Raw genomic sequence first — 71,280 nt, forward strand, 5'->3', positions numbered from 1 at the left:
CCTGTGATTGGCCAATTCTGTTGTAGAAGTCTACAAACATGTCTGTGATTGGCTACATTACTCACCGAGGCGAACACACGTTGGAAATGTAATCGTTTGACAAGTGCAAATACAGATACACACTGGATCTTTTGCTAGCTCCTTTTCGCTGATAATATGCAATTATTACGAATTTTTCGCTGCATTCGCGCTGTAAACCAATGCTGCCTCTCAGTCTTTCTGACACCTAGCGGGGGCGTAATCACAGTCGCTCCAGCTGACGATGACATCACGTGCATTCCCTCTTTACCCATCTGAGCTGTGTTCCTCACAATCTGGACGGGCCAATCACATCGAGTATAGAGTCGGCGGGCGGGGCCATAATGACGACGGCCGAGTTGCGTTTGCGTGCTTCTGTTGTCTAGTAAACACAGAAACTGGCGAACGGCGGCGGGCTTTCGAATCAGCTCTGACCGCGACTCTGGAAGACTTGGAGTTAAGCTTTTCTCTGAGATAAGAACAAAGAGCGGCACTGAAGTCATTCTTAAAAAGGGAAGATGTGTTCGGAGTTTAGCCGACCGGATACGGCGAATGTTTAATCTGTCAGCGAGCTCTGCTTCACCTTCGTTGCTCTGGTTGGTGTAGCGCTATCCTATCACGTGCAGAGGGAGTTTGAAAGACAACCGTTTATCCCGCCCCTCGGATTGAGCTGTCAATGGTGAGTTTCCAGACCAAACATCTTGATGTGGGGCTGGCTTGTCAGGCTAACACAGAATGTTACAAACAGAAGAAAATGAGAAGATAGAAATAAAGACAAACATGTTATTACTGCACTACAGATTGTTTCATTGCAAAATATTGAAGAAAACAATCATCTGTGATCTCCTCCTCCAGTGAATAGAGACTCATAATAGCACAGAAACACAATAAAACAGAGCTAAACGAGACTAAAAGAGTGGGACGTGAGAGAACAGAAGAGATGGCTTTAAAACATCAGGATTTATTCATTATTTAATGTGTCGCCATCATTTCTGTCCTTTCCTCTCCGTGAGTTTTGACCATTTCAGTAATTCAATTAAAAGTGCAATAAAGTGATCAGTGCAGGAGAAATAAATGAAAACTGTTAAAGAGCTGACAGTGTTTTTACAGTATGGTTTTCACTTCTCTGATTCTTTCAGGTTTATGTCACATTGCATTGATCCACATTTGGAAAAATCATCTGATAAATGACTAAATGAGATTATAAACATGATCGGATGATGACAAACTTATTATATCACACAGATGTGATCAAACAAAGTCCTCTTTATGATTTATGATCAGGAGCTCTGCAGAAAGAGAAATGAAAGACAGAACTGATCAAATGAATGAGCCAAAGAGAGCAAACCAGAAATAATGAAGAAAAACAAAAGACCAAACTGAAGAGAAGCGAGAGGAAAACACAATGAGCCTTTGATGCGTTGAGGTCACTCCAGTGGACGGCTGTTCATAAAGCATGTTCTTGCATTGCATGGGTTTTGATGGCATAGTTGCACATCAGCCTCTACAGTGGACCCTCGAGCATCATCCACACATTCACACCGAGAGGAAAGACTCTTATATCCATGTTTCTTATATCCATATCCATATCATATCCATGTTTCCCTCCAATGGCCAGTCAGAAATGCCAAGTTTCTCCAGAATATCCGTCCATTCCTTCTATCCTAGGAGACTCTTGCAGGTAAAAACAAGTTGTAGCATCAGCAATATCTAATGAGTCATATCACAGTTACATTTCCCAAGTGTTGATTTTAGATCGGGAGAAAGTTCTGATGAATCATCTGTCCACTATAGCTATATTTCAGCTACAGATCATAATCTGACTGTGACTGTTGTTTCTGAAGATGCTTCATCTGCTGTAACTTTGACTGTAAATAAATGTATTTGTGTTATTAGAATGTGATTTGCATGAACATCAAACAGTAATCTGATTATGTAATGCATGTTGCTTGTAAAGCGTTTCCCCAACACTGCTCATTTCAGACGAGACTGAAAACAGCTGATGGCCAGATCTTCTCAGAGGAGAGCTGTGGGAGAAATGTGTCCATGTTGAGCATAATCAGATTGATCAGCTGATGAGGGTAAATGGACAAACTCTGGCCCCCTGGAGGAGCATCTGAGATGGGTTTCCACAGCTGACTGGATGAAGAGACGTCCTCATGTTCTGAGATCACAGACACGCAAACTTCAACTTCTGTCAAGAACAACTAACTCTATCAATCTATATTTCTGTTTGTATTTCATAGTTTTCACATGATATTTTTTTAATGCACACAATATTGCTGTGTTATTATGGTATTATGTTTAATTAAGCACCTCTTTAGTTTAAATCATAAACTCTAGTGGACATCTAAAAATCTCTGAAACGTTTAATAATGACTTTTCAAATCTTGTTTTTCATGCCCTAAGAGCAATAAAACACATCAGACGGAGGTTATCATAATTCATGCATAAACGATTAAATTACAGGCAATAAAACATTATAAATGACACAGATAAAAACTAACTGAAAAAGAGCAGAATGAATTCGAGAATAGTCAATTAAAAAAGAGAGAAAGTACAAAAGACAGAGAGAATGAACAAATTGAGGAATAAATAAAACAAGCGCAAAACTAATTTACCACTTAATTTATTAATCTCCACGTTCACACAACAACGTCTGCTCTCGCGCATGCGCCGTGGTGCTCTCGTGAACGCGCGTATCTGTTTACTTTCGTCACAAATGCAAAGTGAAAGTAAGCGGGAGCTCACCTGTCGACTGCCGCCATTTTAAGCAGGTAAAACACTAATACGATACGGGGAAAACAGAGCTTTAAAGAGTTTAATTTCCAGGTGGAAAAGGTGCGGTATTTCATGTATTAAAAATATAGGCCTACTTGAAATGCAGGTAGCCTATGCTATACATTTGTATTTCCAGCATGCTTATTTGAAGTGCATTAAAAATGTACTGAATTGCATTTTAATATATTTTTAAAAAGTATATTAAAAGTATGTTGGTAATAAATACACTGTAAAAAAATACCCATCAAATTTACGGTAAAAAAATGGCAGCTCTGGTTGCCAGAACTTTACCGTAAAAAATACAGCAGTAACGTTTTAGGTTTTACGGGACAACAGCATATAATTTAAAGGTTTATAATGTGGTAATTACAGTTAAAAAATTGTTTATTTTACAGTTAAAAACCCTATAATTTGAAAGTTTATATTGAAATAATTATGTGTACACAGTACACTATAAAACAATAATGGTAAAAAAAAAATTATTGAACTGAAATATTAAATTACCAACTTATTGAAATGCTAATATCTGTTATTTTCCTTTTATATAGTTTGACAATCACCAATTACAGTGGTGATGAGAATCACATGATGAATCAAAGTTCATCACACGCAGCTTTTGGAGGAACAATATTAACATATAGAAGGTGCACACACAAACACTAAACACCAAACACCATCATGGTAACACACATGATGTTTTAAAAAAGCTATAAACATTAATTTAACAACATTAGATATAGCATAAAAACTTAATGTACATAAGTGATTAGAAAAAACTAAGAAGAAACAGTCAATTCAATGAAAATGCATCAAATGCGAAGTGTCACGTGGGGAATTCTGGGAATGTCAATTTACATTTTCTCCCTCTTAATTACACAATGACCTGTTCTTTTTCACTTCGAAAAACTGTAAATTTAACGGTATTTTACTGTAAAATAAAATAAAATGTATAAACCTTTAAATTATACAGTTTTGAAATGTAAAATAAATGGTTTTTAACCGTAATTATTACATTATACACCTTTATTATTACACCTTTATATTACTTACCTTTACACCATTATACACAAATTATATGCTGCTGTCCTGTAAAACCTTAAACGTTACTGCCATATTTTTTACGGTAAAGTTCTGGCAACCACAGCTGCCGGTTTTTTACCGTAAATTTTATGGGGATCTTTTTTAACCATGATGGTGAGCTATGTTTGCTTTAGTTGGGCTCTTGACCATTGACTCTCCAACATTAGTTTTCTGGCTGCTTTAACTGTGTTTATAAAGCACTTTTGTTATAGCATGGAAAGCAAAAAACGATGGCCAGGTGATTTGGCTCTTTAAGGATGATTATATAATCATCATGTAGTGGCTGAATCACTAAACTCATTCAGATTCTAATGCTCTGGTTATAGAGGTAATGTGTTAATTGTGTAGTATGCGTAATAATAGCCATGTGATTTACATTATAAACTCATGCATCATTGTGGCAATCAAACAATTTGCAGGACCAAAAAAAAAGGTTTAATCTACGGTGTTATTTAGACAAACACAGATATCAAGAATCAGTGTGTGCATCTCTACAATGGTGACAAAAAAAACAAACAAAAAAAAACAATCACAACTCAGATGCATAATTTATTCATGCCGCAATGCATGCTGGGACCCATTGGAGAGTTTTGATTGGTGGTACCCAGCATGCACTGCGGCATAAAGCTTTTCCTTGATTGTCACCATTGTTGAGATTCATACACTGAATCTTGATATCCGTTTGTGTCTAATAATTGCCATAGATTAAAACCTTTTGTGCACTATTTTTTTTTAAAATTCTGCATATTACAGTGCCACGACAGCGCTCATGCTATAGAATCAACTGGCCACTATTATGATAAAACAAAATTAATAACACATAAACAGAGTCTTAGACTCTGAACAAGACCAGTGATCAATAGATGAGGATTAAATAATCATGAACAAAGAGCCAAATCATCTGACCATGTTTTTGTTTGGCTTTCCATGCTATAACAAAAGTGCTTTATAAACACAGTTAAAGCAGCCAGAAAACTAATGTTGGAGAGTCAAGGGTCAAGAGCCCAACTAAAGCAAACACTGCTCACCATCATGGTGACTTCAAATAAAACTATTATTTTCAATAAAACATCCATATCCACAGAAACAAAGTCAGTCTGGTTAGTAATGTGTGAAGCTGGTAATGCTGTTTGTGGAGTTGTTTAATCCTCCTCTGATGGGATCTTCAGAGATTTAATGTCTTCTTTTATCTTCAGTTGATTTCATCTAAAGCTGTGACTGAAGTCAGTCATAGTTCTCGTGTTTCTCTGTCCTTCAGTGATTCTGCTCATTATCATCAGGTGTTCATCATTAATGCTCAATCATCTCTTAATTATCTCATTAACTTCAACACTGCTTCAATGGTACTTTAACTCAGTAGTGAGCACACACATCAACACTAGGAAGTGTTCATTTAACGTCTGCTATTTTTCTGTGTACTATTTCATAAATCTTAACTGTTTAATTTACGTGTAACTGGGATTTATCAGTCACATTCCGTTTATTAATATAATTAAATAAATCTTACCTGTTTACTTATAAATGATTTACAAATAAGATTTTTATTACTGATTCTTAGATAGTGATTCTTAGTAAGTTTATTTGTTTGTTAAAATTACATAATCCAAATGCATGGAACATTTATATGCAATTCAAATACATGTTTAGACATTTTTTAAGTGCATAAACGTGTAAAGTGAATTACATTTTTAAGAACAACTGACAAAAATTAATTGTCACAATATTTGAATGTCAAATTAACAAAATAGTTTTTACAGTATTTTCTCAAAAACCATACAGGTTTTTAATACCAATATTTGTAGTTTTATCAAATAAAATTTATTATAATCACATGTTGTAAATATAAAAAAAATATTCTTTTTAATAGTTTACAAAAGTCTACCCTCACTGGGGGCTAAGGCCCCCGTAAAATGAAAATCCTAGAAATGCCCCTGATATCAACAGCCATCGTCAGCAGGGGCACTAATACGATCACTTACATACTGCTACGTGCAACAACAAACAAAACAAAAAAACTGAGGAAGACGAGAGTACATTCACAGTGCAAACTTCAGGCCACTGGGCTTAAACACAGACTGGTAGCGGGCTTGTGCTGGCTGCAAGACACTGGGCTGGTCCACAGACTGGTAATGGGTTTGTGCTGACAGCATGCCACTGGGCTGTGATATGGACTGGTAACGGGCTTGTGCTGGCAGCAAGCCACTGGGCTGGGACACATACTGGTAACGGACTTGGGCTGACGACAGGCTACCTGACTGGACCACAGATTGTGAGCTGGCTTGGGCTGGTTGGTGGGTGTTGGACTGGTCCACAGGCTGTGAGCTGCCTTGTACTAGCAGCAGGCCACTGGGCTGGGACACAGATTGTGAGCTGTCTTGGGCTGGTTGTTGGGTGCTAGACTGATCCACAGACTGGGAGCTGACTTGGGCTGGTTGTTGGGTGATGGACTGGTCTAGAGACTGTGAGCTGACTTGTGCTAGAGGTAGGCCACTGGACTGCTCCATGGAGTTTGAAATAACTTGCTCAGAGTTCTGGCTGCTTGCTTGACGTGATAGTTGGATGCTGGGCTGAGCCACAAGTTGGTTTAGTGCCTGTGCTTGTTGCACATCATTGGGCGGAACCATGGAACCATAGCCTGACTGCACTAGTTGCTGGCCACTGAGCAATGGCACAAGTCCAGACCCATAACTGACTTGTCCTAATTGATAGTTGGGTTGTGAGGTCTCATTTATTTGCTGCAAAGCCTTGACATAGGTAGCACTTGGAAAATGGACTGGCCTGGTATCAGAAAGCAAGTTGGCACCAAATTGAAGTCTACTTCTCTGAGGCTTTATAATGGGATGCGTTGCAGGCTGGTAGCGGACTTGCACTAATGGACCACTGGACTGGGAAACGTTCTGCAATAGTTGCTGGCTGCTAGATGCCACAGACTCATTACTGTGTACTACAGGCTGTTCTGCAGTTTGATAGTGGAGCTTTGCTGGCTCGGGTAGAGACTCACTGCTCATACTTGGGCCCACTGCAGTGGCCACAGAACCAGAAACAAGACTGCCACTACCAGCCAAAGATAGAGATCCTTGAAGTTGGCTTCTAGCATCAGAGTCAGAACCAGGCTTATATAAATCAGTCACTGGTCCAAAACCAGAAGAGCCATTTTGAGGACTGTAGCTTACACTGGTATAACCACCCTTAACTTCTTCAGCACTAGAAGTTAATTCCATGGAACTTTGAGGACTAATGGGACTTGGTACTTTAATGCCATACCAGGAACTGTAGGAACTTCGTGGTTTCACATCAGCCTGCATGGGAAAACCAGTACCAGCCCCATAGTATATGGGATAGCCACTCCTGACAAAGCCACTAACTAGAAAAGAGGGGGAAAAAAGGAAACAATTCAGACAGCCATGGTATCAAACCTAAATTATATAACTTGCCGGGATAAATCTTACCACTTCCAATATGGCTACAGACACAAAGACTGAGTAGTGCCAGAGAAAAACTGTAAGAGAAAACACCACTTGTTAGTGATGGGACATCTGAAGCGAGGCTCCGGAGCTTGTGTCGAGCAAAAAGGGGCGTTCCAGATGAAGCCCCGATTCGAGGCTTGTATCATTTCCGTGAAAATCACGTGACGATGACAAACGAGGCCTCGTTTTCTTTTGAATACGTCATTGCTTCATTCGGAGTATCGCTTTCGGATAAAAGTGGTTCGAAACCTCGCGGCTCTTGTGGGGTTTGCAGTAGGCATTTGCATTGGTGTTGAGGTGTTGGTTGTATGTAGTAGCGATATCATTATATATCATAGCTTGTATTATATTGTGGAAATTGCTGTGAATAACAAGCGACAACTTCTCACGTTGAGCACATGAGTGTCTCGTTTAATATCAACCAAAAACACAACACACAACCAACCCCCCAAGAGTGTGTTGACCAACGTCAAAAGTCAACGAGCATCAGACAAACTTAAAGGGACCACAAACCCTGAACAGTACTGTGTTAATCCTCGGCAGTATATAGAACCATATTTAATAACAAGGGTGAATTATGTACGTCTCATTCACTACAATATTACATTATACTTAGTTTAGTAGATTATTAGAGTAAATTATACATAGTTCAGTTGATTATTAGAGTAAATTAGCCTATATCTAGGTGTAATACCTATACTACGTAATTATATATATATATATATATATATATATATATATATATATATATATATATATATATATATATATATATATATATATATATAGCCTATATTAGTAGTAGTGTTATTATTATATATATTATTGCTATTATTATTAATAATAATATTAATATAAGACTAGACTGTATTAGGGAACTGTATTAGGGAAAGCTTTTCCCATTTGCTGTTCCAGAATTCCAGTCCCATAAGCACTGCACTATTGCACTCCCAATCAGCGCAACACTCACAATAATTTATTTACAATCATTCTGGGCATTCACTATCATCACTAACCTAAAGATCTACTGAATAGTTGAACACAAAGTTGTGTGTTTGTGTGAGTTGTGTGTGCATAGGTTAATACAAGCAGAGTAAAATACTTTATTAATACACAGGCAATAGAAAAAAGGTGTGTGCACACAGTATGATAATTTGGTTGCTCAGGATGAATAGATTTGTGTGCGATGCATTGCTTTGCACAGCAGGTGTCACTAGGGAGCACACTGTTTCATGAGGCTTCAGGTAAATGAACCTTTTGGTGAACCAATGGGCTGGAAAGCCTCAGTGGTTCAGGAAGCCTCATTTGGCCATCACTACCACTTGTTAATGCCACTTGTTAACAAATGCCAGATACTACAATTTATCATCATACCTTAATAGTCGGCTAGTGGTACCCTCCATGGCCAATCAGTAATACAACAACTTCCACCACCTCAATAAAACCACTACAAAAACATACTTGCAACCCAACACAGAATAGTGTTGCGGAACAGGACTTTTTATAGTGCCAGCAACTGCCATTTGCCAATCGGTTGTCATGGGAACATGTAGTATTTAATTATTTGGTTCAGGTGTCACAACTCTGATCATGACAACTAGAGCTTGCATTCATGATGATTGCTTTTTTTATACTATGATTACCCGTATTTATCAAGCTTCTCAAAGTGCTATTTTAGTCTTAAGGGCTGAGAATTCATGAAATTTACTCCTACTTTCAAACTTAAGAATAAAAGCAAGTTATCAAATTTCTTAAAGCTAAGAATCACTCTTACTCTCCCAGTTCTTTAAGACAGCTCGAGAGGTCTCTCAAGTGGTTAGGAGTTGCCAGTAGGGGCTTGAGATGGCGCTGAGGAGACAGAGACGAGCGCAAATCTTTCATTAGAGGGAGAATGTGTTCGAAATGTTTGACGACAAATAGTTAATCAAACGGTATCGTTTGGACAGAGCAGACATCATCTTTTTCAGCGCTGGTTCGAGTAATTCAGCAAGCAGTAGCGATCGCTTCTTCCTCCTGCCATTTCGGTTTTCCTTTGGAATCCATGGTGGCTGATTATATATATAAAAAAATCTAGGCTATATATAGGCAGGTCATTTAACAGCACACCAGTTTAAAAAATGTAATTAAATCGATGAAAACATGTTTATCTTTCATTTAAAATGTGTATATTATAATGTATTCTCTTGAAAACTCTTTATTGTTAAATGTGTATTGGATGTAAACTCCTCTTAGGAATTTCACCATTCAATGTGAATTTATCTGAGAATATTCTTAAATAAGGACATCTATTCAGTGATTGGTTCATGCTTATGACATCATCCAAAATTCCATTTGTGGCACAGCAAAGTGTCGTAAATCCACTCTAAGACTGACACTTAAGATTTAGTCCTACACTTTACTTAAAGTATGATTAGGATGCTTGATAACTAACTTTTAAGCGCAGCTTTGAGCCAAGAATTTTTTTACTCTTAAGTCAATTCTTAGCAGTGTTCTTGTGAGTAATTCTAAGATGTTTGATAAATACGGGCCCAGGGCCTGTATTTATCAAGCTTCTCAAAGTGCTATTTTAGTCTTAAGTGCTGAGAATTTATGAAATTTACTACTACTTTCAAACTGAAGTATAAAAGCAAGTTATCAAATTTCTTAAAGCTAAGAATCACTCTTACTCTCCCAGTTATTTGAGACAGCTCGAGAGGTCTCTCAAGTGGTTAGGAGTTGCCAGTAGGGGCTTGAGATGGCGCTGAGAAGACAGAGACGAGCGCAAATCTTTCAAGAGAGGGAGAATGTGTTCGAAATGTTTGACGACAAGCAGTTAATCAAACGGTATCGTTTGGACAGAGCAGGCATCATCTTTTTCAGCGCTGGTTAGTGTTGGGTTTTATAATAAATAAATAAACACCGCTGTTCGGCTAATTCAGCAAGCAGTAGCGATCGCTTCTTCCTCCTGCCAGTTCGGTTTTCTTTTGGAATCCATGGTGGCTGATTATATTAAAAAAATCTAGGCTATAGGCGGGTCAGTTATCAGCACACCAGTGTAATAATTGTAATTAAGACATGGATGAAAACATGTTTATCTTTCATTTCAAATGTGTATATAATAATGTATTCTATTGAAAACTCTTTATTGTCAAAAGTTTGTTGGATGTAAACTTCTCTTAGGAACTTCACCATTCAATGTGAATTTATCGGAGAATATTCTTAAATAAGGACATCTATTCAATGATTGGTTCATGCCTATGAAATCATCCAAAATCCAGTTTGTGGCACAGCAAAGTGTCGTAAATCAACTCTAAGACTGACACTTAAGATTTAGACTTACACTTTACTTAAAGTATGATTGGGACGCTTGATAACTAACTTTTAAGTGCAGCTTTGAGCCAGGAATTTTGTTACTCTTAAGTCAATTCTTAGCAGTGTTCTTGTGAGTAATTCTAAGATGTTTGATAAATACGAGCCCAGAAGTGGAAAATATTGGTAAAAAAACATGCATTTACACACAAACTGACCAGCAAATGCAACTTCCGGACGCCATCTTTTTCCTCAACTGTCACTGAATGGAAAGCACAGGATTATGGGATACCATAGGCAACGAAGGATACATGTATGCTGCCTTCAAAAATCGATCAGATGAAGGTCTCTCAGGAGAGAGGCAATGTTAAGGAGATTTAACCAATCAGTGACAAACTTATCGTGACGTCAAAAGGACGCTAGGTGGCGAGCTAGAAACTTCCCGAACAGTCAAGCAGAGTTAAGAGAAGAACACACATCACATGTTCCTGTACACAAACTTCAAAGTTTACCTTCTGTGTGTGCGTTCATGATAAAATGTAAGTCTATTTACTTAAAGATGTTTGTTAGTATAGTAATCTGCAGTGTTACAGCAATGATTAGTGTAAATGATCGAATTGTTTATCTCCGTCGTATTCACGTCGTACTGACTGCCATAAATATAGCAGATACAGAGTTATTTAAGTTACTTAAGTTGTTGATTTGTATTATATCATGCTTGTGGTTACCTAGTGCAATGTTAACACCTTTAATGGGTATCAAGTATACAATATTGGTCGTATATTTCCGTAATCCTGTCGATATATATGATGACTAAGCATTTACTCAGATACACGGATAATCCGCGATCCTCGTTATATGTAGTGATGGGCAGACCGAGGCTTCGTGAAGCACTGAAACAGTTGAAGCAAATGTGCAGAAGCTTCGAAACAACACCAGACACCCGTCTCCATGACGCCATCTAGTGGACACTTGCGTGTATTGCTCTGAAATAACCTTGACAGTGATCTACTGTTTGTAAACATAAAAATATATGTGTGCCACGCGCCATCTAGCGGCGAAGATTGGTAGTGCAGTCCAGACCCTGATAATTGTATTGATTGCAGAATGTAGACATGTATATTACTTTTATGTATGTATATTGTAATTATTTATTGTAATATGTCATTCATTTGTTTATTTCAGACCACACTCATGCTAATAGAAAGTAAAGACGAGTATTTTCAATCCTGTGATGTGTTTTGATTGACACCCTGTGGCGAGCACAATCTCCTGATCAGCTGATTAGTACAAACTCCTTTACAGGCGAAGTGAAGCAAACAATAGATTCGGACATTGCTTGATGCCTTCCTGCCTTCAAATGTGTCCTCCGAAGGCAGCATTTTCCAGGTTTAGGACGCAGCCAAGATATCAGACCGATATACCCAGAGCTCTTCACCACACTTCGAAACTCTGTCTGAACCTCGCCAAAGAAAACTTCCTGGAGTCCGCGCAGCTGCGTCTCAGAGACTCCCGTCATGTAGCAACCAGCTAACGCTATCCAGGATCCGGGCAAAACCAACTATCCGTCCCTCTGAACACAACAACTTACTACCATCCTAAGAGGAACCCATGCTCGTAGGAGCATTCAAATGCAAGTACATGACTCTTCATTCTGGCTGAACTGGTAAAAAACGTATATCTAAGCAAGCAAACTAAGGTTGACCTGGTAGTATATTGATTCTCAGGTTGTGGCTAAGAAATCATGTCTAAACAAGACATTCAATGAGACATTAGGACTTCACTCCTTTCCATTAATAAACATCCCTTTCCCATTTTTGAATGTGTGTTTTCGTTAGTTTGTGTGTTTAGAATAGTTCAATAAACTTGTGTTTACCTTTTTCATCTATACAGGTGTCTTGGGCTATGTGTTTATAAATTACTGCCTTAAACTGATCAATTTTCTTACCTAAGCTCACAAACAGTGAACATAACATTTAAAATTTTAAACAAAATAAGTGTTAAATATTAATTTTGAATCATTTAATATGTATTATGGTTCCTTTCACTGTAATTCAATACCCCTTTGAGTTATTTGACCTGAATCAATCCCTTACAATAGTAAATCTGGCAAAGACGACTGATTTCTTGGTAGAGGAAATTAAGTCGCTATCTGCAAGGGTCAAGAGTAACGAGAATAAGGTGTCGCAAATTGAGCAGGTGGCTCGGATGGATCAAGGCAAGTGTGATCAAGCCGAGATCTAAAGTAGGAGTTGAAATTTAAGGTTAAAAAACCTCAAAGAAACAGAAGGAGAAGATATCAGAACCAAAGAGCTCAAAATCCTAAAAATTCTTACTCCAGACGCGGTAGAAAAACGGAGTAATTCTTACTCCGTTTTTGCGTTGACACAATCCATAGAGTTGGACGTCCTGGGACGGGTCATCATCCAGTTCGCACTCCGGACCTACAGAGAGAAAGTCTGGAAAGCTGCGCGGGATCATCCTGCACTCAAGGAATGAGGTGTTTGCCTTGCAGAGGATCTGACATTTGCAGAAAGACAACAGAGAAAGTGCCTATGGCCAAGGGTAAAAGCGGCGAGAGAAAAGGGGAAGAGACAAGACAAGTTGCAAGGGTAAAAGACAAGTTGACGAATATCAAGATGAATACTGAAATAGGCTAACAATAACTAAATAGGCATTATTAAGGACTGTGCTGGCTAGGCAGTCGAACTGAAATAATAAATGTTCTGGCTGGCTTGGCTTGCAACCTCCTCCTCCTCCTCCTCCTCCTCCTCCTCCTCGAGAGAGAGAGACTTTTACGCTGGCTCTATCGGTAAAAGTGCAAACTATTCTTCAGTAAATTCTCTTCATTTGATTGATCATCCTGACTCCTGGTCTTCCTTTCTACATATCTGGTCTCTGGCTCTAAACTGTTAGCCCAACAGAAGTTAAAGACGTTGGAAGTTTTTTTGGATCGAGTGTACCATGTCTATGTATAATTTAATGTTTGGAAGTAAACATTTGGAAAAAAAAGTAGACCGTTTGTTTGCTTGCGTTTCAAATACTGGTTGTAGTTAGACAGACTACCAAAGGTGGAACAGAAGAATTAGAAGCAACTGCCATTACAATAACTTCATATGAGAAACAATACAGAATGAACAAAACATACTTTATCATCTGATCGCAGAGAAAGAAACATTAGCACAATGCTTAACCAGTAATAACGGAACTGACACAACAATACACTCAATTTTCTAAAGTTTTTATTGAATTAACTGTTCCATTGGAATATATTGAATAAATGTAAAGAGATGAACACATATGTCTTTATGTCACAAACACAAGTCTGCCAGGCATTCACGTGTGAATCGCTTCTGGGCATTTGTGGATTTCGAAACATTTCTTGCGTCAAACCGTCCAGACAAATCCACAGATAGGTGGACCAAGGTCAATGAAGACTGAAACTAAGACGAAAGCGATTCATCAAAAAACATCATCCGGCCATTCGCCCCTAGCCGTGTGCAACAGACACTGTACTCTTTTTCTCTGTAAACCATATTTTTTTCTTCACTGACGAAAAAAGAAAAAACTATATCATTCTAAGCTTAGAGTTGTGGGGGGAAGAGACAGGGCAAGATAAAACCGAGAAAAAGAGAGATGTGGAGATAAGAAAGACAAATAATCTACTGCCCAGTGATATGGTTTTCAAGCTGTTATCAATTTTTTTTGGCCTTCAAAACATCTTAAAATGCACATATGTAGATCATAGAAATAAAAATGTTCTCAGGGGAGCATGCCCCCCAACCGCCCTAAAATTTGGGATTATAGATTATAAACCTGTCAACATTATTGGGTAATATTAATGCATGTAGGCTACAATATGGCCATGCAATAAGGTATTAATATTAGCTTTATATGTTATTATTAACAGCCAATATCCTATGCGTATGAATGTTATTAAGCTACTAGTTAATAGCACAATTTGGACCCTTAAGTGTCAACATTTTTTTTTTCATAGGCTACCCTCACTGGGGGCTAAGGCCCCCGTAAAATGAAAATCCTAGAAATGCCCCTGATATCAACAGCCGTCGTCAGCAGGGGCACTAATACGATCACTTATATACTGCTACGTGCAACAACAAACAAAACAAAAAAAAAACTGAGGAAGACGAGAGTACATTCACAGTGTCTGTTGCACACGGCTAGGGGTGAATGGAAGGATGATGGGCCATGATGGGATTTGGGAGAAAGTCCAGGGCTGTTTTTTAGCCCCATTCCGTCCCTGGGTTGAACTACTCATAGGACATTTAGGGGTAACGTGGAGGCAGGGTGGGGAGGTGCAATGACAGTAGTACAAGCTGTGCACACTCGGCACGCGTGCAAGGCAGATCTGGCCGCGCTGCTTATAGCAGGAGCAGAGGCAGCGTGACAATGGGCAGAGGGGGCTATTATGCATAATATATATATATATATATATATATATATATATATATATATATATATATATATATATATATATATATATATATATATATATTATATGTAGTGTAATAAATATAAAACTGACTACGCAACCTCCTTGGTTTGGAGGAGCCTTCCAAAAATAATGGGATTATAAACAACAAATGTAGTTTGTCAATAATCACAATTTTATTGGTACAACACAAGCCATATCAAAAGGTTAAAACCAATTACAATTTGTGTCTGCAATAAGATTCATAGAATCGGGAAATGGCTCTCCTCGAGAATGCAAGAAGGGTCCGGCCTGCTCTTTTACACCGCCTACCACCTGCAGAGGGAAAAAAAAGAAACCCAGAGCATATACCACAAATAAGTAACCTTTAAAATCACCATTTATAGTGCCAACCTTCTAATGCACACCACACAGAAGTGCCACACACCACCCAGATCAATTATTAGTATGATTGGATTAAACACATGTAGTAAATCAAAATCAAATATAACCCAAAAATAAACTTAAATACACAAGAAACAGTGGCTGGTCTGCCCCTTTAACAGGAAAACAAATACACGCTAATACAAGTCAATGCAAAAAAAATAAAAAATAAATACAGAATAAACAAAAAACAAACAAAACATACTTTAGCGAAAGTCATTGCTGGCTAGTCTCCTCTCACATATTACGCATAATATATGTGCCCCATACATGGAACCTGAAATTTACCTGAGTGTTGCATTTTATAATTTAAACATTTGACTTTATGAAAATTCTATAATCCAAGATGACCACCATATGACATATGCAAATTAGATCCCTAAATAAACTTTGGTTCACCCAAGATTTCTAATTTACATAAAGTCTTAAGATTAGCCTTTTGAAATTAATGTCAAAAACATTATAGAAAAACCTCAGATTCCTAAAGGGTTAAGTCAGTATAAATCAAATATACAGTGACTATTTAAGTTTGCTTAAGTAAATGAAGTATTTGAGAAGGACAAGTAAACTGAAATGGTAAGGGTAGCATGCCTCCCATAAAGTTAATGCATTGTCAGTAGGTGTTTGTGGCCATTTGAATGCATTTGACCACATCAGCAGTTACACTATGAAAGCAATCTGGAAGTGGTTGAAAGTATTTTAGACCCCATTTACACCGATCAGCATAAGCCACTATTTGGATCAGAGCAACCATTTCTCCAGGTGTAAATGGGGCTTAAGCAAGAACAAAGCAGAGCACGTCAATCAAAGATGAGGTCATGCAAACGCAGCACAAACAATACTTGAAACTTCCATGGGTCAAAGACTTCCCTGTAGACACTTGGTTACAAATCTTTAACCCCAACCTCCCCATACACAACAAAACTACTGAACTGGTTTTAGAAATATTTATTTTTTCAAAAGCAAACTCTTGAGTAGACAAAGTATGCAGCTATGACTTCACTTGTTGCAACAACCTCAATATGCCTGGAGAGAGACGTTTGTTTTGAGTAGTCTGCAGAGGTGTTAAATCTTGGAAGTCAGGCTGGACAGACTGCAGACTCATAGCGTGAAGAGGTACATTGCTGGGCTGTCCCAGAGGTTTGGAACCAAGGCTAGATTGCTCTGGGATAGGAAAGACATGGAAACCAGGGCTCCGGAACACAGATTGGTAACGGGCGTGCGCAGATGGCAGGCTACCTGACTGGACGACAGACTGGTAACGGACTTGGGCTGTTTGTTGCATGTTAGACTGGTCCACAAACTGTGAGGTGGCTTGTGCCAGCTTCAGGCCACTGGGCTGGGACAGAGACTGGTAACGGGCTTGGGCTGATGACAGGCTACCTGAGTGGACCACAGATTGGGAACTGGCTTGGGCAGGTTGTTGAGGTTTGGACTGGTCCACAGACAGTGAGCTGGCTTGTGCCACCTTCAGGCCACTGGGTTTAGATACAGACTGGTAGCGGACATGGGCTTGTTGTTGCATGTTAGACTGGTCCACAAACTGCGAGGTGGCTTGTGCCAGCTTCAGGCCACTGGGCTGGGACAGAGACTGGTAACGGGCTTGTGATGACTGCAGACTGCTGGGCTGAGATATGGACTGGTAGCGGGCTTGTGCTGACTGCAGACCACTGGGCTGGGACACATACTGGTTACGGGCTTGGGCTGATGACAGGCTACCTGACTGGACCACAGATTGGGAACTGGCTTGGGCAGGTTGTTGAGGTTTGGACTGGTCCACAGACAGTGAGCTGGCTTGTGCCACCTTCAGGCCACTGGGCTGGGACAGAGACTGGTAACGGGCTTGTGATGACTGCAGACTGCTGGGCTGATATATAGACTGGTAGCGGGCTTGTGCTGACTGCAGACCACTGGGCTGGGACACATACTGGTTACGGGCTTGGGCTGATGACAGGCTACCTGACTGGACCACAGATTGGGTACTGACTTGGGCAGGTTGTTGAGGTTTGGACTGGTCCACAGACAGGGAGCTGGCTTGTGCCACCTTCAGGCCACTGGGCTGGGACAGAGACTGGTAACGGGCTTGTGCTGACTGCAGACTGCTGGGCTGAGATATGGACTGGTAGCGGGCTTGTGCTGACTGCAGACCACTAGGCTGGGATATGGACTGGTAATGGACTTGTGGCAGCTTCAGGCCACTGGGTTTAGATACAGACTGGTAGCGGGCTTGTGCTGACAGCAAGCCACTGGGCTTGGACACATACTGGTAAGGGGCTTGGGCTGATGACAGGCTACCTGAGTGGGCCACAGATTGAAAACTTGCTAGGGCAGTTTGTTGAGGTTTGGACTGGTACACAGACGGTGAGCTGGCTTGTGCCACCTTCAGGCCACTGGGCTGGGATATGGACTGGTAACGGGCTTGTGCTGACTGGAGACTGCTGGGCAGAGATATGGACTGGTAACGGACTTGTGGCAGCTTCAGGCCACTGGGTTTAGATACAGACTGGTAGCGGGCTTGTGCTGACAGCAAGACACTGGGCTGGTCCACAGACTGGTAATGGGTTTGTGCTGACAGCAAGCCACTGGGCTTGGACACATACTGGTAAGGGGCTTGGTCTGATGACAGGCTACCTGACTGGATCACAGATTGTGAGCTGGCTTGGGCTGGTTGTGTGCTGGACTGGTCCACAGGCTGTGAGCTGGCTTGGGTAGGTTGCTGTGTGCTGGACTGGTCCACAGACTGTGAGCTGCCTTGTACTAGCAGCAGGCCACTGGGCTGGGACACAGATTGTGAGCTGTCTTGGGCTGGTTGTTGGGTGATGGACTGGTCCAGAGGCTGTGAGCTGACTTCTAGCAGCGGGCCACTGGGCTGGGACACATACTGGTAAGGGGCTTGGGCTGATGACAGGCTACCTGACTGGACCTCAGATTGTGAGCTGTCTTGGGCTGGTTGTTGGGTGCTTGACTGATCCACAGACTGGGAGCTGGCTTGGTCTGGTTGTTGGGTGTTGGACTGGTCCACAGACTGGGAGCTGTCTTGTGCTAGCAGCAGGCCACTGGGCTGGTCCACAGACTGGTATTGGGCTTGGGCTGATGACAGGCTACCTGACTGGACCACAGATTGTGAGCTGTCTTGGGCTGGTTGTGTGCTGGAATGGTCCACAGGCTGGGAGCTGGCTTGGGCTGGTTGTTGGGTACTGGATTGGTCCACAGACTGTGAGCTGGCTTGGGCTGGTTGTTGGGTGCTGGACTGATCCACAGACTGTGAGCTGCCTTGTACTAGCAGTAGGCCACTGGGCTTAGATACAGACTGGTAGCGGGCTTTTGCTGACAGCAAGCCACTGGGCCGAGACACATACTGGTAACGAGCTTGTGCCAGCTTCAGGCTACTGGGCTGGTCCACAGACTGGTAACGGGTATGTGCTGACAGCAGGCCACTCGGCTGGGATATGGACTGGTAACGGGCTTCTGCAAGCTTCAGGCCACTGGGCTTAAACACAGACTGGTAACGGGTTTGTGCTGACAGCAGGCCACTGGGCTGGGATATGGACTGGTAACGGGCTTGTGCTGACTGCAGACTGCTGGGCTGAGATATGGACTGGTAACGGGCTTCTGCAAGCTTCAGGCCACTGGGCTGGTCCACAGACTGGTAACGGGTTTGTGCTGACAGCATGCCACTGGGCTGGGATATGGACTGGTAACGGGCTTGTGCAAACTTCAGGCCACTGGGCTTAAACACAGACTGGTAGCGGGCTTGTGCTGGCTGCAAGACACTGGGCTGGGACACATACTGGTAACGGACTTGGGCTGACGACAGGCTACCTGACTGGACCACAGATTGTGAGCTGGCTTGGGCTGGTTGGTGGGTGTTGGACTGGTCCACAGGCTGTGAGCTGCCTTGTACTAGCAGCAGGCCACTGGGCTGGGACACAGATTGTGAGCTGTCTTGGGCTGGTTGTTGGGTGCTAGACAGATCCACAGACTGGGAGCTGGCTTGGACTGGTTGTTGGGTGCTGGACTGGTCCACAGGCTGTGAGCTGCCTTGTACTAGCAGCAGGCCACTGGGCTGGGACACAGATTGTGAGCTGTCTTGGGCTGGTTGTTGGGTGCTAGACTGATCCACAGACTGGGAGCTGACTTGGGCTGGTTGTTGGGTGATGGACTGGTCTAGAGACTGTGAGCTGACTTGTGCTAGAGGTAGGCCACTGGACTGTTCCATGGAGTTTGAAATAACTTGCTCAGAGTTCTGGCTGCTTGCTTGACGTGATAGTTGGATGCTGGGCTGAGCCACAAGTTGGTTTAGTGCCTGTGCTTGTTGCACATCATTGGGCGGAACCATGGAACCATAGCCTGACTGCACTAGTTGCTGGCCACTGAGCAATGGCACAAGTCCAGACCCATAACTGACTTGTCCTAATTGATAGTTGGGTTGTGAGGTCTCATTTATTTGCTGCAAAGCCTTGACATAGGTAGCACTTGGAAAATGGACTGGCCTGGTATCAGAAAGCAAGTTGGCACCAAATTGAAGTCTACTTCTCTGAGGCTTTATAATGGGATGCGTTGCAGCCTGGTAGCGGACTTGCACTAATGGACCACTGGACTGGGAACCGTTCTGCAATAGTTGCTGGCTTGCAGATGCCACAGACTCATTACTGTGTACTACAGGCTGTTCTGCAGTTTGATAGTGGAGCTTTGCTGGCTCGGGTAGAGACTCACTGCTCATACTTGGGCCCACTGCAGTGGCCACAGAACCAGAAACAAGACTGCCACTACCAGCCAAAGATAGAGATCCTTGAAGTTGGCTTCTAGCATCAGAGTCAGAACCAGGCTTATATAAATCAGTCACTGGTCCAAAACCAGAAGAGCCATTTTGAGGACTATAGCTTACACTGGTATAACCACCCTTAACTTCTTCAGCACTAGAAGTTAATTCCATGGAACTTTGAGGACTAATGGGACTTGGTACTTTAATGCCATACCAGGAACTGTAGGAACTTCGTGGTTTCACATCAGCCTGCATGGGAAAACCAGTACCAGCCCCATAGTATATGGGATAGCCACTCCTGACAAAGCCACTAACTAGAAAAGAGGGGGAAAAAAGGAGACAATTCAGACAGCCATGGTATCAAACCTAAATTATATAACTTGCCTGGATAAATCTTACCACTTCCAATATGGCTACAGACACAAAGACTGAGAAGTGCCAGAGAAAAACTGTAAGAGAAAACACCACTTGTTAATGCCACTTGTTGACAAATGCCAGATACTACAATTTATCATCATACCTTAATATAGTGATGGGACATCTGAAGCGAGGCTCCGGAGCTTGTGTCGAGCAAAAAGGGGCGTTCCAGATGAAGCCCCGATTCGAGGCTTGTATCGTTTCCGTGAAAATCACGTGACGATGACAAACGAGGCCTCGTTTTCTGTTGAATACGTCATTGCTTCATTCTGAGTATCGCTTTCGGACAAAAGTGGTTCGAAACCTCGCGGCTCTTGTGGGGTTTGCAGTAGGCATTTGCATTGGTGTTGAGGTGTTGGTTGTATGTAGTAGCGATATCATTATATATCATAGCTTATTATATATTATATTACATTATACTTAGTTTAGTAGATTATTAGAGTAAATTATACATAGTTCAGTAGATTATTAGAGTAAATTAGCCTATATCTAGTTGTAATACCTATACTAGCCTACGTAATTATATATATATATATATATATATATATATATATATATATATATATATATATATATATATATATATATATATATATATAATAACACTAGGCCTACTACTAATATAGGCTATATATATACCGTATATATAGCCTATATTAGTAGTAGGCCTAGTGTTATTATATATATATATATATATATATATATATATATATATATATATATATATATATATATATATATATATATATATATATATATATATTATTGCTATTATTATTATTATTATTATTATAAGATTAGACTGTATTAGGGAAAGCTTTTCCCATCACTGTTGCAGTTTGCTGTTCCACAATTCCAGTCCCATTAGCACTGCACTCACAATAATTTATTTACAATCATTCTGGGCATTTACTGTCATCACTAACCCAAAGAACTACTGAATAGTAGAACACAAAGTTGTGTGTTTGTGTGAGTTGTGTGTACATAGGTTAATACAAGCAGAGTAAAATACTTTATTAATACACAGGCAATAGAAAAAGGGTGTGCCCACACTATGATAATTTGGTTGCTCAGGATGAATAGATTTGTGTGCGATGCATTGCTTTGCACAGCAGGTGTCACTAGGGAGCACACTGTTTCATGAGGCTTCAGGTAAATGAACCTTTTGGTGAACCAATGGGCTGGAAAGCCTCAGTGGTTCAGGAAGCCTCATTTGGCCATCACTACCTTAATAGTCGGCTAGTGGTACCCTCCATGGCCAATCAGTAATACAACAACTTCCACCACCTCAATAAAACCACTACAAAAACATACTTGCAACCCAACACAGAATAGTGTTGCGGAACAGGACTTTTTATAGTGCCAGCAACTGCCATTTGCCAATCGGTTGTCATGGGAACATGTAGTATTTAATTATTTGGCTCAGGTGTCACAACTCTGATCATGACAACTAGAGCTTGCATTCATGATGATTGCTTTTTTTATACTATGATTACTGAACAGGGCCCGTATTTATCAAGATTCTCAAAGTGCTATTTTAGTCTTAAGGGCTGAGAATTCATGAAATTTACTCCTACTTTCAAACTTAAGAATAAAAGAAAGTTATCAAATTTCTTAAAGCTAAGAATCACTCTTACTCTCCCAGTTCTTTAAGACAGCTCGAGAGGTCTCTCAAGTGGTAAGGAGTTGCCAGTAGGGGCTTGAGATGGCGCTGAGGAGACAGAGACGAGCGCAAATCTTTCAATAGAGGGAGAATGTGTTCGAAATGTGTGACGACAAATATTTAATCAAACGGTATCGTGTGGAAAGAGCAGACATCATCTTTTTCAGCGCTGGTTCGAGTAATTCAGCAAGCAGTAGCGATCGCTTCTTCCTCCTGCCATTTCGGTTTTCCTTTGGAATCCATGGTGGCTGATTATATATATAAAAAAATCTAGGCTATATATAGGCAGGTCATTTAACAGCACACCAGTTTAAAAAATGTAATTAAATCGATGAAAACATGTTTATCTTTCATTTAAAATGTGTATATTTTAATGTATTCTCTTGAAAACTCTTTATTGTTAAATGTGTATTGGATGTAAACTCCTCTTAGGAATTTCACCATTCAATGTGAATTTATCTGAGAATATTCTTAAATAAGGACATCTATTCAGTGATTGGTTCATGCTTATGACATCATCCAAAATTCCATTTGTGGCACAGCAAAGTGTCGTAAATCCACTCTAAGACTAGCACTTAAGATTTAGTCCTACACTTTACTTAAAGTATGATTAGGATGCTTGATAACTAACTTTTAAGCGCAGCTTTGAGCCAAGAATTTTTTTACTCTTAAGTCAATTCTTAGCAGTGTTCTTGTGAGTAATTCTAAGATGTTTGATAAATACGGGCCCAGGGCCTGTATTTATCAAGCTTCTCAAAGTGCTATTTTAGTCTTAAGTGCTGAGAATTTATGAAATTTACTACTACTTTCAAACTTAAGTATAAAAGCAAGTTATCAAATTTCTTAAAGCTAAGAATCACTCTTACTCTCCCAGTTATTTGAGACAGCTCGAGAGGTCTCTCAAGTGGTTAGGAGTTGCCAGTAGGGGCTTGAGATGGCGCTGAGGAGACAGAGACGTGGGCAAATCTTTCAAGAGAGGGAGAATGTGTTCGAAATGTTTGACGACAAGCAGTTAATCAAACGGTATCGTTTGGACAGAGCAGGCATCATCTTTTTCAGCGCTGGTTAGTGTTGGGTTTTATAATAAATATATAAACACCGCTCTTCGGCTAATTCAGCAAGCAGTAGCGATCGCTTCTTCCTCCTGCCAGTTCGGTTTTCTTTTGGAATCCATGGTGGCTGATTATATTAAAAAAAATCTAGGCTATATATACGCGGGTCAGTTATCAGCACACCAGTGTAATAATTGTAATTAAGACATGGATGAAAACATGTTTATCTTTCATTTCAAATGTGTATATTATAATGTATTCTATTGAAAACTCTTTATTGTCAAAAGTGTGTTGGATGTAAACTCCTCTTAGGAACTTCACCATTCAATGTTAATTTATCTGAGAATATTCTTTACTAAGGACATCTTTTCAATGATTGGTTCATGCCTATGAAATCATCCAAAATCCAGTTTGTGGCACAGCAAAGTGTCGTAAATCAACTCTAAGACTGACACTTAAGATTTAGACTTGCACTTTACTTAAAGTATGATTGGGACGCTTGATAACTAACTTTTAAGCGCAGCTTTGAGCCAGGAATTTTGTTACTCTTAAGTCAATTCTTAGCAGTGTTCTTGTGAGTAATTCTAAGATGTTTGATAAATACGGGCCCAGGGCCTGTATTTATCAAGCTTCTCAAAGTGCTATTTTAGTCTTAAGTGCTGAGAATTTATGAAATTTACTACTACTTTCAAACTTAAGTATAAAAGCAAGTTATCAAATTTCTTAAAGCTAAGAATCACTCTTACTCTCCCAGTTATTTGAGACAGCTCGAGAGGTCTCTCAAGTGGTTAGGAGTTGCCAGTAGGGGCTTGAGATGGCGCTGAGGAGACAGAGACGTGGGCAAATCTTTCAAGAGAGGGAGAATGTGTTCGAAATGTTTGACGACAAGCAGTTAATCTAACGGTATCGTTTGGACAGAGCAGGCATCATCTTTTTCAGCGCTGGTTAGTGTTGGGTTTTATAATAAATATATAAACACCGCTGTTCGGCTAATTCAGCAAGCAGTAGCGATCGCTTCTTCCTCCTGCCAGTTCGGTTTTCTTTTGGAATCCATGGTGGCTGATTATATTAAAAAAAATCTAGGCTATAGGCGGGTCAGTTATCAGCACACCAGTGTAATAATTGTAATTAAGACATGGATGAAAACATGTTTATCTTTCATTTCAAATGTGTATATTATACTGTATTCTATTGAAAACTCTTTATTGTCAAAAGTGTGTTGGATGTAAACTCCTCTTAGGAACTTCACCATTCAATGTGAATTTATCGGAGAATATTCTTAAATAAGGACATCTATTCAATGATTGGTTCATGCCTATGAAATCATCCAAAATCCAGTTTGTGGCACAGCAAAGTGTCGTAAATCAACTCTAAGACTGACTCTTAAGATTTAGACTTACACTTTACTTAAAGTATGATTGGGACGCTTGATAACTAACTTTTAAGCGCAGCTTTGAGCCAGGAATTTTGTTACTCTTAAGTCAATTCTTAGCAGTGTTCTTGTGAGTAATTCTAAGATGTTTGATAAATACGAGCCCAGAAGTGGAAAATATTGGTAAAAAAAACATGCATTTACACACAAACTCACCAGCAAATGCAACTTTCGGACGCCATCTTTTTCCTCAACTGTCACTGAATAGAAAGCACAGGATTATGGGATACCAAAGGCAACGAAGGATACATGTATGCTGCCTTCAAAAATCGATCAGATGAAGGTCTCTCAGGAGAGAGGCAATGTTAAGGAGATTTAACCAATCAGTGACAAACTTATCGGTGACGTCAAAAGGACGCTAGGTGGCGAGCTAGAAACTTCCCGAACAGTGAAGCAGAGTTAAGAGAAGAACACACATCACATGTTCCTGTACACAAACCTTCTGTTTAAAAAAAAAAGTTTACCTTCTGTGTGTGCGTTCATGATAAAATGTAAGTCTATTTACTTAAAGATGTTTGTTAGTATAGTAATCTGCAGTGTTACAGCAATGATTAGTGTAAATGATCGAATTGTTTATCTCCGTCGTATTCACGTCGTACTGACTGCCATAAATATAGCAGATACAGAGTTATTTAAGTTACTTAAGTTGTTGATTTGTATTATATCATGCTTGTGGTTACCTAGTGCAATGTTAACACCTTTAATGGGTATCAAGTATACAATATTGGTCGTATATTTCCGTAATCCTGTCGATATATATGATGACTAAGCATTTACTCAGATACACGGATAATCCGCGATCCTCGTTATATGTAGTGATGGGCAGACCGAGGCTTCGTGAAGCACTGAAACAGTTGAAGCAAATGTGCAGAAGCTTCGAAACAACACCAGACACCCGTCTCCATGACGCCATCTAGTGGACACTTGCGTGTATTGCTCTGAAATAACCTTGACAGTGATCTACTGTTTGTAAACATAAAAATATATGTGTGCCACGCGCCATCTAGCGGCGAAGATTGGTAGTGCAGTCCAGACCCTGATAATTGTATTGATTGCAGAATGTAGACATGTATATTACTTTTATGTATGTATATTGTAATTATTTATTGTAATATGTCATTCATTTGTTTATTTCAGACCACACTCATGCTAATAGAAAGTAAAGACGAGTATTTTCAATCCTGTGATGTGTTTTGATTGACACCCTGTGGCGAGCACAATCTCCTGATCAGCTGATTAGTACAAACTCCTTTACAGGCGAAGTGAAGCAAACAATAGATTCGGACATTGCTTGATGCCTTCCTGCCTTCAAATGTGTCCTCCGAAGGCAGCATTTTCCAGGTTTAGGACGCAGCCAAGATATCAGACCGATATACCCAGAGCTCTTCACCACACTTCGAAACTCTGTCTGAACCTCGCCAAAGAAAACTTCCTGGAGTCCGCGCAGCTGCGTCTCAGAGACTCCCGTCATGTAGCAACCAGCTAACGCTATCCAGGATCCGGGCAAAACCAACTATCCGTCCCTCTGAACACAACAACTTACTACCATCCTAAGAGGAACCCATGCTCGTAGGAGCATTCAAATGCAAGTACATGACTCTTCATTCTGGCTGAACTGGTAAAAAACGTATATCTAAGCAAGCAAACTAAGGTTGACCTGGTAGTATATTGATTCTCAGGTTGTGGCTAAGAAATCATGTCTAAACAAGACATTCAATGAGACATTAGGACTTCACTCCTTTCCATTAATAAACATCCCTTTCCCATTTTTGAATGTGTGTTTTCGTTAGTTTGTGTGTTTAGAATAGTTCAATAAACTTGTGTTTACCTTTTTCATCTATACAGGTGTCTTGGGCTATGTGTTTATAAATTACTGCCTTAAACTGATCAATTTTCTTACCTAAGCTCACAAACAGTGAACATAACATTTAAAATTTTAAACAAAATAAGTGTTAAATATTAATTTTGAATCATTTAATATGTATTATGGTTCCTTTCACTGTAATTCAATACCCCTTTGAGTTATTTGACCTGAATCAATCCCTTACAATAGTAAATCTGGCAAAGACGACTGATTTCTTGGTAGAGGAAATTAAGTCGCTATCTGCAAGGGTCAAGAGTAACGAGAATAAGGTGTCGCAAATTGAGCAGGTGGCTCGGATGGATCAAGGCAAGTGTGATCAAGCCGAGATCTAAAGTAGGAGTTGAAATTTAAGGTTAAAAAACCTCAAAGAAACAGAAGGAGAAGATATCAGAACCAAAGAGCTCAAAATCCTAAAAATTCTTACTCCAGACGCGGTAGAAAAACGGAGTAATTCTTACTCCGTTTTTGCGTTGACACAATCCATAGAGTTGGACGTCCTGGGACGGGTCATCATCCAGTTCGCACTCCGGACCTACAGAGAGAAAGTCTGGAAAGCTGCGCGGGATCATCCTGCACTCAAGGAATGAGGTGTTTGCCTTGCAGAGGATCTGACATTTGCAGAAAGACAACAGAGAAAGTGCCTATGGCCAAGGGTAAAAGCGGCGAGAGAAAAGGGGAAGAGACAAGACAAGTTGCAAGGGTAAAAGACAAGTTGACGAATATCAAGATGAATACTGAAATAGGCTAACAATAACTAAATAGGCATTATTAAGGACTGTGCTGGCTAGGCAGTCGAACTGAAATAATAAATGTTCTGGCTGGCTTGGCTTGCAACCTCCTCCTCCTCCTCCTCCTCCTCCTCCTCCTCCTCCTCCTCGAGAGAGAGAGAGACTTTTACGCTGGCTCTATCGGTAAAAGTGCAAACTATTCTTCAGTAAATTCTCTTCATTTGATTGATCATCCTGACTCCTGGTCTTCCTTTCTACATATCTGGTCTCTGGGTCTAAACTGTTAGCCCAACAGAAGTTAAAGACGTTGGAAGTTTTTTTGGATCGAGTGTACCATGTCTATGTATAATTTAATGTTTGGAAGTAAACATTTGGAAAAAAAAGTAGACCGTTTGTTTGCTTGCGTTTCAAATACTGGTTGTAGTTAGACAGACTACCAAAGGTGGAACAGAAGAATTAGAAGCAACTGCCATTACAATAACTTCATATGAGAAACAATACAGAATGAACAAAACATACTTTATCATCTGATCGCAGAGAAAGAAACATTAGCACAATGCTTAACCAGTAATAACGGAACTGACACAACAATACACTCAATTTTCTAAAGTTTTTATTGAATTAACTGTTCCATTGGAATATATTGAATAAATGTAAAGAGATGAACACATATGTCTTTATGTCACAAACACAAGTCTGCCAGGCATTCACGTGTGAATCGCTTCTGGGCATTTGTGGATTTCGAAACATTTCTTGCGTCAAACCGTCCAGACAAATCCACAGATAGGTGGACCAAGGTCAATGAAGACTGAAACTAAGACGAAAGCGATTCATCAAAAAACATCATCCGGCCATTCGCCCCTAGCCGTGTGCAACAGACACTGTACTCTTTTTCTCTGTAAACCATATTTTTTTCTTCACTGACGAAAAAAGAAAAAACTATATCATTCTAAGCTTAGAGTTGTGGGGGGAAGAGACAGGGCAAGATAAAACCGAGAAAAAGAGAGATGTGGAGATAAGAAAGACAAATAATCTACTGCCCAGTGATATGGTTTTCAAGCTGTTATCAATTTTTTTTGGCCTTCAAAACATCTTAAAATGCACATATGTAGATCATAGAAATAAAAATGTTCTCAGGGGAGCATGCCCCCCAACCGCCCTAAAATTTGGGATTATAGATTATAAACCTGTCAACATTATTGGGTAATATTAATGCATGTAGGCTACAATATGGCCATGCAATAAGGTATTAATATTAGCTTTATATGTTATTATTAACAGCCAATATCCTATGCGTATGAATGTTAGTAAGCTACTAGTTAATAGCACAATTTGGACCCTTAAGTGTCAACATTTTTTTTTTCATAGGCTACCCTCACTGGGGGCTAAGGCCCCCGTAAAATGAAAATCCTAGAAATGCCCCTGATATCAACAGCCGTCGTCAGCAGGGGCACTAATACGATCACTTATATACTGCTACGTGCAACAACAAACAAAAAAAAAAAAAACTGAGGAAGACGAGAGTACATTCACAGTGTCTGTTGCACACGGCTAGGGGTGAATGGAAGGATGATGGGCCATGATGGGATTTGGGAGAAAGTCCAGGGCTGTTTTTTAGCCCCATTCCGTCCCTGGGTTGAACTACTCATAGGACATTTAGGGGTAACGTGGAGGCAGGGTGGGGAGGTGCAATGACAGTAGTACAAGCTGTGCACACTCGGCACGCGTGCAAGGCAGATCTGGCCGCGCTGCTTATAGCAGGAGCAGAGGCAGCGTGACAATGGGCAGAGGGGGCTATTATGCATAATATATATATATATATATATATATATATATATATATATATATATATATATATATATATATATATACATATATATATTATATGTAGTGTAATAAATATAAAACTGACTACGCAACCTCCTTGGTTTGGAGGAGCCTTCCAAAAATAATGGGATTATAAACAACAAATGTAGTTTGTCAATAATCACAATTTTATTGGTACAACACAAGCCATATCAAAAGGTTAAAACCAATTACAATTTGTGTCTGCAATAAGATTCATAGAATCGGGAAATGGCTCTCCTCGAGAATGCAAGAAGGGTCCGGCCTGCTCTTTTACACCGCCTACCACCTGCAGAGGGAAAAAAAAGAAACCCAGAGCATATACCACAAATAAGTAACCTTTAAAATCACCATTTATAGTGCCAACCTTCTAATGCACACCACACAGAAGTGCCACACACCACCCAGATCAATTATTAGTATGATTGGATTAAACACATGTAGTAAATCAAAATCAAATATAACCCAAAAAGAAACTTAAATACACAAGAAACAGTGGCTGGTCTGCCCCTTTAACAGGAAAACAAATACACGCTAATACAAGTCAATGCAAAAAAAATAAAAAATAAATACAGAATAAACAAAAAACAAACAAAACATACTTTAGCGAAAGTCATTGCTGGCTAGTCTCCTCTCACATATTACGCATAATATATGTGCCCCATACATGGAACCTGAAATTTACCTGAGTGTTGCATTTTATAATTTAAACATTTGACTTTATGAAAATTCTATAATCCAAGATGACCACCATATGACATATGCAAATTAGATCCCTAAATAAACTTTGGTTCACCCAAGATTTCTAATTTACATAAAGTCTTAAGATTAGACTTTTGAAATTAATGTCAAAAACATTATAGAAAAACCTCAGATTCCTAAAGGGTTAAGTCAGTATAAATCAAATATACAGTGACTATTTAAGTTTGCTTAAGTAAATGAAGTATTTGAGAAGGACAAGTAAACTGAAATGGTAAGGGTAGCATGCCTCCCATAAAGTTAATGCATTGTCAGTAGGTGTTTGTGGCCATTTGAATGCATTTGACCACATCAGCAGTTACACTATGAAAGCAATCTGGAAGTGGTTGAAAGTATTTTAGACCCCATTTACACCGATCAGCATAAGCCACTATTTGGATCAGAGCAACCATTTCTCCAGGTGTAAATGGGGCTTAAGCAAGAACAAAGCAGAGCACGTCAATCAAAGATGAGGTCATGCAAACGCAGCACAAACAATACTTGAAACTTCCATGGGTCAAAGACTTCCCTGTAGACACTTGGTTACAAATCTTTAACCCCAACCTCCCCATACACAACAAAACTACTGAACTGGTTTTAGAAATATTTATTTTTTCAAAAGCAAACTCTTGAGTAGACAAAGTATGCAGCTATGACTTCACTTGTTGCAACAACCTCAATATGCCTGGAGAGAGACGTTTGTTTTGAGTAGTCTGCAGAGGTGTTAAATCTTGGAAGTCAGGCTGGACAGACTGCAGACTCATAGCGTGAAGAGGTACATTGCTGGGCTGTCCCAGAGGTTTGGAACCAAGGCTAGATTGCTCTGGGATAGGAAAGACATGGAAACCAGGGCTCCGGAACACAGATTGGTAACGGGCGTGCGCAGATGGCAGGCTACCTGACTGGACGACAGACTGGTAACGGACTTGGGCTGTTTGTTGCATGTTAGACTGGTCCACAAACTGTGAGGTGGCTTGTGCCAGCTTCAGGCCACTGGGCTGGGACAGAGACTGGTAACGGGCTTGGGCTGATGACAGGCTACCTGAGTGGACCACAGATTGGGAACTGGCTTGGGCAGGTTGTTGAGGTTTGGACTGGTCCACAGACAGTGAGCTGGCTTGTGCCACCTTCAGGCCACTGGGTTTAGATACAGACTGGTAGCGGACATGGGCTTGTTGTTGCATGTTAGACTGGTCCACAAACTGCGAGGTGGCTTGTGCCAGCTTCAGGCCACTGGGCTGGGACAGAGACTGGTAACGGGCTTGTGATGACTGCAGACTGCTGGGCTGAGATATGGACTGGTAGCGGGCTTGTGCTGACTGCAGACCACTGGGCTGGGACACATACTGGTTACGGGCTTGGGCTGATGACAGGCTACCTGACTGGACCACAGATTGGGAACTGGCTTGGGCAGGTTGTTGAGGTTTGGACTGGTCCACAGACAGTGAGCTGGCTTGTGCCACCTTCAGGCCACTGGGCTGGGACAGAGACTGGTAACGGGCTTGTGATGACTGCAGACTGCTGGGCTGATATATAGACTGGTAGCGGGCTTGTGCTGACTGCAGACCACTGGGCTGGGACACATACTGGTTACGGGCTTGGGCTGATGACAGGCTACCTGACTGGACCACAGATTGGGTACTGACTTGGGCAGGTTGTTGAGGTTTGGACTGGTCCACAGACAGGGAGCTGGCTTGTGCCACCTTCAGGCCACTGGGCTGGGACAGAGACTGGTAACGGGCTTGTGCTGACTGCAGACTGCTGGGCTGAGATATGGACTGGTAGCGGGCTTGTGCTGACTGCAGACCACTAGGCTGGGATATGGACTGGTAATGGACTTGTGGCAGCTTCAGGCCACTGGGTTTAGATACAGACTGGTAGCGGGCTTGTGCTGACAGCAAGCCACTGGGCTTGGACACATACTGGTAAGGGGCTTGGGCTGATGACAGGCTACCTGAGTGGGCCACAGATTGAAAACTTGCTAGGGCAGTTTGTTGAGGTTTGGACTGGTACACAGACGGTGAGCTGGCTTGTGCCACCTTCAGGCCACTGGGCTGGGATATGGACTGGTAACGGGCTTGTGCTGACTGCAGACTGCTGGGCAGAGATATGGACTGGTAACGGACTTGTGGCAGCTTCAGGCCACTGGGTTTAGATACAGACTGGTAGCGGGCTTGTGCTGACAGCAAGACACTGGGCTGGTCCACAGACTGGTAATGGGTTTGTGCTGACAGCAAGCCACTGGGCTTGGACACATACTGGTAAGGGGCTTGGTCTGATGACAGGCTACCTGACTGGATCACAGATTGTGAGCTGGCTTGGGCTGGTTGTGTGCTGGACTGGTCCACAGGCTGTGAGCTGGCTTGGGTAGGTTGCTGTGTGCTGGACTGGTCCACAGACTGTGAGCTGCCTTGTACTAGCAGCAGGCCACTGGGCTGGGACACAGATTGTGAGCTGTCTTGGGCTGGTTGTTGGGTGATGGACTGGTCCAGAGGCTGTGAGCTGACTTCTAGCAGCGGGCCACTGGGCTGGGACACATACTGGTAAGGGGCTTGGGCTGATGACAGGCTACCTGACTGGACCTCAGATTGTGAGCTGTCTTGGGCTGGTTGTTGGGTGCTTGACTGATCCACAGACTGGGAGCTGGCTTGGTCTGGTTGTTGGGTGTTGGACTGGTCCACAGACTGGGAGCTGTCTTGTGCTAGCAGCAGGCCACTGGGCTGGTCCACAGACTGGTATTGGGCTTGGGCTGATGACAGGCTACCTGACTGGACCACAGATTGTGAGCTGTCTTGGGCTGGTTGTGTGCTGGAATGGTCCACAGGCTGGGAGCTGGCTTGGGCTGGTTGTTGGGTACTGGATTGGTCCACAGACTGTGAGCTGGCTTGGGCTGGTTGTTGGGTGCTGGACTGATCCACAGACTGTGAGCTGCCTTGTACTAGCAGTAGGCCACTGGGCTTAGATACAGACTGGTAGCGGGCTTTTGCTGACAGCAAGCCACTGGGCCGAGACACATACTGGTAACGAGCTTGTGCCAGCTTCAGGCTACTGGGCTGGTCCACAGACTGGTAACGGGTATGTGCTGACAGCAGGCCACTCGGCTGGGATATGGACTGGTAACGGGCTTCTGCAAGCTTCAGGCCACTGGGCTTAAACACAGACTGGTAACGGGTTTGTGCTGACAGCAGGCCACTGGGCTGGGATATGGACTGGTAACGGGCTTGTGCTGACTGCAGACTGCTGGGCTGAGATATGGACTGGTAACGGGCTTCTGCAAGCTTCAGGCCACTGGGCTGGTCCACAGACTGGTAACGGGTTTGTGCTGACAGCATGCCACTGGGCTGGGATATGGACTGGTAACGGGCTTGTGCAAACTTCAGGCCACTGGGCTTAAACACAGACTGGTAGCGGGCTTGTGCTGGCTGCAAGACACTGGGCTGGGACACATACTGGTAACGGACTTGGGCTGACGACAGGCTACCTGACTGGACCACAGATTGTGAGCTGGCTTGGGCTGGTTGGTGGGTGTTGGACTGGTCCACAGGCTGGGAGCTGCCTTGTACTAGCAGCAGGCCACTGGGCTGGGACACAGATTGTGAGCTGTCTTGGGCTGGTTGTTGGGTGCTAGACAGATCCACAGACTGGGAGCTGGCTTGGACTGGTTGTTGGGTGCTGGACTGGTCCACAGGCTGTGAGCTGCCTTGTACTAGCAGCAGGCCACTGGGCTGGGACACAGATTGTGAGCTGTCTTGGGCTGGTTGTTGGGTGCTAGACTGATCCACAGACTGGGAGCTGACTTGGGCTGGTTGTTGGGTGATGGACTGGTCTAGAGACTGTGAGCTGACTTGTGCTAGAGGTAGGCCACTGGACTGTTCCATGGAGTTTGAAATAACTTGCTCAGAGTTCTGGCTGCTTGCTTGACGTGATAGTTGGATGCTGGGCTGAGCCACAAGTTGGTTTAGTGCCTGTGCTTGTTGCACATCATTGGGCGGAACCATGGAACCATAGCCTGACTGCACTAGTTGCTGGCCACTGAGCAATGGCACAAGTCCAGACCCATAACTGACTTGTCCTAATTGATAGTTGGGTTGTGAGGTCTCATTTATTTGCTGCAAAGCCTTGACATAGGTAGCACTTGGAAAATGGACTGGCCTGGTATCAGAAAGCAAGTTGGCACCAAATTGAAGTCTACTTCTCTGAGGCTTTATAATGGGATGCGTTGCAGCCTGGTAGCGGACTTGCACTAATGGGCCACTGGACTGGGAACCGTTCTGCAATAGTTGCTGGCTGCTAGATGCCACAGACTCATTACTGTGTACTACAGGCTGTTCTGCAGTTTGATAGTGGAGCTTTGCTGGCTCGGGTAGAGACTCACTGCTCATACTTGGGCCCACTGCAGTGGCCACAGAACCAGAAACAAGACTGCCACTACTAGCCAAAGATAGAGATCCATGAAGTTGGCTTCTAGCATCAGAGTCAGAACCAGGCTTATATAAATCAGTCACTGGTCCAAAACCAGAAGAGCCATTTTGAGGACTATAGCTTACACTGGTATAACCACCCTTAACTTCTTCAGCACTAGAAGTTAATTCCATGGAACTTTTAGGACTAATGGGACTTGGTACTTTAATGCCATACCAGGAACTGTAGGAACTTCGTGGTTTCACATCAGCCTGCATGGGAAAACCAGTACCAGCCCCATAGTATATGGGATAGCCACTCCTGACAAAGCCACTAACTAGAAAAGAGGGGGAAAAAAGGAGACAATTCAGACAGCCATGGTATCAAACCTAAATTATATAACTTGCCTGGATAAATCTTACCACTTCCAATATGGCTACAGACACAAAGACTGAGAAGTGCCAGAGAAAAACTGTAAGAGAAAACACCACTTGTTAATGCCACTTGTTGACAAATGCCAGATACTACAATTTATCATCATACCTTAATAGTCGGCTAGTGGTACCCTCCATGGCCAATCAGTAATACAACAACTTCCACCACCTCAATAAAACCACTACAAAAACATACTTGCAACCCAACACAGAATAGTGTTGCGGAACAGGACTTTTTATAGTGCCAGCAACTGCCATTTGCCAATCGGTTGTCATGGGAACATGTAGTATTTAATTATTTGGCTCAGGTGTCACAACTCTGATCATGACAACTAGAGCTTGCATTCATGATGATTGCTTTTTTTATACTATGATTACTGAACAGGGCCCGTATTTATCAAGATTCTCAAAGTGCTATTTTAGTCTTAAGGGCTGAGAATTCATGAAATTTACTCCTACTTTCAAACTTAAGAATAAAAGAAAGTTATCAAATTTCTTAAAGCTAAGAATCACTCTTACTCTCCCAGTTCTTTAAGACAGCTCGAGAGGTCTCTCAAGTGGTAAGGAGTTGCCAGTAGGGGCTTGAGATGGCGCTGAGGAGACAGAGACGAGCGCAAATCTTTCAATAGAGGGAGAATGTGTTCGAAATGTGTGACGACAAATATTTAATCAAACGGTATCGTGTGGAAAGAGCAGACATCATCTTTTTCAGCGCTGGTTCGAGTAATTCAGCAAGCAGTAGCGATCGCTTCTTCCTCCTGCCATTTCGGTTTTCCTTTGGAATCCATGGTGGCTGATTATATATATAAAAAAATCTAGGCTATATATAGGCAGGTCATTTAACAGCACACCAGTTTAAAAAATGTAATTAAATCGATGAAAACATGTTTATCTTTCATTTAAAATGTGTATATTTTAATGTATTCTCTTGAAAACTCTTTATTGTTAAATGTGTATTGGATGTAAACTCCTCTTAGGAATTTCACCATTCAATGTGAATTTATCTGAGAATATTCTTAAATAAGGACATCTATTCAGTGATTGGTTCATGCTTATGACATCATCCAAAATTCCATTTGTGGCACAGCAAAGTGTCGTAAATCCACTCTAAGACTAGCACTTAAGATTTAGTCCTACACTTTACTTAAAGTATGATTAGGATGCTTGATAACTAACTTTTAAGCGCAGCTTTGAGCCAAGAATTTTTTTACTCTTAAGTCAATTCTTAGCAGTGTTCTTGTGAGTAATTCTAAGATGTTTGATAAATACGGGCCCAGGGCCTGTATTTATCAAGCTTCTCAAAGTGCTATTTTAGTCTTAAGTGCTGAGAATTTATGAAATTTACTACTACTTTCAAACTTAAGTATAAAAGCAAGTTATCAAATTTCTTAAAGCTAAGAATCACTCTTACTCTCCCAGTTATTTGAGACAGCTCGAGAGGTCTCTCAAGTGGTTAGGAGTTGCCAGTAGGGGCTTGAGATGGCGCTGAGGAGACAGAGACGTGGGCAAATCTTTCAAGAGAGGGAGAATGTGTTCGAAATGTTTGACGACAAGCAGTTAATCAAACGGTATCGTTTGGACAGAGCAGGCATCATCTTTTTCAGCGCTGGTTAGTGTTGGGTTTTATAATAAATATATAAACACCGCTGTTCGGCTAATTCAGCAAGCAGTAGCGATCGCTTCTTCCTCCTGCCAGTTCGGTTTTCTTTTGGAATCCATGGTGGCTGATTATATTAAAAAAAATCTAGGCTATATATACGCGGGTCAGTTATCAGCACACCAGTGTAATAATTGTAATTAAGACATGGATGAAAACATGTTTATCTTTCATTTCAAATGTGTATATTATAATGTATTCTATTGAAAACTCTTTATTGTCAAAAGTGTGTTGGATGTAAACTCCTCTTAGGAACTTCACCTTTCAATGTTAATTTATCTGAGAATATTCTTTACTAAGGACATCTTTTCAATGATTGGTTCATGCCTATGAAATCATCCAAAATCCAGTTTGTGGCACAGCAAAGTGTCGTAAATCAACTCTAAGACTGACACTTAAGATTTAGACTTGCACTTTACTTAAAGTATGATTGGGACGCTTGATAACTAACTTTTAAGCGCAGCTTTGAGCCAGGAATTTTGTTACTCTTAAGTCAATTCTTAGCAGTGTTCTTGTGAGTAATTCTAAGATGTTTGATAAATACGGGCCCAGGGCCTGTATTTATCAAGCTTCTCAAAGTGCTATTTTAGTCTTAAGTGCTGAGAATTTATGAAATTTACTACTACTTTCAAACTTAAGTATAAAAGCAAGTTATCAAATTTCTTAAAGCTAAGAATCACTCTTACTCTCCCAGTTATTTGAGACAGCTCGAGAGGTCTCTCAAGTGGTTAGGAGTTGCCAGTAGGGGCTTGAGATGGCGCTGAGGAGACAGAGACGTGGGCAAATCTTTCAAGAGAGGGAGAATGTGTTCGAAATGTTTGACGACAAGCAGTTAATCTAACGGTATCGTTTGGACAGAGCAGGCATCATCTTTTTCAGCGCTGGTTAGTGTTGGGTTTTATAATAAATATATAAACACCGCTGTTCGGCTAATTCAGCAAGCAGTAGCGATCGCTTCTTCCTCCTGCCAGTTCGGTTTTCTTTTGGAATCCATGGTGGCTGATTATATTAAAAAAAATCTAGGCTATATATACGCGGGTCAGTTATCAGCACACCAGTGTAATAATTGTAATTAAGACATGGATGAAAACATGTTTATCTTTCATTTCAAATGTGTATATTATACTGTATTCTATTGAAAACTCTTTATTGTCAAAAGTGTGTTGGATGTAAACTCCTCTTAGGAACTTCACCATTCAATGTGAATTTATCGGAGAATATTCTTAAATAAGGAAATCTATTCAATGATTGGTTCATGCCTATGAAATCATCCAAAATCCAGTTTGTGGCACAGCAAAGTGTCGTAAATCAACTCTAAGACTGACTCTTAAGATTTAGACTTACACTTTACTTAAAGTATGATTGGGACGCTTGATAACTAACTTTTAAGCGCAGCTTTGAGCCAGGAATTTTGTTACTCTTAAGTCAATTCTTAGCAGTGTTCTTGTGAGTAATTCTAAGATGTTTGATAAATACGAGCCCAGAAGTGGAAAATATTGGTAAAAAAAACATGCATTTACACACAAACTCACCAGCAAATGCAACTTTCGGACGCCATCTTTTTCCTCAACTGTCACTGAATAGAAAGCACAGGATTATGGGATACCAAAGGCAACGAAGGATACATGTATGCTGCCTTCAAAAATCGATCAGATGAAGGTCTCTCAGGAGAGAGGCAATGTTAAGGAGATTTAACCAATCAGTGACAAACTTATCGGTGACGTCAAAAGGACGCTAGGTGGCGAGCTAGAAACTTCCCGAACAGTCAAGCAGAGTTAAGAGAAGAACACACATCACATGTTCCTGTACACAAACCTTCTGTTTAAAAAAAAAAGTTTACCTTCTGTGTGTGCGTTCATGATAAAATGTAAGTCTATTTACTTAAAGATGTTTGTTAGTATAGTAATCTGCAGTGTTACAGCAATGATTAGTGTAAATGATCGAATTGTTTATCTCCGTCGTATTCACGTCGTACTGACTGCCATAAATATAGCAGATACAGAGTTATTTAAGTTACTTAAGTTGTTGATTTGTATTATATCATGCTTGTGGTTACCTAGTGCAATGTTAACACCTTTAATGGGTATCAAGTATACAATATTGGTCGTATATTTCCGTAATCCTGTCGATATATATGATGACTAAGCATTTACTCAGATACACGGATAATCCGCGATCCTCGTTATATGTAGTGATGGGCAGACCGAGGCTTCGTGAAGCACTGAAACAGTTGAAGCAAATGTGCAGAAGCTTCGAAACAACACCAGACACCTGTCTCCATGACGCCATCTAGTGGACACTTGCGTGTATTGCTCTGAAATAACCTTGACAGTGATCTACTGTTTGTAAACATAAAAATATATGTGTGCCACGCGCCATCTAGCGGCGAAGATTGGTAGTGCAGTCCAGACCCTGATAATTGTATTGATTGCAGAATGTAGACATGTATATTACTTTTATGTATGTATATTGTAATTATTTATTGTAATATGTCATTCATTTGTTTATTTCAGACCACACTCATGCTAATAGAAAGTAAAGACGAGTATTTTCAATCCTGTGATGTGTTTTGATTGACACCCTGTGGCGAGCACAATCTCCTGATCAGCTGATTAGTACAAACTCCTTTACAGGCGAAGTGAAGCAAACAATAGATTCGGACATTGCTTGATGCCTTCCTGCCTTCAAATGTGTCCTCCGAAGGCAGCATTTTCCAGGTTTAGGACGCAGCCAAGATATCAGACCGATATACCCAGAGCTCTTCACCACACTTCGAAACTCTGTCTGAACCTCGCCAAAGAAAACTTCCTGGAGTCCGCGCAGCTGCGTCTCAGAGACTCCCGTCATGTAGCAACCAGCTAACGCTATCCAGGATCCGGGCAAAACCAACTATCCGTCCCTCTGAACACAACAACTTACTACCATCCTAAGAGGAACCCATGCTCGTAGGAGCATTCAAATGCAAGTACATGACTCTTCATTCTGGCTGAACTGGTAAAAAACGTATATCTAAGCAAGCAAACTAAGGTTGACCTGGTAGTATATTGATTCTCAGGTTGTGGCTAAGAAATCATGTCTAAACAAGACATTCAATGAGACATTAGGACTTCACTCCTTTCCATTAATAAACATCCCTTTCCCATTTTTGAATGTGTGTTTTCGTTAGTTTGTGTGTTTAGAATAGTTCAATAAACTTGTGTTTACCTTTTTCATCTATACAGGTGTCTTGGGCTATGTGTTTATAAATTACTGCCTTAAACTGATCAATTTTCTTACCTAAGCTCACAAACAGTGAACATAACATTTAAAATTTTAAACAAAATAAGTGTTAAATATTAATTTTGAATCATTTAATATGTATTATGGTTCCTTTCACTGTAATTCAATACCCCTTTGAGTTATTTGACCTGAATCAATCCCTTACAATAGTAAATCTGGCAAAGACGACTGATTTCTTGGTAGAGGAAATTAAGTCGCTATCTGCAAGGGTCAAGAGTAACGAGAATAAGGTGTCGCAAATTGAGCAGGTGGCTCGGATGGATCAAGGCAAGTGTGATCAAGCCGAGATCTAAAGTAGGAGTTGAAATTTAAGGTTAAAAAACCTCAAAGAAACAGAAGGAGAAGATATCAGAACCAAAGAGCTCAAAATCCTAAAAATTCTTACTCCAGACGCGGTAGAAAAACGGAGTAATTCTTACTCCGTTTTTGCGTTGACACAATCCATAGAGTTGGACGTCCTGGGACGGGTCATCATCCAGTTCGCACTCCGGACCTACAGAGAGAAAGTCTGGAAAGCTGCGCGGGATCATCCTGCACTCAAGGAATGAGGTGTTTGCCTTGCAGAGGATCTGACATTTGCAGAAAGACAACAGAGAATGTGCCTATGGCCAAGGGTAAAAGCGGCGAGAGAAAAGGGGAAGAGACAAGACAAGTTGCAAGGGTAAAAGACAAGTTGACGAATATCAAGATGAATACTGAAATAGGCTAACAATAACTAAATAGGCATTATTAAGGACTGTGCTGGCTAGGCAGTCGAATTGAAATAATAAATGTTCAAGAGTGGCTTGTGTGTCAAGCCACTCTTGAACAACAGACAGCATCAGAAGCGTGTTGCCTGGGCTAAAGACAAAAAGGACTGCTGAGTGGGCCAAAGGTATGTTCTTTGATGAAAGTAAATTTTGCATTACCTTTGGAAATCAAGTTTTCTGGAGGAAGAGGAGAGGCACACAATCCTAGTTCCTTGAGCTCCAGTGTAAAGTTTCTAGAGTCAGTGATGGTTTGGGGTGTCATGTCAAATGCTGGTGTTGGTCAACTGTGTTTTCTTAGGTCCAAGGTCAATGCAGCCATATACCAGGAAGTTTTAGTGCACTTCATGCTTCCTGCTGCTGACCAACTTTATGGAGATGCAGATTTAATCTGTAATAAGGTAAACCATGCCTTTGAGACTGGTATAATTGGGGTGGTAATTTTGTGTTAGTTAGTGCTGGCTTGCAACCTCCTCCTCCTCCTCCTCCTCCTCCTCGAGAGAGAGAGACTTTTACGCTGGCTCTATCGGTAAAAGTGCAAACTATTCTTCAGTAAAATCTCTTCATTTGATTGATCATCCTGACTCCTGGTCTTCCTTTCTACATATCTGGTCTCTGGGTCTAAACTGTTAGCCCAACAGAAGTTAAAGACGTTGGAAGTTTTTTTGGATCGAGTGTACCATGTCTATGTATAATTTAATGTTTGGAAGTAAACATTTGGAAAAAAAAGTAGACCGTTTGTTTGCTTGCGTTTCAAATACTGGTTGTAGTTAGACAGACTACCAAAGGTGGAACAGAAGAATTAGAAGCAACTGCCATTACAATAACTTCATATGAGAAACAATACAGAATGAACAAAACATACTTTATCATCTGATCGCAGAGAAAGAAACATTAGCACAATGCTTAACCAGTAATAACGGAACTGACACAACAATACACTCAATTTTCTAAAGTTTTTATTGAATTAACTGTTCCATTGGAATATATTGAATAAATGTAAAGAGATGAACACATATGTCTTTATGTCACAAACACAAGTCTGCCAGGCATTCACGTGTGAATCGCTTCTGGGCATTTGTGGATTTCGAAACATTTCTTGCGTCAAACCGTCCAGACAAATCCACAGATAGGTGGACCAAGGTCAATGAAGACTGAAACTAAGACGAAAGCGATTCATCAAAAAACATCATCCGGCCATTCGCCCCTAGCCGTGTGCAACAGACACTGTACTCTTTTTCTCTGTAAACCATATTTTTTTCTTCACTGACGAAAAAAGAAAAAACTATATCATTCTAAGCTTAGAGTTGTGGGGGGAAGAGACAGGGCAAGATAAAACCGAGAAAAAGAGAGATGTGGAGATAAGAAAGACAAATAATCTACTGCCCAGTGATATGGTTTTCAAGCTGTTATCAATTTTTTTTGGCCTTCAAAACATCTTAAAATGCACATATGTAGATCATAGAAATAAAAATGTTCTCAGGGGAGCATGCCCCCCAACCGCCCTAAAATTTGGGATTATAGATTATAAACCTGTCAACATTATTGGGTAATATTAATGCATGTAGGCTACAATATGGCCATGCAATAAGGTATTAATATTAGCTTTATATGTAATTATTAACAGCCAATATCCTATACGTATGAATGTTAGTAAGCTACTAGTTAATAGCACAATTTGGACCCTTAAGTGTCAACATTTTTTTTTTCATAGGCTACCCTCACTGGGGGCTAAGGCCCCCGTAAAATGAAAATCCTAGAAATGCCCCTGATATCAACAGCCGTCGTCAGCAGGGGCACTAATACGATCACTTATATACTGCTACGTGCAACAACAAACAAAAAAAAAAAAAACTGAGGAAGACGAGAGTACATTCACAGTGTCTGTTGCACACGGCTAGGGGTGAATGGAAGGATGATGGGCCATGATGGGATTTGGGAGAAAGTCCAGGGCTGTATTTTAGCCCCAGTCTGTCCCTGGGTTTAACTACTCATAGGACATTTAGGGGTAACGTGGAGGCAGGGTGGGGAGGTGCAATGACAGTAGTACAAGCTGTGCACACTCGGCACGCGTGCAAGGCAGATCTGGCCGCGCTGCTTATAGCAGGAGCAGAGGCAGCGTGACAATGGGCAGAGGGGGCTATTATGCATAATATATATATATATATATATATATATATATATATATATATATATATATATATATATATATATTATATGTAGTGTAATAAATATAAAACTGACTACGCAACCTCCTTATTTAAGGCAGGAGGAGCCTTCCAAAAATAATGGGATTATAAACAACAAATGTAGTTTGTCAATAATCACAATTTTATTGGTACAACACAAGCCATATCAAAAGGTTAAAACCAATTACAATTTGTGTCTGCAATAAGATTCATAGAATCGGGAAATGGCTCTCCTCGAGAATGCAAGAAGGGTCCGGCCTGCTCTTTTACACCGCCTACCACCTGCAGAGGGAAAAAAAAGAAACCCAGAGCATATACCACAAATAAGTAACCTTTAAAATCACCATTTATAGTGCCAACCTTCTAATGCACACCACACAGAAGTGCCACACACCACCCAGATCAATAATTAGTATGATTGGATTAAACACATGTAGTAAATCAAAATCAAATATAACCCAAAAAGAAACTTAAATACACAAGAAACAGTGGCTAGTCTGCCCCTTTAACAGGAAAACAAATACACGCTAATACAAGTCAATGCAAAAAAAATAAAAAATAAATACAGAATAAACAAAAAACAAACAAAACATACTTTAGCGAAAGTCATTGCTGGCTAGTCTCCTCTCACATATTACGCATAATATATGTGCCCCATACATGGAACCTGAAATTTACCTGAGTGTTGCATTTTATAATTTAAACATTTGACTTTATGAAAATTCTATAATCCAAGATGACCACCATATGACATATGCAAATTAGATCCCTAAATAAACTTTGGTTCACCCAAGATTTCTAATTTACATAAAGTCTTAAGATTAGCCTTTTGAAATTAATGTCAAAAACATTATAGAAAAACCTCAGATTCCTAAAGGGTTAAGTCAGTATAAATCAAATATACAGTGACTATTTAAGTTTGCTTAAGTAAATGAAGTATTTGAGAAGGACAAGTAAACTGAAATGGTAAGGGTAGCATGCCTCCCATAAAGTTAATGCATTGTCAGTAGGTGTTTGTGGCCATTTGAATGCATTTGACCACATCAGCAGTTACACTATGAAAGCAATCTGGAAGTGGTTGAAAGTATTTTAGACCCCATTTACACCGATCAGCATAAGCCACTATTTGGATCAGAGCAACCATTTCTCCAGGTGTAAATGGGGCTTAAGCAAGAACAAAGCAGAGCACGTCAATCAAAGATGAGGTCATGCAAACGCAGCACAAACAATACTTGAAACTTCCATGGGTCAAAGACTTCCCTGTAGACACTTGGTTACAAATCTTTAACCCCAACCTCCCCATACACAACAAAACTACTGAACTGGTTTTAGAAATATTTATTTTTTCAAAAGCAAACTCTTGAGTAGACAAAGTATGCAGCTATGACTTCACTTGTTGCAACAACCTCAATATGCCTGGAGAGAGACGTTTGTTTTGAGTAGTCTGCAGAGGTGTTAAATCTTGGAAGTCAGGCTGGACAGACTGCAGACTCATAGCGTGAAGAGGTACATTGCTGGGCTGTCCCAGAGGTTTGGAACCAAGGCTAGATTGCTCTGGGATAGGAAAGACATGGAAACCAGGGCTCCGGAACACAGATTGGTAACGGGCATGCGCAGATGGCAGGCTACCTGACTGGACGACAGACTGGTAACGGACTTGGGCTGTTTGTTGCATGTTAGACTGGTCCACAAACTGTGAGGTGGCTTGTGCCAGCTTCAGGCCACTGGGCTGGGACAGAGACTGGTAACAGGCTTGGGCTGATGACAGGCTACCTGAGTGGACCACAGATTGGGAACTGGCTTGGGCAGGTTGTTGAGGTTTGGACTGGTCCACAGACAGTGAGCTGGCTTGTGCCACCTTCAGGCCACTGGGTTTAGATACAGACTGGTAGCGGACATGGGCTTGTTGTTGCATGTTAGACTGGTCCACAAACTGCGAGGTGGCTTGTGCCAGCTTCAGGCCACTGGGCTGGGACAGAGACTGGTAACGGGCTTGTGATGACTGCAGACTGCTGGGCTGAGATATGGACTGGTAGCGGGCTTGTGCTGACTGCAGACCACTGGGCTGGGACACATACTGGTTACGGGCTTGGGCTGATGACAGGCTACCTGACTGGACCACAGATTGGGAACTGGCTTGGGCAGGTTGTTGAGGTTTGGACTGGTCCACAGACAGTGAGCTGGCTTGTGCCACCTTCAGGCCACTGGGCTGGGACAGAGACTGGTAACGGGCTTGTGATGACTGCAGACTGCTGGGCTGATATATAGACTGGTAGCGGGCTTGTGCTGACTGCAGACCACTGGGCTGGGACACATACTGGTTACGGGCTTGGGCTGATGACAGGCTACCTGACTGGACCACAGATTGGGTACTGACTTGGGCAGGTTGTTGAGGTTTGGACTGGTCCACAGACAGGGAGCTGGCTTGTGCCACCTTCAGGCCACTGGGCTGGGACAGAGACTGGTAACGGGCTTGTGCTGACTGCAGACTGCTGGGCTGAGATATGGACTGGTAGCGGGCTTGTGCTGACTGCAGACCACTAGGCTGGGATATGGACTGGTAACGGACTTGTGGCAGCTTCAGGCCACTGGGTTTAGATACAGACTGGTAGCGGGCTTGTGCTGACAGCAAGCCACTGGGCTTGGACACATACTGGTAAGGGGCTTGGGCTGATGACAGGCTACCTGAGTGGGCCACAGATTGAAAACTTGCTAGGGCAGTTTGTTGAGGTTTGGACTGGTACACAGACGGTGAGCTGGCTTGTGCCACCTTCAGGCCACTGGGCTGGGATATGGACTGGTAACGGGCTTGTGCTGACTGCAGACTGCTGGGCAGAGATATGGACTGGTAACGGACTTGTGGCAGCTTCAGGCCACTGGGTTTAGATACAGACTGGTAGCGGGCTTGTGCTGACAGCAAGACACTGGGCTGGTCCACAGACTGGTAATGGGTTTGTGCTGACAGCAAGCCACTGGGCTTGGACACATACTGGTAAGGGGCTTGGTCTGATGACAGGCTACCTGACTGGATCACAGATTGTGAGCTGGCTTGGGCTGGTTGTGTGCTGGACTGGTCCACAGGCTGTGAGCTGGCTTGGGTAGGTTGCTGTGTGCTGGACTGGTCCACAGACTGTGAGCTGCCTTGTACTAGCAGCATGCCACTAGGCTGGGACACAGATAGTGAGCTGTCTTGGGCTGGTTGTTGGGTGATGGACTGGTCCAGAGGGTGTGAGCTGACTTCTACTAGCAGCAGGCCACTGGGCTGGGACACAGATTGTGAGCTGTCTTGGGCTGGTTGTTGGGTGATGGACTGGTCCAGAGGCTGTGAGCTGACTTCTAGCAGCGGGCCACTGGGCTGGGACACATACTGGTAAGGGGCTTGGGCTGATGACAGGCTACCTGACTGGACCTCAGATTGTGAGCTGTCTTGGGCTGGTTGTTGGGTGCTTGACTGATCCACAGACTGGGAGCTGGCTTGGTCTGGTTGTTGGGTGTTGGACTGGTCCACAGACTGGGAGCTGTCTTGTGCTAGCAGCAGGCCACTGGGCTGGTCCACAGACTGGTATTGGGCTTGGGCTGATGACAGGCTACCTGACTGGACCACAGATTGTGAGCTGTCTTGGGCTGGTTGTGTGCTGGAATGGTCCACAGGCTGGGAGCTGGCTTGGGCTGGTTGTTGGGTGCTGGATTGGTCCACAGACTGTGAGCTGGCTTGGGCTGGTTGTTGGGTGCTGGACTGATCCACAGACTGTGAGCTGCCTTGTACTAGCAGTAGGCCACTGGGCTTAGATACAGACTGGTAGCGGGCTTTTGCTGACAGCAAGCCACTGGGCCGAGACACATACTGGTAACGAGCTTGTGCCAGCTTCAGGCTACTGGGCTGGTCCACAGACTGGTAACGGGTATGTGCTGACAGCAGGCCACTCGGCTGGGATATGGACTGGTAACGGGCTTCTGCAAGCTTCAGGCCACTGGGCTGGTCCACAGACTGGTAATGGGTTTGTGCTGACAGCAGGCCACTGGGCTGGGATATGGACTGGTAACGGGCTTTTGCTGACTGCAGACTGCTGGGCTGAGATATGGACTGGTAACGGGCTTCTGCAAGCTTCAGGCCACTGGGCTGGTCCACAGACTGGTAACGGGTTTGTGCTGACAGCAGGCCACTGGGCTGGGATATGGACTGGTAACGGGCTTGTGCAAACTTCAGGCCACTGGGCTTAAACACAGACTGGTAGCGGGCTTGTGCTGGCTGCAAGACACTGGGCTGGTCCACAGACTGGTAATGGGTTTGTGCTGACAGCATGCCACTGGGCTGGGATATGGACTGGTAACGGGCTTGTGCAAGCGTCAGGCCACTGGGCTTAAATACAGACTGGTAGCGGGCTTGTGCTGGCAGCAAGCCACTGGGCTGGGACACATACTGGTAACGGACTTGGGCTGACGACAGGCTACCTGACTGGACCACAGATTGTGAGCTGGCTTGGGCTGGTTGGTGGGTGTTGGACTGGTCCACAGGCTGTGAGCTGCCTTGTACTAGCAGCAGGCCACTGGGCTGGGACACAGATTGTGAGCTGTCTTGGGCTGGTTGTTGGGTGCTAGACAGATCCACAGACTGGGAGCTGGCTTGGACTGGTTGTTGGGTGCTGGACTGGTCCACAGGCTGTGAGCTGCCTTGTACTAGCAGCAGGCCACTGGGCTGGGACACAGATTGTGAGCTGTCTTGGGCTGGTTGTTGGGTGCTAGACTGATCCACAGACTGGGAGCTGACTTGGGCTGGTTGTTGGGTGATGGACTGGTCTAGAGACTGTGAGCTGACTTGTGCTAGAGGTAGGCCACTGGACTGTTCCATGGAGTTTGAAATAACTTGCTCAGAGTTCTGGCTGCTTGCTTGACGTGATAGTTGGATGCTGGGCTGAGCCACAAGTTGGTTTAGTGCCTGTGCTTGTTGCACATCATTGGGCGGAACCATGGAACCATAGCCTGACTGCACTAGTTGCTGGCCACTGAGCAATGGCACAAGTCCAGACCCATAACTGACTTGTCCTAATTGATAGTTGGGTTGTGAGGTCTCATTTATTTGCTGCAAAGCCTTGACATAGGTAGCACTTGGAAAATGGACTGGCCTGGTATCAGAAAGCAAGTTGGCACCAAATTGAAGTCTACTTCTCTGAGGCTTTATAATGGGATGCGTTGCAGCCTGGTAGCGGACTTGCACTAATGGACCACTGGACTGGGAACCGTTCTGCAATAGTTGCTGGCTGCTAGATGCCACAGACTCATTACTGTGTACTACAGGCTGTTCTGCAGTTTGATAGTGGAGCTTTGCTGGCTCGGGTAGAGACTCACTGCTCATACTTGGGCCCACTGCAGTGGCCACAGAACCAGAAACAAGACTGCCACTACCAGCCAAAGATAGAGATCCATGAAGTTGGCTTCTAGCATCAGAGTCAGAACCAGGCTTATATAAATCAGTCACTGGTCCAAAACCAGAAGAGCCATTTTGAGGACTATAGCTTACACTGGTATAACCACCCTTAACTTCTTCAGCACTAGAAGTTAATTCCATGGAACTTTGAGGACTAATGGGACTTGGTACTTTAATGCCATACCAGGAACTGTAGGAACTTCGTGGTTTCACATCAGCCTGCATGGGAAAACCAGTACCAGCCCCATAGTATATGGGATAGCCACTCCTGACAAAGCCACTAACTAGAAAAGAGGGGGAAAAAAGGAGACAATTCAGACAGCCATGGGATCAAACCTAAATTATATAACTTGCCTGGATAAATCTTACCACTTCCAATATGGCTACAGACACAAAGACTGAGAAGTGCCAGAGAAAAACTGTAAGAGAAAACACCACTTGTTAATGCCACTTGTTGACAAATGCCAGATACTACAATTTATCATCATACCTTAATAGTCGGCTAGTGGTACCCTCCATGGCCAATCAGTAATACAACAACTTCCACCACCTCAATAAAACCACTACAAAAACATACTTGCAACCCAACACAGAATAGTGTTGCGGAACAGGACTTTTTATAGTGCCAGCAACTGCCATTTGCCAATCGGTTGTCATGGGAACATGTAGTATTTAATTATTTGGCTCAGGTGTCACAACTCTGATCATGACAACTAGAGCTTGCATTCATGATGATTGCTTTTTTTATACTATGATTACTGAACAGGGCCCGTATTTATCAAGATTCTCAAAGTGCTATTTTAGTCTTAAGGGCTGAGAATTCATGAAAATTACTCCTACTTTCAAACTTAAGAATAAAAGAAAGTTATCAAATTTCTTAAAGCTAAGAATCACTCTTACTCTCCCAGTTCTTTAAGACAGCTCGAGAGGTCTCTCAAGTGGTAAGGAGTTGCCAGTAGGGGCTTGAGATGGCGCTGAGGAGACAGAGACGAGCGCAAATCTTTCAATAGAGGGAGAATGTGTTCGAAATGTTTGACGACAAATAGTTAATCAAACGGTATCGTGTGGACAGAGCAGACATCATCTTTTTCAGCGCTGGTTCGAGTAATTCAGCAAGCAGTAGCGATCGCTTCTTCCTCCTGCCATTTCGGTTTTCCTTTGGAATCCATGGTGGCTGATTATATATATAAAAAAATCTAGGCTATATATAGGCAGGTCATTTAACAGCACACCAGTTTAAAAAATGTAATTAAATCGATGAAAACATGTTTATCTTTCATTTAAAATGTGTATATTTTAATGTATTCTCTTGAAAACTCTTTATTGTTAAATGTGTATTGGATGTAAACTCCTCTTAGGAATTTCACCATTCAATGTGAATTTATCTGAGAATATTCTTAAATAAGGACATCTATTCAGTGATTGGTTCATGCTTATGACATCATCCAAAATTCCATTTGTGGCACAGCAAAGTGTCGTGAATCCACTCTAAGACTAGCACTTAAGATTTAGTCCTACACTTTACTTAAAGTATGATTAGGATGCTTGATAACTAACTTTTAAGCGCAGCTTTGAGCCAAGAATTTTTTTACTCTTAAGTCAATTCTTAGCAGTGTTCTTGTGAGTAATTCTAAGATGTTTGATAAATACGGGCCCAGGGCCTGTATTTATCAAGCTTCTCAAAGTGCTATTTTAGTCTTAAGTGCTGAGAATTTATGAAATTTACTACTACTTTCAAACTTAAGTATAAAAGCAAGTTATCAAATTTCTTAAAGCTAAGAATCACTCTTACTCTCCCAGTTATTTGAGACAGCTCGAGAGGTCTCTCAAGTGGTTAGGAGTTGCCAGTAGGGGCTTGAGATGGCGCTGAGGAGACAGAGACGTGGGCAAATCTTTCAAGAGAGGGAGAATGTGTTCGAAATGTTTGACGACAAGCAGTTAATCAAACGGTATCGTTTGGACAGAGCAGGCATCATCTTTTTCAGCGCTGGTTAGTGTTGGGTTTTATAATAAATATATAAACACCGCTGTTCGGCTAATTCAGCAAGCAGTAGCGATCGCTTCTTCCTCCTGCCAGTTCGGTTTTCTTTTGGAATCCATGGTGGCTGATTATATTAAAAAAAATCTAGGCTATATATACGCGGGTCAGTTATCAGCACACCAGTGTAATAATTGTAATTAAGACATGGATGAAAACATGTTTATCTTTCATTTCAAATGTGTATATTATAATGTATTCTATTGAAAACTCTTTATTGTCAAAAGTGTGTTGGATGTAAACTCCTCTTAGGAACTTCACCATTCAATGTGAATTTATCGGAGAATATTCTTAAATAAGGACATCTATTCAATGATTGGTTCATGCCTATGAAATCATCCAAAATCCAGTTTGTGGCACAGCAAAGTGTCGTAAATCAACTCTAAGACTGACACTTAAGATTTAGACTTACACTTTACTTAAAGTATGATTGGGACGCTTGATAACTAACTTTTAAGCGCAGCTTTGAGCCAGGAATTTTGTTACTCTTAAGTCAATTCTTAGCAGTGTTCTTGTGAGTAATTCTAAGATGTTTGATAAATACGAGCCCAGAAGTGGAAAATATTGGTAAAAAAAACATGCATTTACACACAAACTCACCAGCAAATGCAACTTTCGGACGCCATCTTTTTCCTCAACTGTCACTGAATAGAAAGCACAGGATTATGGGATACCAAAGGCAACGAAGGATACATGTATGCTGCCTTCAAAAATCGATCAGATGAAGGTCTCTCAGGAGAGAGGCAATATTAAGGAGATTTAACCAATCAGTGACAAACTTATCGGTGACGTCAAAAGGACGCTAGGTGGCGAGCTAGAAACTTCCCGAACAGTCAAGCAGAGTTAAGAGAAGAACACACATCACATGTTCCTGTACACAAACTTCAAAGTTTACCTTCTGTGTGTGCGTTCATGATAAAATGTAAGTCTATTTACTTAAAGATGTTTGTTAGTATAGTAATCTGCAGTGTTACAGCAATGATTAGTGTAAATGATCGAATTGTTTATCTCCGTCGTATTCACGTCGTACTGACTGCCATAAATATAGCAGATACAGAGTTATTTAAGTTACTTAAGTTGTTGATTTGTATTATATCATGCTTGTGGTTACCTAGTGCAATGTTAACACCTTTAATGGGTATCAAGTATACAATATTGGTCGTATATTTCCGTAATCCTGTCGATATATATGATGACTAAGCATTTACTCAGATACACGGATAATCCGCGATCCTCGTTATATGTAGTGATGGGCAGACCGAGGCTTCGTGAAGCACTGAAACAGTTGAAGCAAATGTGCAGAAGCTTCGAAACAACACCAGACACCTGTCTCCATGACGCCATCTAGTGGACACTTGCGTGTATTGCTCTGAAATAACCTTGACAGTGATCTACTGTTTGTAAACATAAAAATATATGTGTGCCACGCGCCATCTAGCGGCGAAGATTGGTAGTGCAGTCCAGACCCTGATAATTGTATTGATTGCAGAATGTAGACATGTATATTACTTTTATGTATGTATATTGTAATTATTTATTGTAATATGTCATTCATTTGTTTATTTCAGACCACACTCATGCTAATAGAAAGTAAAGACGAGTATTTTCAATCCTGTGATGTGTTTTGATTGACACCCTGTGGCGAGCACAATCTCCTGATCAGCTGATTAGTACAAACTCCTTTACAGGCGAAGTGAAGCAAACAATAGATTCGGACATTGCTTGATGCCTTCCTGCCTTCAAATGTGTCCTCCGAAGGCAGCATTTTCCAGGTTTAGGACGCAGCCAAGATATCAGACCGATATACCCAGAGCTCTTCACCACACTTCGAAACTCTGTCTGAACCTCGCCAAAGAAAACTTCCTGGAGTCCGCGCAGCTGCGTCTCAGAGACTCCCGTCATGTAGCAACCAGCTAACGCTATCCAGGATCCGGGCAAAACCAACTATCCGTCCCTCTGAACACAACAACTTACTACCATCCTAAGAGGAACCCATGCTCGTAGGAGCATTCAAATGCAAGTACATGACTCTTCATTCTGGCTGAACTGGTAAAAAACGTATATCTAAGCAAGCAAACTAAGGTTGACCTGGTAGTATATTGATTCTCAGGTTGTGGCTAAGAAATCATGTCTAAACAAGACATTCAATGAGACATTAGGACTTCACTCCTTTCCATTAATAAACATCCCTTTCCCATTTTTGAATGTGTGTTTTCGTTAGTTTGTGTGTTTAGAATAGTTCAATAAACTTGTGTTTACCTTTTTCATCTATACAGGTGTCTTGGGCTATGTGTTTATAAATTACTGCCTTAAACTGATCAATTTTCTTACCTAAGCTCACAAACAGTGAACATAACATTTAAAATTTTAAACAAAATAAGTGTTAAATATTAATTTTGAATCATTTAATATGTATTATGGTTCCTTTCACTGTAATTCAATACCCCTTTGAGTTATTTGACCTGAATCAATCCCTTACAATAGTAAATCTGGCAAAGACGACTGATTTCTTGGTAGAGGAAATTAAGTCGCTATCTGCAAGGGTCAAGAGTAACGAGAATAAGGTGTCGCAAATTGAGCAGGTGGCTCGGATGGATCAAGGCAAGTGTGATCAAGCCGAGATCTAAAGTAGGAGTTGAAATTTAAGGTTAAAAAACCTCAAAGAAACAGAAGGAGAAGATATCAGAACCAAAGAGCTCAAAATCCTAAAAATTCTTACTCCAGACGCGGTAGAAAAACGGAGTAATTCTTACTCCGTTTTTGCGTTGACACAATCCATAGAGTTGGACGTCCTGGGACGGGTCATCATCCAGTTCGCACTCCGGACCTACAGAGAGAAAGTCTGGAAAGCTGCGCGGGATCATCCTGCACTCAAGGAATGAGGTGTTTGCCTTGCAGAGGATCTGACATTTGCAGAAAGACAACAGAGAAAGTGCCTATGGCCAAGGGTAAAAGCGGCGAGAGAAAAGGGGAAGAGACAAGACAAGTTGCAAGGGTAAAAGACAAGTTGACGAATATCAAGATGAATACTGAAATAGGCTAACAATAACTAAATAGGCATTATTAAGGACTGTGCTGGCTAGGCAGTCGAACTGAAATAATAAATGTTCAAGAGTGGCTTGTGTGTCAAGCCACTCTTGAACAACAGACAGCATCAGAAGCGTGTTGCCTGGGCTAAAGACAAAAAGGACTGCTGAGTGGGCCAAAGGTATGTTCTTTGATGAAAGTAAATTTTGCATTACCTTTGGAAATCAAGTTTTCTGGAGGAAGAGGAGAGGCACACAATCCTAGTTCCTTGAGCTCCAGTGTAAAGTTTCTAGAGTCAGTGATGGTTTGGGGTGTCATGTCAAATGCTGGTGTTGGTCAACTGTGTTTTCTTAGGTCCAAGGTCAATGCAGGCATATACCAGGAAGTTTTAGTGCACTTCATGCTTCCTGCTGCTGACCAACTTTATGGAGATGCAGATTTAATCTGTAATAAGGTAAACCATGCCTTTGAGACTGGTATAATTGGGGTGGTAATTTTGTGTTAGTTAGTGCTGGCTTGCAACCTCCTCCTCCTCCTCCTCCTCCTCCTCCTCCTCCTCGAGAGAGAGAGAGACTTTTACGCTGGCTCTATCGGTAAAAGTGCAAACTATTCTTCAGTAAAATCTCTTCATTTGATTGATCATCCTGACTCCTGGTCTTCCTTTCTACATATCTGGTCTCTGGGTCTAAACTGTTAGCCCAACAGAAGTTAAAGACGTTGGAAGTTTTTTTGGATCGAGTGTACCATGTCTATGTATAATTTAATGTTTGGAAGTAAACATTTGGAAAAAAAAGTAGACCGTTTGTTTGCTTGCGTTTCAAATACTGGTTGTAGTTAGACAGACTACCAAAGGTGGAACAGAAGAATTAGAAGCAACTGCCATTACAATAACTTCATATGAGAAACAATACAGAATGAACAAAACATACTTTATCATCTGATCGCAGAGAAAGAAACATTAGCACAATGCTTAACCAGTAATAACGGAACTGACACAACAATACACTCAATTTTCTAAAGTTTTTATTGAATTAACTGTTCCATTGGAATATATTGAATAAATGTAAAGAGATGAACACATATGTCTTTATGTCACAAACACAAGTCTGCCAGGCATTCACGTGTGAATCGCTTCTGGGCATTTGAGGATTTCGAAACATTTCTTGCGTCAAACCGTCCAGACAAATCCACAGATAGGTGGACCAAGGTCAATGAAGACTGAAACTAAGACGAAAGCGATTCATCAAAAAACATCATCCGGCCATTCGCCCCTAGCCGTGTGCAACAGACACTGTACTCTTTTTCTCTGTAAACCATATTTTTTCTTCACTGACGAAAAAAGAAAAAACTATATCATTCTAAGCTTAGAGTTGTGGGGGGAAGAGACAGGGCAAGATAAAACCGAGAAAAAGAGAGATGTGGAGATAAGAAAGACAAATAATCTACTGCCCAGTGATATGGTTTTCAAGCTGTTATCAATTTTTTTTGGCCTTCAAAACATCTTAAAATGCACATATGTAGATCATAGAAATAAAAATGTTCTCAGGGGAGCATGCCCCCCAACCGCCCTAAAATTTGGGATTATAGATTATAAACCTGTCAACATTATTGGGTAATATTAATGCATGTAGGCTACAATATGGCCATGCAATAAGGTATTAATATTAGCTTTATATGTAATTATTAACAGCCAATATCCTATGCGTATGAATGTTAGTAAGCTACTAGTTAATAGCACAATTTGGACCCTTAAGTGTCAACATTTTTTTTTTCATAGGCTACCCTCACTGGGGGCTAAGGCCCCCGTAAAATGAAAATCCTAGAAATGCCCCTGATATCAACAGCCGTCGTCAGCAGGGGCACTAATACGATCACTTATATACTGCTACGTGCAACAACAAACAAAAACAAAAAACTGAGGAAGACGAGAGTACATTCACAGTGTTTGTTGCACACGGCTAGGGGTGAATGGCAGGATGATGGGCCATGATGGGATTTGGGAGAAAGTCCAGGGCTGTATTTTAGCCCCAGTCCGTCCCTGGGTTTAACTACTCATAGGACATTTAGGGGTAACGTGGAGGCAGGGTGGGGAGGTGCAATGACAGTAGTACAAGCTGTGCACACTCGGCACGCGTGCAAGGCAGATCTGGCCGCGCTGCTTATAGCAGGAGCAGAGGCAGCATGACAATGGGCAGAGGGGGCTATTATGCATAATATATATATATATATATATATATATATATATATATATATATATATATATATATATATATATATATTATATGTAGTGTAATAAATATAAAACTGACTACGCAACCTCCTTATTTAAGGCAGGAGGAGCCTTCCAAAAATAATGGGATTATAAACAACAAATGTAGTTTGTCAATAATCACAATTTTATTGGTACAACACAAGCCATATCAAAAGGTTAAAACCAATTACAATTTGTGTCTGCAATAAGATTCATAGAATCGGGAAATGGCTCTCCTCGAGAATGCAAGAAGGGTCCGGCCTGCTCTTTTACACCGCCTACCACCTGCAGAGGGAAAAAAAAGAAACCCAGAGCATATACCACAAATAAGTAACCTTTAAAATCACCATTTATAGTGCCAACCTTCTAATGCACACCACACAGAAGTGCCACACACCACCCAGATCAATTATTAGTATGATTGGATTAAACACATGTAGTAAATCAAAATCAAATATAACCAAAAAAGAAACTTAAATACACAAGAAACAGTGGCTGGTCTGCCCCTTTAACAGGAAAACAAATACACGCTAATACAAGTCAATGCAAAAAAAATAAAAAATAAATACAGAATAAACAAAAAACAAACAAAACATACTTTAGCGAAAGTCATTGCTGGCTAGTCTCCTCTCACATATTACGCATAATATATGTGCCCCATACATGGAACCTGAAATTTACCTGAGTGTTGCATTTTATAATTTAAACATTTGACTTTATGAAAATTCTATAATCCAAGATGACCACCATATGACATATGCAAATTAGATCCCTAAATAAACTTTGGTTCACCCAAGATTTCTAATTTACATAAAGTCTTAAGATTAGCCTTTTGAAATTAATGTCAAAAACATTATAGAAAAAACTCAGATTCCTAAAGGGTTAAGTCAGTATAAATCAAATATACAGTGACTATTTAAGTTTGCTTAAGTAAATGAAGTATTTGAGAAGGACAAGTAAACTGAAATGGTAAGGGTAGCATGCCTCCCATAAAGTTAATGCATTGTCAGTAGGTGTTTGTGGCCATTTGAATGCATTTGACCACATCAGCAGTTACACTATGAAAGCAATCTGGAAGTGGTTGAAAGTATTTTAGACCCCATTTACACCGATCAGCATAAGCCACTATTTGGATCAGAGCAACCATTTCTCCAGGTGTAAATGGGGCTTAAGCAAGAACAAAGCAGAGCACGTCAATCAAAGATGAGGTCATGCAAACGCAGCACAAACAATACTTGAAACTTCCATGGGTCAAAGACTTCCCTGTAGACACTTGGTTACAAATCTTTAACCCCAACCTCCCCATACACAACAAAACTACTGAACTGGTTTTAGAAATATTTATTTTTTCAAAAGCAAACTCTTGAGTAGACAAAGTATGCAGCTATGACTTCACTTGTTGCAACAACCTCAATATGCCTGGAGAGAGACGTTTGTTTTGAGTAGTCTGCAGAGGTGTTAAATCTTGGAAGTCAGGCTGGACAGACTGCAGACTCATAGCGTGAAGAGGTACATTGCTGGGCTGTCCCAGAGGTTTGGAACCAAGGCTAGATTGCTCTGGGATAGGAAAGACATGGAAACCAGGGCTCCGGAACACAGATTGGTAACGGGCGTGCGCAGATGGCAGGCTACCTGACTGGACGACAGACTGGTAACGGACTTGGGCTGTTTGTTGCATGTTAGACTGGTCCACAAACTGTGAGGTGGCTTGTGCCAGCTTCAGGCCACTGGGCTGGGACAGAGACTGGTAACGGGCTTGGGCTGATGACAGGCTACCTGAGTGGACCACAGATTGGGAACTGGCTTGGGCAGGTTGTTGAGGTTTGGACTGGTCCACAGACAGTGAGCTGGCTTGTGCCACCTTCAGGCCACTGGGTTTAGATACAGACTGGTAGCGGACATGGGCTTGTTGTTGCATGTTAGACTGGTCCACAAACTGCGAGGTGGCTTGTGCCAGCTTCAGGCCACTGGGCTGGGACAGAGACTGGTAACGGGCTTGTGATGACTGCAGACTGCTGGGCTGAGATATGGACTGGTAGCGGGCTTGTGCTGACTGCAGACCACTGGGCTGGGACACATACTGGTTACGGGCTTGGGCTGATGACAGGCTACCTGAGTGGACCACAGATTGGGAACTGGCTTGGGCAGGTTGTTGAGGTTTGGACTGGTCCACAGACAGTGAGCTGGCTTGTGCCACCTTCAGGCCACTGGGTTTAGATACAGACTGGTAGCGGACATGGGCTTGTTGTTGCATGTTAGACTGGTCCACAAACTGCGAGGTGGCTTGTGCCAGCTTCAGGCCACTGGGCTGGGACAGAGACTGGTAACGGGCTTGTGATGACTGCAGACTGCTGGGCTGAGATATGGACTGGTAGCGGGCTTGTGCTGACTGCAGACCACTGGGCTGGGACACATACTGGTTACGGGCTTGGGCTGATGACAGGCTACCTGACTGGACCACAGATTGGGAACTGGCTTGGGCAGGTTGTTGAGGTTTGGACTGGTCCACAGACAGTGAGCTGGCTTGTGCCACCTTCAGGCCACTGGGCTGGGACAGAGACTGGTAACGGGCTTGTGATGACTGCAGACTGCTGGGCTGATATATAGACTGGTAGCGGGCTTGTGCTGACTGCAGACCACTGGGCTGGGACACATACTGGTTACGGGCTTGGGCTGATGACAGGCTACCTGACTGGACCACAGATTGGGTACTGACTTGGGCAGGTTGTTGAGGTTTGGACTGGTCCACAGACAGGGAGCTGGCTTGTGCCACCTTCAGGCCACTGGGCTGGGACAGAGACTGGTAACGGGCTTGTGCTGACTGCAGACTGCTGGGCTGAGATATGGACTGGTAGCGGGCTTGTGCTGACTGCAGACCACTAGGCTGGGATATGGACTGGTAACGGACTTGTGGCAGCTTCAGGCCACTGGGTTTAGATACAGACTGGTAGCGGGCTTGTGCTGACAGCAAGCCACTGGGCTTGGACACATACTGGTAAGGGGCTTGGGCTGATGACAGGCTACCTGAGTGGGCCACAGATTGAAAACTTGCTAGGGCAGTTTGTTGAGGTTTGGACTGGTACACAGACGGTGAGCTGGCTTGTGCCACCTTCAGGCCACTGGGCTGGGATATGGACTGGTAACGGGCTTGTGCTGACTGCAGACTGCTGGGCAGAGATATGGACTGGTAACGGACTTGTGGCAGCTTCAGGCCACTGGGTTTAGATACAGACTGGTAGCGGGCTTGTGCTGACAGCAAGACACTGGGCTGGTCCACAGACTGGTAATGGGTTTGTGCTGACAGCAAGCCACTGGGCTTGGACACATACTGGTAAGGGGCTTGGTCTGATGACAGGCTACCTGACTGGATCACAGATTGTGAGCTGGCTTGGGCTGGTTGTGTGCTGGACTGGTCCACAGGCTGTGAGCTGGCTTGGGTAGGTTGCTGTGTGCTGGACTGGTCCACAGACTGTGAGCTGCCTTGTACTAGCAGCATGCCACTAGGCTGGGACACAGATAGTGAGCTGTCTTGGGCTGGTTGTTGGGTGATGGACTGGTCCAGAGGGTGTGAGCTGACTTCTACTAGCAGCAGGCCACTGGGCTGGGACACAGATTGTGAGCTGTCTTGGGCTGGTTGTTGGGTGATGGACTGGTCCAGAGGCTGTGAGCTGACTTCTAGCAGCGGGCCACTGGGCTGGGACACATACTGGTAAGGGGCTTGGGCTGATGACAGGCTACCTGACTGGACCTCAGATTGTGAGCTGTCTTGGGCTGGTTGTTGGGTGCTTGACTGATCCACAGACTGGGAGCTGGCTTGGTCTGGTTGTTGGGTGTTGGACTGGTCCACAGACTGGGAGCTGTCTTGTGCTAGCAGCAGGCCACTGGGCTGGTCCACAGACTGGTATTGGGCTTGGGCTGATGACAGGCTACCTGACTGGACCACAGATTGTGAGCTGTCTTGGGCTGGTTGTGTGCTGGAATGGTCCACAGGCTGGGAGCTGGCTTGGGCTGGTTGTTGGGTGCTGGATTGGTCCACAGACTGTGAGCTGGCTTGGGCTGGTTGTTGGGTGCTGGACTGATCCACAGACTGTGAGCTGCCTTGTACTAGCAGTAGGCCACTGGGCTTAGATACAGACTGGTAGCGGGCTTTTGCTGACAGCAAGCCACTGGGCCGAGACACATACTGGTAACGAGCTTGTGCCAGCTTCAGGCTACTGGGCTGGTCCACAGACTGGTAACGGGTATGTGCTGACAGCAGGCCACTCGGCTGGGATATGGACTGGTAACGGGCTTCTGCAAGCTTCAGGCCACTGGGCTGGTCCACAGACTGGTAACGGGTTTGTGCTGACAGCAGGCCACTGGGCTGGGATATGGACTGGTAACGGGCTTGTGCTGACTGCAGACTGCTGGGCTGAGATATGGACTGGTAACGGGCTTCTGCAAGCTTCAGGCCACTGGGCTGGTCCACAGACTGGTAACGGGTTTGTGCTGACAGCAGGCCACTGGGCTGGGATATGGACTGGTAACGGGCTTGTGCAAACTTCAGGCCACTGGGCTTAAACACAGACTGGTAGCGGGCTTGTGCTGGCTGCAAGACACTGGGCTGGTCCACAGACTGGTAATGGGTTTGTGCTGACAGCATGCCACTGGGCTGGGATATGGACTGGTAACGGGCTTGTGCAAGCGTCAGGCCACTGGGCTTAAATACAGACTGGTAGCGGGCTTGTGCTGGCAGCAAGCCACTGGGCTGGGACACATACTGGTAACGGACTTGGGCTGACGACAGGCTACCTGACTGGACCACAGATTGTGAGCTGGCTTGGGCTGGTTGGTGGGTGTTGGACTGGTCCACAGGCTGTGAGCTGCCTTGTACTAGCAGCAGGCCACTGGGCTGGGACACAGATTGTGAGCTGTCTTGGGCTGGTTGTTGGGTGCTAGACAGATCCACAGACTGGGAGCTGGCTTGGACTGGTTGTTGGGTGCTGGACTGGTCCACAGGCTGTGAGCTGCCTTGTACTAGCAGCAGGCCACTGGGCTGGGACACAGATTGTGAGCTGTCTTGGGCTGGTTGTTGGGTGCTAGACTGATCCACAGACTGGGAGCTGACTTGGGCTGGTTGTTGGGTGATGGACTGGTCTAGAGACTGTGAGCTGACTTGTGCTAGAGGTAGGCCACTGGACTGTTCCATGGAGTTTGAAATAACTTGCTCAGAGTTCTGGCTGCTTGCTTGACGTGATAGTTGGATGCTGGGCTGAGCCACAAGTTGGTTTAGTGCCTGTGCTTGTTGCACATCATTGGGCGGAACCATGGAACCATAGCCTGACTGCACTAGTTGCTGGCCACTGAGCAATGGCACAAGTCCAGACCCATAACTGACTTGTCCTAATTGATAGTTGGGTTGTGAGGTCTCATTTATTTGCTGCAAAGCCTTGACATAGGTAGCACTTGGAAAATGGACTGGCCTGGTATCAGAAAGCAAGTTGGCACCAAATTGAAGTCTACTTCTCTGAGGCTTTATAATGGGATGCGTTGCAGCCTGGTAGCGGACTTGCACTAATGGACCACTGGACTGGGAACCGTTCTGCAATAGTTGCTGGCTGCTAGATGCCACAGACTCATTACTGTGTACTACAGGCTGTTCTGCAGTTTGATAGTGGAGCTTTGCTGGCTCGGGTAGAGACTCACTGCTCATACTTGGGCCCACTGCAGTGGCCACAGAACCAGAAACAAGACTGCCACTACCAGCCAAAGATAGAGATCCATGAAGTTGGCTTCTAGCATCAGAGTCAGAACCAGGCTTATATAAATCAGTCACTGGTCCAAAACCAGAAGAGCCATTTTGAGGACTATAGCTTACACTGGTATAACCACCCTTAACTTCTTCAGCACTAGAAGTTAATTCCATGGAACTTTGAGGACTAATGGGACTTGGTACTTTAATGCCATACCAGGAACTGTAGGAACTTCGTGGTTTCACATCAGCCTGCATGGGAAAACCAGTACCAGCCCCATAGTATATGGGATAGCCACTCCTGACAAAGCCACTAACTAGAAAAGAGGGGGAAAAAAGGAGACAATTCAGACAGCCATGGGATCAAACCTAAATTATATAACTTGCCTGGATAAATCTTACCACTTCCAATATGGCTACAGACACAAAGACTGAGAAGTGCCAGAGAAAAACTGTAAGAGAAAACACCACTTGTTAATGCCACTTGTTGACAAATGCCAGATACTACAATTTATCATCATACCTTAATAGTCGGCTAGTGGTACCCTCCATGGCCAATCAGTAATACAACAACTTCCACCACCTCAATAAAACCACTACAAAAACATACTTGCAACCCAACACAGAATAGTGTTGCGGAACAGGACTTTTTATAGTGCCAGCAACTGCCATTTGCCAATCGGTTGTCATGGGAACATGTAGTATTTAATTATTTGGCTCAGGTGTCACAACTCTGATCATGACAACTAGAGCTTGCATTCATGATGATTGCTTTTTTTATACTATGATTACTGAACAGGGCCCGTATTTATCAAGATTCTCAAAGTGCTATTTTAGTCTTAAGGGCTGAGAATTCATGAAATTTACTCCTACTTTCAAACTTAAGAATAAAAGAAAGTTATCAAATTTCTTAAAGCTAAGAATCACTCTTACTCTCCCAGTTCTTTAAGACAGCTCGAGAGGTCTCTCAAGTGGTAAGGAGTTGCCAGTAGGGGCTTGAGATGGCGCTGAGGAGACAGAGACGAGCGCAAATCTTTCAATAGAGGGAGAATGTGTTCGAAATGTGTGACGACAAATAGTTAATCAAACGGTATCGTGTGGAAAGAGCAGACATCATCTTTTTCAGCGCTGGTTCGAGTAATTCAGCAAGCAGTAGCGATCGCTTCTTCCTCCTGCCATTTCGGTTTTCCTTTGGAATCCATGGTGGCTGATTATATATATAAAAAAATCTAGGCTATATATAGGCAGGTCATTTAACAGCACACCAGTTTAAAAAATGTAATTAAATCGATGAAAACATGTTTATCTTTCATTTAAAATGTGTATATTTTAATGTATTCTCTTGAAAACTCTTTATTGTTAAATGTGTATTGGATGTAAACTCCTCTTAGGAATTTCACCATTCAATGTGAATTTATCTGAGAATATTCTTAAATAAGGACATCTATTCAGTGATTGGTTCATGCTTATGACATCATCCAAAATTCCATTTGTGGCACAGCAAAGTGTCGTAAATCCACTCTAAGACTAGCACTTAAGATTTAGTCCTACACTTTACTTAAAGTATGATTAGGATGCTTGATAACTAACTTTTAAGCGCAGCTTTGAGCCAAGAATTTTTTTACTCTTAAGTCAATTCTTAGCAGTGTTCTTGTGAGTAATTCTAAGATGTTTGATAAATACGGGCCCAGGGCCTGTATTTATCAAGCTTCTCAAAGTGCTATTTTAGTCTTAAGTGCTGAGAATTTATGAAATTTACTACTACTTTCAAACTTAAGTATAAAAGCAAGTTATCAAATTTCTTAAAGCTAAGAATCACTCTTACTCTCCCAGTTATTTGAGACAGCTCGAGAGGTCTCTCAAGTGGTTAGGAGTTGCCAGTAGGGGCTTGAGATGGCGCTGAGGAGACAGAGACGTGGGCAAATCTTTCAAGAGAGGGAGAATGTGTTCGAAATGTTTGACGACAAGCAGTTAATCAAACGGTATCGTTTGGACAGAGCAGGCATCATCTTTTTCAGCGCTGGTTAGTGTTGGGTTTTATAATAAATATATAAACACCGCTGTTCGGCTAATTCAGCAAGCAGTAGCGATCGCTTCTTCCTCCTGCCAGTTCGGTTTTCTTTTGGAATCCATGGTGGCTGATTATATTAAAAAAAATCTAGGCTATATATACGCGGGTCAGTTATCAGCACACCAGTGTAATAATTGTAATTAAGACATGGATGAAAACATGTTTATCTTTCATTTCAAATGTGTATATTATAATGTATTCTATTGAAAACTCTTTATTGTCAAAAGTGTGTTGGATGTAAACTCCTCTTAGGAACTTCACCATTCAATGTTAATTTATCTGAGAATATTCTTTACTAAGGACATCTTTTCAATGATTGGTTCATGCCTATGAAATCATCCAAAATCCAGTTTGTGGCACAGCAAAGTGTCGTAAATCAACTCTAAGACTGACACTTAAGATTTAGACTTGCACTTTACTTAAAGTATGATTGGGACGCTTGATAACTAACTTTTAAGCGCAGCTTTGAGCCAGGAATTTTGTTACTCTTAAGTCAATTCTTAGCAGTGTTCTTGTGAGTAATTCTAAGATGTTTGATAAATACGAGCCCAGAAGTGGAAAATATTGGTAAAAAAAAACATGCATTTACACACAAACTGACCAGCAAATGCAACTTTCGGACGCCATCTTTTTCCTCAACTGTCACTGAATGGAAAGCACAGGATTATGGGATACCAAAGGCAACGAAGGATACATGTATGCTGCCTTCAAAAATCGATCAGATGAAGGTCTCTCAGGAGAGAGGCAATGTTAAGGAGATTTAACCAATCAGTGACAAACTTATCGGTGACGTCAAAAGGACGCTAGGTGGCGAGCTAGAAACTTCCCGAACAGTCAAGCAGAGTTAAGAGAAGAACACACATCACATGTTCCTGTACACAAACTTCAAAGTTTACCTTCTGTGTGTGCGTTCATGATAAAATGTAAGTCTATTTACTTAAAGATGTTTGTTAGTATAGTAATCTGCAGTGTTACAGCAATGATTAGTGTAAATGATCGAATTGTTTATCTCCGTCGTATTCACGTCGTACTGACTGCCATAAATATAGCAGATACAGAGTTATTTAAGTTACTTAAGTTGTTGATTTGTATTATATCATGCTTGTGGTTACCTAGTGCAATGTTAACACCTTTAATGGGTATCAAGTATACAATATTGGTCGTATATTTCCGTAATCCTGTCGATATATATGATGACTAAGCATTTACTCAGATACACGGATAATCCGCGATCCTCGTTATATGTAGTGATGGGCAGACCGAGGCTTCGTGAAGCACTGAAACAGTTGAAGCAAATGTGCAGAAGCTTCGAAACAACACCAGACACCTGTCTCCATGACGCCATCTAGTGGACACTTGCGTGTATTGCTCTGAAATAACCTTGACAGTGATCTACTGTTTGTAAACATAAAAATATATGTGTGCCACGCGCCATCTAGCGGCGAAGATTGGTAGTGCAGTCCAGACCCTGATAATTGTATTGATTGCAGAATGTAGACATGTATATTACTTTTATGTATGTATATTGTAATTATTTATTGTAATATGTCATTCATTTGTTTATTTCAGACCACACTCATGCTAATAGAAAGTAAAGACGAGTATTTTCAATCCTGTGATGTGTTTTGATTGACACCCTGTGGCGAGCTCAATCTCCTGATCAGCTGATTAGTACAAACTCCTTTACAGGCGAAGTGAAGCAAACAATAGATTCGGACATTGCTTGATGCCTTCCTGCCTTCAAATGTGTCCTCCGAAGGCAGCATTTTCCAGGTTTAGGACGCAGCCAAGATATCAGACCGATATACCCAGAGCTCTTCACCACACTTCGAAACTCTGTCTGAACCTCGCCAAAGAAAACTTCCTGGAGTCCGCGCAGCTGCGTCTCAGAGACTCCCGTCATGTAGCAACCAGCTAACGCTATCCAGGATCCGGGCAAAACCAACTATCCGTCCCTCTGAACACAACAACTTACTACCATCCTAAGAGGAACCCATGCTCGTAGGAGCATTCAAATGCAAGTACATGACTCTTCATTCTGGCTGAACTGGTAAAAAACGTATATCTAAGCAAGCAAACTAAGGTTGACCTGGTAGTATATTGATTCTCAGGTTGTGGCTAAGAAATCATGTCTAAACAAGACATTCAATGAGACATTAGGACTTCACTCCTTTCCATTAATAAACATCCCTTTCCCATTTTTGAATGTGTGTTTTCGTTAGTTTGTGTGTTTAGAATAGTTCAATAAACTTGTGTTTACCTTTTTCATCTATACAGGTGTCTTGGGCTATGTGTTTATAAATTACTGCCTTAAACTGATCAATTTTCTTACCTAAGCTCACAAACAGTGAACATAACATTTAAAATTTTAAACAAAATAAGTGTTAAATATTAATTTTGAATCATTTAATATGTATTATGGTTCCTTTCACTGTAATTCAATACCCCTTTGAGTTATTTGACCTGAATCAATCCCTTACAATAGTAAATCTGGCAAAGACGACTGATTTCTTGGTAGAGGAAATTAAGTCACTATCTGCAAGGGTCAAGAGTAACGAGAATAAGGTGTCGCAAATTGAGCAGGTGGCTCGGATGGATCAAGGCAAGTGTGATCAAGCCGAGATCTAAAGTAGGAGTTGAAATTTAAGGTTAAAAAACCTCAAAGAAACAGAAGGAGAAGATATCAGAACCAAAGAGCTCAAAATCCTAAAAATTCTTACTCCAGACGCGGTAGAAAAACGGAGTAATTCTTACTCCGTTTTTGCGTTGACACAATCCATAGAGTTGGACGTCCTGGGACGGGTCATCATCCAGTTCGCACTCCGGACCTACAGAGAGAAAGTCTGGAAAGCTGCGCGGGATCATCCTGCACTCAAGGAATGAGGTGTTTGCCTTGCAGAGGATCTGACATTTGCAGAAAGACAACAGAGAAAGTGCCTATGGCCAAGGGTAAAAGCGGCGAGAGAAAAGGGGAAGAGACAAGACAAGTTGCAAGGGTAAAAGACAAGTTGACGAATATCAAGATGAATACTGAAATAGGCTAACAATAACTAAATAGGCATTATTAAGGACTGTGCTGGCTAGGCAGTCGAACTGAAATAATAAATGTTCAAGAGTGGCTTGTGTGTCAAGCCACTCTTGAACAACAGACAGCATCAGAAGCGTGTTGCCTGGGCTAAAGACAAAAAGGACTGCTGAGTGGGCCAAAGGTATGTTCTTTGATGAAAGTAAATTTTGCATTACCTTTGGAAATCAAGTTTTCTGGAGGAAGAGGAGAGGCACACAATCCTAGTTCCTTGAGCTCCAGTGTAAAGTTTCTAGAGTCAGTGATGGTTTGGGGTGTCATGTCAAATGCTGGTGTTGGTCAACTGTGTTTTCTTAGGTCCAAGGTCAATGCAGGCATATACCAGGAAGTTTTAGTGCACTTCATGCTTCCTGCTGCTGACCAACTTTATGGAGATGCAGATTTAATCTGTAATAAGGTAAACCATGCCTTTGAGACTGGTATAATTGGGGTGGTAATTTTGTGTTAGTTAGTGCTGGCTTGCAACCTCCTCCTCCTCCTCCTCCTCCTCCTCCTCCTCCTCCTCCTCGAGAGAGAGAGACTTTTACGCTGGCTCTATCGGTAAAAGTGCAAACTATTCTTCAGTAAAATCTCTTCATTTGATTGATCATCCTGACTCCTGGTCTTCCTTTCTACATATCTGGTCTCTGGGTCTAAACTGTTAGCCCAACAGAAGTTAAAGACGTTGGAAGTTTTTTTGGATCGAGTGTACCATGTCTATGTATAATTTAATGTTTGGAAGTAAACATTTGGAAAAAAAAGTAGACCGTTTGTTTGCTTGCGTTTCAAATACTGGTTGTAGTTAGACAGACTACCAAAGGTGGAACAGAAGAATTAGAAGCAACTGCCATTACAATAACTTCATATGAGAAACAATACAGAATGAACAAAACATACTTTATCATCTGATCGCAGAGAAAGAAACATTAGCACAATGCTTAACCAGTAATAACGGAACTGACACAACAATACACTCAATTTTCTAAAGTTTTTATTGAATTAACTGTTCCATTGGAATATATTGAATAAATGTAAAGAGATGAACACATATGTCTTTATGTCACAAACACAAGTCTGCCAGGCATTCACGTGTGAATCGCTTCTGGGCATTTGAGGATTTCGAAACATTTCTTGCGTCAAACCGTCCAGACAAATCCACAGATAGGTGGACCAAGGTCAATGAAGACTGAAACTAAGACGAAAGCGATTCATCAAAAAACATCATCCGGCCATTCGCCCCTAGCCGTGTGCAACAGACACTGTACTCTTTTTCTCTGTAAACCATATTTTTTCTTCACTGACGAAAAAAGAAAAAACTATATCATTCTAAGCTTAGAGTTGTGGGGGGAAGAGACAGGGCAAGATAAAACCGAGAAAAAGAGAGATGTGGAGATAAGAAAGACAAATAATCTACTGCCCAGTGATATGGTTTTCAAGCTGTTATCAATTTTTTTTGGCCTTCAAAACATCTTAAAATGCACATATGTAGATCATAGAAATAAAAATGTTCTCAGGGGAGCATGCCCCCCAACCGCCCTAAAATTTGGGATTATAGATTATAAACCTGTCAACATTATTGGGTAATATTAATGCATGTAGGCTACAATATGGCCATGCAATAAGGTATTAATATTAGCTTTATATGTAATTATTAACAGCCAATATCCTATGCGTATGAATGTTAGTAAGCTACTAGTTAATAGCACAATTTGGACCCTTAAGTGTGTAACGGTGGCAAGCCCACAACCAACTTAAATAAACAGTTTAGTTTAACAAAACAGTTCGGGCGCCAGACAAGCTTAAACTTGTCAAGATACAAAAAAATCGGGTTGTTGCGTTTGTCACCCCGGAGTAGCTCTATTAGCCACCGATTACAAACAAAAGAATCAGATCACACACAAAGGAGTCATATTCACAGGTATATATTTTTTTTTCCACCCAAATTCACAAGAAACAAACAAACCAAAAAAAAAAAAAAAAATGAACAACAACAACAAAAAAAAAATAGGATATAGAAATAATAAAATGTAATTAAAGAACCTAAAGTTCCTTCTATTATTTCCAAAAAAAACTTTCACAGTTGGTTAAATGTAGTTACAATGGGAACACAAAAATAAATACAGACAAAAATAAATAACCAAAGAGGACAATAACTTACATGACTTAAACCTACAATGACTGTGCTTTTAAGTAACTCTGTAGATTAACGTCATACAATAGCCTCATCTCCCACGAGCAATCGAGAGAAAATAAAATAAAAATAATAATAGATGAAAACATCAATACAGTCAGTTACGGCATGACCAGAAAACAAAAAGAGAAAAAAATGTGTCCACACACAGTCGTGCAAATCAACCACCAGGAATGGGAAAAATCTTTGCCTAGGCGTGATGAATTTGCGTGCGTGAATGTTCAGGTATGTTCGCGTAATGGGTGGGTGCGTGTGTGTGTGTGTGTGTGTGTGTGTGTGTGTGTGTGTGTGTGTCCACAGCGCTCCGCGCTGCGCTCAGGCTGATGATGGCAGTGAGGAAAACACTGGTTTTAGTCAGAGGGAGTCGGTGAAAACTAAGGGAGTTTTTAAACAGGAGTTCGTTCACCTGCGCAGCTCTCGCGCCGCTCGTCAGCCACCAAGACTTCGTCACCCTGCCACCAGCTGCCGAAAGTGCATGCCGCACTACAGAGATCGCCTCGGAAACGCACGTCCGCTTTAGCGACCCAGCCTGGCTCAAACAGCAGTGATGCGTTCAATCTCACCAACCCAGCGGTTTGTCTCAGGTCATCCGTTTTCTCTCTCTCTTTATTTCATTCTTTCTTTCTCCCCCTTTTCTTTTGCATTTGCCTCCTTATATACCCACGTTTCCTATTTCCGGTTAATTTATTTCCCTCCTCCATCCGGCCACACAACAGGAAAACATACCTATTTTTCCTCGTACTGCCACACTCTCCCTCCCTAGAGAAAACAACCCATGGTTGTAAGGGAAAAGGTGGAAAATGGGGATTAAAAGCCCAAGAAATCCTCATCCTCACTGGCGGATTCTTGAAATATCTCAAGGATTCGTTGCCTCTCTTGAATTTCAACCTCCTCAGATGTGGGGTAACATGGTTTTAAATTAGTCACATGCACATTGCGAACATCTTCCCCCGTGGACTCCAACGCCACTTGATAATTCAACGGACCCTGCTGCTTTATTATACGGTAAGGACCCTTCCATCTTGGAGCAAATTTTGCACTGAAGTGATGTTGGGCACTGGACTGGGGAAAATTCCTTACCCACACCCGGTCCTTTTCCTTAAAGAATACCTCCCGTCTGTTTTTATTGTAGTTCCTGAGCTGTCTTTTCTGTGCTTTTTTGCAGCATTCCTTGGCCTTTGATTGAAGTTGGACAAGATTATTGACAACATCATATGAAGGTAGATCGGGAGAGAGATTCTTACCGTGCAACAGTTTGTCCATTGGACCTTGCAACTTTCTCCCCAGGTGGAGTTCTGCTGGACTCATGCCAATGGACTCCTGGACAGCTGAGTTAACTGCAAATCGTAGTTCAGGTAAGTATTGATCCCATTTCTTATGGTTATCATCTACATAAGCGGCAATCATATACTTTAGGGTCCTGTTTACTCTCTCTGTCATATTGGTTTGTGGGTGGTAGGCTGTAGTGAGTTTTTGTGAGACACTCCACTTACCACATAACTCCTTAAATACAGCAGAAAGGAACTGGGTACCTCTATCTGATACGATGAAGTCCGGAACACCCCATCGTGTCAGAATCTCTCTCCTGAAAATCATTGCCACAGTTTGTGCATTGGCCTTCCTCATGGGAAACAGCTCCACCCAGCGGGTAAAGTAGTCCACAAAGACAAGAAGGTACTCATTCTGTTGGGTACTGCGGGGCATTGGTCCCATGATGTCTACCCCTATCATTTCGTTGGGATGTGAGGTGCTAATTTGTTGTATTTTCCCTGCAGGTTTACGATTCTCGCTTTTGAGGGTTTGGCATTTCACACACCTTTTGACGTAATTCTTTACGTCCGCCCACATCCCTGGCCAAAAAGCCACCTCATGCAGCCTCTGGTAAGTTTTGTAAATACCCATATGACCACTTAACGGATTTGCATGATAGTGTTGCAGGGCTGTCAAAATCAGACTGTTGGGCATGTATATCCGGTAATGACATTGGCCACTCTTCAACTGGGTTGTGTGGTACAATTTATCCTCCACTACCGTATATTGATCTTTTAGACGATCGTCATGTCCTGCCATTTTTTGGAATATTCTGATGACTTCAGGATCTTTGTGTTGTTCCTCCCATATGCCAGCCGCAGTGATTGGAAGGTCTGGTTCCTCAGTTCCACTGGCATATACACTACATGCAGGTTGGGTGTGGATCCGTGAGAGAGCATCAGGTGCTACATTTAGCCTACCCTTCCGGTACTCAACTACAAAATCAAACTTCTGCAGTCGAAGAACCCATCTGATCCGTCGGCTGGTGGTTTTTGTAGAGCTCATTACCCACTGCAGGGCTGAGTGATCGGTCACGACAGTGAAGAGTTTGGGCTCTAAATAATGCTGCCACCTTTCTAGAGCCCACACGACAGCAAGACATTCCTTCTCTGTCGCGGAGTAATTAGTTTCTGCTTTGTTCAGGGTCCTACTGGCATAAGCAATCACCTGCTCTGAGCCCTGGTCCCGGCGCTGCGTCAGCACAGCACCCAGTCCGGTGTCACTGGCGTCAGTATACACAATAAATGGTCGTTCAAGGTCAGGATGTCCAAGGATGGGAGGTGAGGTGAGACATGCTTTTAGTAATTCGAAAGCCTGTTGACATTGGGGTGACCAATTAAATGCATGACCCTTTTTTTTAAGGCATTAATGGGTTCTGCGATCCGCGAGAAATTTGGCACAAACCGGTGGTACCACCCGGAGAGTCCAAGGAAACGCTGAACGTCTTTGAT

The 71,280-nt window shown here is 42.3% G+C and overlaps 5 protein-coding genes and 2 long non-coding RNA genes across 8 annotated transcripts; 1 reads left to right on the forward strand and 6 right to left on the reverse strand.

Annotated features, from left to right (window-relative positions):
* Positions 1-5,915: 5,915 nt before the first annotated feature.
* On the reverse strand, positions 5,916-12,153 carry LOC137085372 (uncharacterized). The gene is made up of 3 exons (XM_067451932.1): positions 12,059-12,153; positions 7,329-7,378; positions 5,916-7,243 (listed from the first exon to the last, which is right to left on the reverse strand). Exons 1-3 carry the CDS (start codon positions 12,151-12,153, stop codon positions 5,916-5,918), a joined length of 1,473 nt encoding a protein of 490 aa, XP_067308033.1.
* A 4,348-nt stretch (positions 12,154-16,501) lies between these two features.
* LOC137085373 (fap1 adhesin-like) lies at positions 16,502-19,849 on the reverse strand. Its single transcript, XM_067451933.1, has one exon. It carries the CDS (start codon positions 19,847-19,849, stop codon positions 16,502-16,504), a length of 3,348 nt encoding a protein of 1,115 aa, XP_067308034.1.
* Positions 19,850-20,141: 292 nt separating this feature from the next.
* Positions 20,142-22,020, reverse strand: LOC137084068 (uncharacterized). Its single transcript, XR_010906690.1, has 3 exons — positions 21,920-22,020; positions 20,675-20,724; positions 20,142-20,589 (listed from the first exon to the last, which is right to left on the reverse strand). It is a non-coding gene; the product is annotated as an uncharacterized lncRNA (long non-coding RNA).
* Positions 22,021-30,606: 8,586 nt separating this feature from the next.
* LOC137084063 (fap1 adhesin-like) lies at positions 30,607-35,060 on the reverse strand. 2 transcript variants are annotated; one of them, XM_067449992.1, is made up of 4 exons: positions 34,959-35,060; positions 34,838-34,887; positions 33,571-34,752; positions 30,607-33,522 (listed from the first exon to the last, which is right to left on the reverse strand). In XM_067449992.1, the coding sequence occupies exons 1-4, from the start codon at positions 34,985-34,987 to the stop codon at positions 30,665-30,667; spliced, it is 4,119 nt and encodes a 1,372-aa protein (XP_067306093.1). In that variant the 5' UTR covers positions 34,988-35,060; the 3' UTR covers positions 30,607-30,664. The 2 variants fall into 2 exon arrangements, with proteins under 2 accessions (XP_067306093.1, XP_067306092.1); XM_067449991.1 differs by having other exon boundaries at positions 30,607-34,752.
* Positions 35,061-44,043: 8,983 nt separating this feature from the next.
* On the reverse strand, positions 44,044-48,764 carry LOC137084062 (fap1 adhesin-like). The gene is made up of 3 exons (XM_067449990.1): positions 48,636-48,764; positions 48,515-48,564; positions 44,044-48,429 (listed from the first exon to the last, which is right to left on the reverse strand). Exons 1-3 carry the CDS (start codon positions 48,662-48,664, stop codon positions 44,102-44,104), a joined length of 4,407 nt encoding a protein of 1,468 aa, XP_067306091.1. The 5' UTR covers positions 48,665-48,764; the 3' UTR covers positions 44,044-44,101.
* An 8,023-nt stretch (positions 48,765-56,787) lies between these two features.
* LOC137084060 (fap1 adhesin-like) lies at positions 56,788-61,844 on the reverse strand. The gene is made up of 3 exons (XM_067449989.1): positions 61,716-61,844; positions 61,595-61,644; positions 56,788-61,509 (listed from the first exon to the last, which is right to left on the reverse strand). The coding sequence occupies exons 1-3, from the start codon at positions 61,742-61,744 to the stop codon at positions 56,846-56,848; spliced, it is 4,743 nt and encodes a 1,580-aa protein (XP_067306090.1). The 5' UTR covers positions 61,745-61,844; the 3' UTR covers positions 56,788-56,845.
* A 7,554-nt stretch (positions 61,845-69,398) lies between these two features.
* LOC137084071 (uncharacterized) lies at positions 69,399-70,429 on the forward strand. Its single transcript, XR_010906693.1, has 3 exons — positions 69,399-69,873; positions 70,033-70,192; positions 70,294-70,429. It is a non-coding gene; the product is annotated as an uncharacterized lncRNA (long non-coding RNA).
* The last annotated feature ends 851 nt before the right edge of the window (positions 70,430-71,280 follow it).

This window comes from Pseudorasbora parva, chromosome 8 (assembly GCF_024679245.1).
Source record: "Pseudorasbora parva isolate DD20220531a chromosome 8, ASM2467924v1, whole genome shotgun sequence".
Taxonomy (NCBI): Eukaryota; Metazoa; Chordata; class Actinopteri; order Cypriniformes; family Gobionidae; genus Pseudorasbora; species Pseudorasbora parva.

Bases quoted from the DNA above. Each gene is read 5' to 3' on its own strand.
- LOC137085372 (XM_067451932.1), bottom strand. From the start codon at position 12,153: ATGACGGGAGTCTCTGAGACGCAGCTGCGCGGACTCCAGGAAGTTTTC. The intron at 7,379-12,058 runs GTATATCGGTCT...TTTCTCTTACAG, and splicing joins AGTGTGGTGAAGAGCTCTGG to TTTTTCTCTGGCACTACTCA. The intron at 7,244-7,328 runs GTAAGATTTATC...CCTCTTTTCTAG, and splicing joins CTGTAGCCATATTGGAAGTG to TTAGTGGCTTTGTCAGGAGT.
- LOC137085373 (XM_067451933.1), bottom strand. From the start codon at position 19,849: ATGGTTCCGCCCAATGATGTGCAACAAGCACAGGCACTAAACCAACTT.
- LOC137084063 (XM_067449991.1), bottom strand. From the start codon at position 34,987: ATGGAGGGTACCACTAGCCGACTATTAAG. The intron at 34,888-34,958 runs GTATGATGATAA...TTTCTCTTACAG, and splicing joins ACCACTAGCCGACTATTAAG to TTTTTCTCTGGCACTTCTCA. The intron at 34,753-34,837 runs GTAAGATTTATC...CCTCTTTTCTAG, and splicing joins CTGTAGCCATATTGGAAGTG to TTAGTGGCTTTGTCAGGAGT.
- LOC137084062 (XM_067449990.1), bottom strand. From the start codon at position 48,664: ATGGAGGGTACCACTAGCCGACTATTAAG. The intron at 48,565-48,635 runs GTATGATGATAA...TTTCTCTTACAG, and splicing joins ACCACTAGCCGACTATTAAG to TTTTTCTCTGGCACTTCTCA. The intron at 48,430-48,514 runs GTAAGATTTATC...CCTCTTTTCTAG, and splicing joins CTGTAGCCATATTGGAAGTG to TTAGTGGCTTTGTCAGGAGT.
- LOC137084060 (XM_067449989.1), bottom strand. From the start codon at position 61,744: ATGGAGGGTACCACTAGCCGACTATTAAG. The intron at 61,645-61,715 runs GTATGATGATAA...TTTCTCTTACAG, and splicing joins ACCACTAGCCGACTATTAAG to TTTTTCTCTGGCACTTCTCA. The intron at 61,510-61,594 runs GTAAGATTTATC...CCTCTTTTCTAG, and splicing joins CTGTAGCCATATTGGAAGTG to TTAGTGGCTTTGTCAGGAGT.